The 72,089-nt window shown below is 41.5% G+C and overlaps 2 protein-coding genes across 2 annotated transcripts; both read right to left on the bottom strand.

Annotated features, from left to right (window-relative positions):
• Positions 1-18,914: 18,914 nt before the first annotated feature.
• Positions 18,915-50,913, bottom strand: LOC143773780 (uncharacterized). The gene is made up of 14 exons (XM_077261135.1): positions 50,831-50,913; positions 50,275-50,324; positions 50,069-50,131; positions 48,847-48,903; positions 43,731-43,775; positions 43,507-43,572; positions 39,816-39,848; positions 39,558-39,590; positions 32,495-32,527; positions 31,888-31,938; positions 24,308-24,340; positions 21,889-21,921; positions 21,721-21,800; positions 18,915-20,718 (listed from the first exon to the last, which is right to left on the bottom strand). The coding sequence occupies exons 1-13, from the start codon at positions 50,877-50,879 to the stop codon at positions 21,753-21,755; spliced, it is 594 nt and encodes a 197-aa protein (XP_077117250.1). The 5' UTR covers positions 50,880-50,913; the 3' UTR covers positions 18,915-20,718; positions 21,721-21,752.
• Positions 50,914-62,525: 11,612 nt separating this feature from the next.
• On the bottom strand, positions 62,526-66,297 carry LOC143773779 (uncharacterized). The gene is made up of 11 exons (XM_077261134.1): positions 66,180-66,297; positions 65,928-65,972; positions 65,616-65,659; positions 64,832-64,894; positions 64,439-64,495; positions 64,120-64,170; positions 63,958-64,023; positions 63,641-63,691; positions 63,515-63,547; positions 63,252-63,321; positions 62,526-62,644 (listed from the first exon to the last, which is right to left on the bottom strand). The coding sequence occupies exons 1-10, from the start codon at positions 66,226-66,228 to the stop codon at positions 63,268-63,270; spliced, it is 513 nt and encodes a 170-aa protein (XP_077117249.1). The 5' UTR covers positions 66,229-66,297; the 3' UTR covers positions 62,526-62,644; positions 63,252-63,267.
• Positions 66,298-72,089: the final 5,792 nt, after the last annotated feature.

Raw genomic sequence — 72,089 nt, 5'->3', positions numbered from 1 at the left:
TCTATTCTAAACTGTCACTATACTATTGCCTATCTATCTATCTATCTAATCTATCTCACTCACTCAGTCTCACTCTCTGGGTGTTTTTTTGCTTCATAAACCACAAAGCAAAGTGATTACACAAATACTGACATTTTGGCACAAATGAAAATAAAAAGTCCATACAAGCAATCCTTCCCAGTATGGCTCCAGCCTTCTGGAATGCAACACACTTCAACTACAGCCAGAGCTTGAGTCTGAAGACTTTCTTCCTCCAAACATACAACAGAGAAAAAAACATACTCGCTGGACATTTAACTCTGCCAATCACACCCTTGTGGTGGAGATATGGTGAGTAGACATCCTGCCCATCTTTCACCTACTCACCGAAAACTCAGACCCTTGTAATGACTGGTTTAACCCTCTTCAGCACATAGTATACTGGAGAGAAACTTATGGGTTTTAGATCATTGAAAAAAGCAATCTTTGGGATACATATCTCCCCTCACACACAGCGACAATATATATTCATATATAGAGAGAGATATGTGTATTGAAGAATATTTCCTTTGAAAAATATCTGTAAATGACATAGAGAATTACTGTATGTAAAATCTCATGTTAAAATAACATTGCAATCGGATAGTAATCGCACAGCATTCGGATGTCAATCGGATGCTAGGTGTGAAAAATCGGATTGTATTCTCATGAAAATCGCATGGCACTTGCATGACACTAGTCCTACTTTTCTCGACCAAAACTGGAATGTTTTTTTTCACGGTGATGGGTATGAGACCTTTGTGAAGGTGCAGGAGCTGAGGAATAAATGGAGGAGGATGAAGAGGAAGAGGTGACGGGCGCGCAACAGTCTAGAGATGAAAGCTATAATGATCCCTTCTCTGATGTCTGTGTTTAGCAGGATGGGACAGAGGAAGTAAGCTTTAGTGTTGCACTTCCACCATCATAACATGAACTTGAACACCATGGAAGCACCCAACGCATGAGTGCCTTCTTGCAACATGATGCCCATATTGTTAGGATTAGAAATCGTGCTGACAACTGGACTGCCACTTTGTTAGATCCATGGTAGAAGAGTTAATTTTTCCAGATGCTGCATCTCCCTGGAAAGGGAAGCATGTATACTGTAATACGGAAACATGCTTGTAGACAATCTTAAGAGTGGCTTTTCCCAAAATAGCAGTAAGGCACACAGTGTGTATCGCAGTCATAGACTTCCAACCTTGGGAATGTCGAGTTGTCAATGCAAAAACATTAGCAGCAGCAGTATAAGTTGCAGAAGCGATTTCTGTGAGTCGTGTCACACATTTTTTAGACCAGCCTGTGCATCAGCAGAGCAGAGTATAAGTCTGATACATAATGAATGAATGGAGAGGATGGTTTAGGAGTATCTCGAGATCAATATAAGTGCCATTGGGGGGTTTGGACCCTTTTGCATCTTGATCTTCAAAAATGTGAGAGTGGCCTGAGCTTGCCTGTCATGCCTTGGTGGTTATGTGTTATGATCTCGTGGTTTAGGAGCAACATGGAACGAGCTCTGGAGGAGGTGGTACCTGTACTGACCGCAGTTCCTGAGCTTAACACAACACTAGAAGTAGCCGTGGGATGTTCCTGTCACTCCTGTTGTGAAATTGGATTCTGGGCTCCCCCGGTGGCCACTGGTGGAATTGAACTTGTGTGCATCATCCTCTCTGTTCACCTGTTCCCATCAGGATGTGGGAGTCTCTATATAACCTTGCTCCTCTGTCAGTTTCATGCCGGTCAACAATGTAATCAGAAGCCTTTCTTTGCATGTTCCTGCTACTAGACAACTCCCAGCTAAGTTGGACATTCGTCCTTGTTTGTTTTTGCATTTTGTTCCAGTTCACAGCTGCTGTTTCGTTACTGTGTCTGGAAAGCTCTTGTGATCTGAAATTGCCACTCTGGTGTTATGAGTTAATACTAGAGTCTTAAAGTAATTTCTGGATGGTGTTTTGATAGGGTTTTCAGCTGACCATGAAAGTGCCCTTTCTGTCTTCCTGCTATCTAGTAAGCGGACCTCGATTTTGCTAAACCTATTTTCATACTACGTTTGTCATTTCGTCTAAAATCACCGCCAATATATGTGGGGGCCTCTGTCTGCCTTTTTGGGAAATTTCTCTAGAGGTGAGCCAGGACTGTATTTTCCTCTGCTAGGATTAGTTAGTCCTCCGGCTGGCGCTGGGCGTCTAGGGATAAAACGTAGGCACGCTACCCGGCCACTGTTTATTGTGCGGCAGGTTTAGTTCATGGTCAGTTTAGATTCCATCTTCCAAGAGCTAGTTCTTATATATGCTGGGCTATGTTCTCTCGCCATTGAGAATCATGATAGTTTGACCGGCCCAAAAAGGGTTAAATTATTGGCTGAGAAAGGAGAGAAAAAAGAAGTCTGCTGAAAATTTTTTTTTTTTTTTTCTCTAGTTCTGAGTGTGCTCATAATTGAATCACTTGCTAGTCTGCCTATACTGCAGTCTTCCTCTCTTTCTCTCCTTCTAATCCTTGAATGGCTCTGTGTTCACCTGTTTGAAATGGATCTTCAGAGTGTAGCTACAGGTTTGAATAATCTCGCCACGAAGGTACAAAATTTGCAAGATTTTGTTGTTCATGCACCTATGTCTGAACCTAGAATTCCTTTGCCTGAATTTTTTTCAGGGAATAGATCTTGCTTTCAAAATTTTAAAAATAATTGCAAATTGTTTTTGTCCCTGAAGTCTCGCTCTGCCGGAGATCCTGCACAGCAGGTCAGGATTATAATTTCCTTGCTCCGGGGCGACCCTCAATATTGGGCTTTTGCATTGACACCAGGGGATCCTGCGTTGCTCAATGTGGATGCGTTTTTTCTGGCCTTGGGGTTGCTTTATGAGGAACCTCATTTAGAGCTTCAGGCGGAAAAAGCTTTGATGTCCCTATCTCAGGGGCAAGATGAAGCTGAAATATACTGCCAAAAATTCCGTAAATGGTCTGTGCTTACTCAGTGGAATGAGTGCGCCCTGGCGGCGATTTTCAGAGAAGGTCTCTCTGATGCCATTAAGGATGTTATGGTGGGGTTCCCTGTGCCTGCGGGTCTGAATGAGTCCATGACAATGGCTATTCAGATCGATAGGCGTCTGCGGGAGCGCAAACCTGTGCACCATTTGGCGGTGTCTACTGAGAAGACGCCAGAAAATATGCAATGTGATAGAATTCTGTCCAGAAGCGAGCGGCAGAATTTTAGACGAAAAAATGGGTTGTGCTTCTATTGTGGTGATTCAACTCATGTTATATCAGCATGCTCTAAGCGTACTAAGAAGCTTGACAAGTCTGTTTCAATTAGCACTTTACAGTCTAAGTTTATTCTATCTGTGACCCTGATTTGTTCTTTATCATCTATTACCGCGGACGCCTATGTCGACTCTGGCGCCGCTTTGAGTCTTATGGATTGGTCCTTTGCCAAACGCTGTGGGTATGATTTGGAGCCTTTGGAAGCTCCTATACCTCTGAAGGGGATTGACTCCACCCCATTGGCTAGTAATAAACCACAATACTGGACACAAGTAACTATGCGTATTAATCCGGATCACCAGGAGATTATTCGCTTTCTGGTGCTGTATAATCTACATGATGTTTTGGTGCTAGGATTGCCATGGCTGCAATCTCATAACCCAGTCCTCGACTGGAAAGCTATGTCTGTGTTAAGCTGGGGATGTAAAGGGACTCATGGGGACGTACCTTTGGTTTCCATTTCATCATCTATTCCCTCTGAGATTCCTGAATTCTTGTCTGACTATCGTGACGTTTTTGAAGAACCCAAGCTTGGTTCACTACCTCCGCACCGGGAGTGCGATTGTGCCATAGATTTGATTCCGGGTAGTAAATACCCTAAGGGTCGTTTATTTAATCTGTCTGTGCCTGAACACGCTGCTATGCGAGAATATATAAAGGAGTCCTTGGAAAAGGGACATATTCGTCCTTCGTCATCTCCCTTAGGAGCCGGTTTTTTCTTTGTGTCTAAGAAAGATGGCTCTTTGAGGCCGTGTATTGATTATCGGCTTTTGAATAAAATCACGGTTAAATATCAATATCCGTTACCACTGCTGACTGATTTGTTTGCTCGTATAAAGGGGGCCAAGTGGTTCTCTAAGGTTGATCTCCGTGGGGCGTATAATTTGGTGCGAATCAAGCAGGGGGATGAGTGGAAAACCGCATTTAATACGCCCGAGGGCCACTTTGAGTATTTGGTGATGCCTTTTGGTCTTTCAAATGCCCCTTCAGTCTTCCAGTCCTTTATGCATGACATTTTCCGCGATTATTTGGATAAATTTATGATTGTGTATCTGGATGATATTCTGATTTTTTCGGATGACTGGGACTCTCATGTCCAGCAGGTCAGGAGGGTTTTTCAGGTTTTGCGGTCTAATTCCTTGTGTGTGAAGGGATCTAAGTGCGTTTTTGGGGTTCAAAAGATTTCCTTCTTGGGATACATTTTTTCCCCCTCTTCCATCGAGATGGATCCTGTCAAGGTTCAGGCTATTTGTGATTGGACGCAACCCTCTTCTCTTAAGAGTCTTCAGAAATTTTTGGGCTTTGCTAACTTTTATCGTCGATTTATTGCTGGTTTTTCTGATGTTGTTAAACCATTGAGTGATTTGACTAAGAAGGGTGCTGATGTTGCTGATTGGTCCCCTGATGCTGTGGAGGCCTTTCGGGAGCTTAAGCGCCGCTTTTCTTCCGCCCCTGTGTTGCGTCAGCCTGATGTTGCTCTTCCTTTTCAGGTTGAGGTCGACGCTTCTGAAATCGGAGCTGGGGCGGTGTTGTCGCAGAGAAGTTCCGACTGCCCCGTGATGAGACCTTGTGCTTTTTTTTCCCATAAATTTTCGCCCGCCGAGCGGAATTATGATATTGGGAATCGGGAGCTTTTGGCCATGAAGTGGGCTTTTGAGGAGTGGCGTCACTGGCTTGAGGGGGCCAGACATCAGGTGGTGGTATTGACTGACCACAAAAATTTAATTTACCTTGAGTCTGCCAGGCGCCTGAATCCTAGACAGGCGCGCTGGTCGTTGTTTTTCTCTCGGTTTAATTTTGTGGTGTCATACCTACCGGGTTCTAAGAATGTTAAGGCGGATGCCCTTTCTAGGAGTTTTGAGCCTGACTCCCCTGGTAATTCTGAGCCCACAGGTATCCTTAAGGATGGAGTGATATTGTCTGCCGTTTCTCCAGACCTGCGGCGGGCCTTGCAGGAGTTTCAGGCGGATAGACCGGATCGTTGCCCACCTGGTAGACTGTTTGTTCCTGATGATTGGACCAGTAGAGTCATCTCTGAGGTTCATTCTTCTGCGTTGGCAGGTCATCCTGGAATCTTTGGTACCAGGGATTTGGTGGCAAGGTCCTTCTGGTGGCCTTCCCTGTCACGAGATGTGCGAGGCTTTGTGCAGTCTTGTGACGCTTGTGCTCGGGCCAAGCCTTGTTGTTCTCGGGCTAGTGGATTGTTGTTGCCCTTGCCTATTCCGAAGAGGCCTTGGACGCACATCTCGATGGATTTTATTTCGGATCTGCCTGTTTCTCAGAAGATGTCTGTCATCTGGGTGGTGTGTGACCGTTTCTCTAAGATGGTCCATTTGGTTCCCTTGCCTAAGTTGCCTTCTTCTTCCGAGTTGGTTCCTCTATTTTTTCAAAATGTTGTTCGTTTGCATGGTATTCCGGAGAATATCGTTTCTGACAGAGGGACCCAATTCGTGTCTAGATTTTGGCGGGCATTCTGTGCTAGGATGGCCATAGATTTGTCTTTTTCATCTGCTTTCCATCCTCAGACTAATGGCCAGACCGAGCGGACTAATCAGACCTTGGAGACATATTTGAGGTGTTTTGTGTCTGCGGATCAGGATGATTGGGTTGCTTTTTTCCCATTGGCGGAGTTCGCCCTCAATAATCGGGCCAGCTCTGCCACCTTGGTGTCCCCGTTTTTCTGTAATTCGGGGTTTCATCCTCGATTTTCCTCCGGTCAGGTGGAATCTTCGGATTGTCCTGGAGTGGATGCTGTGGTGGAGAGGTTGCATCAGATTTGGGGGCAGGTAGTGGACAATTTGAAGTTGTCCCAGGAGAAGACTCAGCTTTTTGCCAACCGCCGTCGTCGTGTTGGTCCTCGGCTTTGTGCTGGGGACTTGGTGTGGTTGTCTTCTCGTTTTGTCCCTATGAGGGTTTCTTCTCCTAAGTTTAAGCCTCGGTTCATCGGCCCGTACAAGATATTGGAGATTCTTAACCCTGTGTCCTTCCGTTTGGACCTCCCTGCATCTTTTTCTATTCATAATGTTTTTCATCGGTCATTATTGCGCAGGTATGAGGTACCGGTTGTGCCTTCCGTTGAGCCTCCTGCTCCGGTGTTGGTTGAGGGTGAGTTGGAGTACGTTGTGGAAAAGATCTTAAACTCCCGTGTTTCCAGATGGAAACTCCAGTATCTGGTCAAATGGAAGGGATACGGTCAGGAGGATAATTCTTGGGTGACTGCCTCTGATGTCCGTGCCTTTCATAGGGCTCATCCTGATCGCCCTGGTGGTTCTGGTGAGGGTTCGGTGCCCCCTCCTTGAGGGGGGGGGTACTGTTGTGAAATTGGATTCTGGGCTCCCCCGGTGGCCACTGGTGGAATTGAACTTGTGTGAATCATCCTCTCTGTTCACCTGTTCCCATCAGGATGTGGGAGTCTCTATATAACCTTGCTCCTCTGTCAGTTTCATGCCGGTCAACAATGTAATCAGAAGCCTTTCTTTGCATGTTCCTGCTACTAGACAACTCCCAGCTAAGTTGGACTTTCGTCCTTGTTTGTTTTTGCATTTTGTTCCAGTTCACAGCTGCTGTTTCGTTACTGTGTCTGGAAAGCTCTTGTGATCTGAAATTGCCACTCTGGTGTTATGAGTTAATACTAGAGTCTTAAAGTAATTTCTGGATGGTGTTTTGATAGGGTTTTCAGCTGACCATGAAAGTGCCCTTTCTGTCTTCCTGCTATCTAGTAAGCGGACCTCGATTTTGCTAAACCTATTTTCATACTACGTTTGTCATTTTGTCTAAAATCACCGCCAATATATGTGGGGGCCTCTGTCTGCCTTTTGGGGAAATTTCTCTAGAGGTGAACCAGGACTGTATTTTCCTCTGCTAGGATTAGTTAGTCCTCCGGCTGGCGCTGGGCGTCTAGGGATAAAACGTAGGCACGCTACCCGGCCACTGTTTATTGTGCGGCAGGTTTAGTTCATGGTCAGTTTAGATTCCATCTTCCAAGAGCTAGTTCTTATATATGCTGGGCTATGTTCTCTCGCCATTGAGAATCATGATACACTCCCTAGACACCTCGTCACAGCCGGAGGACTAACTACCCCTAAAGATAGAAAAAGGAAAGCTATCTTGCCTCAGAGAAACTTCCCAAAGGATAGGCAGCCCCCCACAAATATTGACTGTGAGTGGAGAGGGAAATGATATACAGAGAATGAAACCAGGATGTAGCAAAGGAGGCCAGTCTAGCTAGATAGCTAGAACAGGACAGAATACTGTGCGGTCAGTATTAAAAACTAGAAAAATCCACCACAGAGTTTACAAAAATCTCCACACCTGACTAAAGGTGTGGAGGGTAAATCTGCTTCCCAGAGCTTCCAGCTTAACTGAATAAATCCACACTGGCAAGCTGGACAAGAAAAAACATAGAAAGTGCAGAACGATTAAGTCCACAAAAAGTGGACTGCAAAAGAACAAGCAAGGACTTATCTTTGCTGAACTGGTCAGAATATCAGGGAAATCCAAGCAGAGATGTGAATCCAAGCAGGAACCATTGACAACTGGCACAGGCTGAAGGATAGAACCAGGTTAAATAGCCAAGCCAGAAAGACAATCAGTGGAAGCAGCTGCTGACTGCTAAATCCATGAAGCAGCCATACCACTTAAAACCACCGGAGGGAGCCCAAGAGCAGAATTCACAAAAGTGCCACTTACAACCACCGGAGGGAGCCCAAGAGCGGAATTCACAACAGTACCCCCCCTTGAGGAGGGGACACCGAACCCACACCAGAGCCCCCAGGCCGATCAGGACGAGCCAAGTGAAAAGCACGAACCAAATCGGCGGCATGGACATCGGAGGCAGCAACCCAAGAATTATCCTCCTGGCCATAACCCTTCCACTTGACAAGATACTGAAGCCTCCGCCTCGAAAAACGAGAATCCAAAATTTTCTCAACCACATATTCCAACTCCCCCTCCACCAACACCGGGGCAGGAGGATCAACCGAGGGAACAACGGGCACCACATATCTCAGCAACAAAGATCTATGGAAAACATTATGGATGGCAAAAGAGGCTGGAAGGGCCAAACGAAAAGACACCGGATTGATAGTCTCAGAAATCTTATAAGGACCAATAAACCGAGGCTTGAACTTAGGGGAAGAAACCTTCATAGGAACATGACGAGAAGATAACCAGACTAAATCCCCCACCCGAAGCCGGGGACCAACACACCGACGGCGGTTAGCAAAACGCTGAGCCTTTTCCTGAGACAACATCAAATTGTCAACCACATGAGTCCAAATCTGCTGTAACCTGTCCACCACAGAATCCACACCAGGACAATCAGAAGGCTCAACCTGCCCCGAAGAAAAACGAGGATGAAAACCAAAATTACAAAAGAAAGGCGAAACCAAAGTAGCCGAACTAGCCCGATTATTAAGGGCAAACTCGGCCAACGGCAAGAAAGCCACCCAATCATCCTGATCAGCAGACACAAGGCATCTCAAATAGGTTTCCAAGGTCTGATTAGTTGGCTCCATTTGGCCATTTGTCTGAGGATGAAACGCCGAAGAAAAAGACAAATCAATGCCCATCCTAGCACAAAAGGCCCGCCAAAACCTAGAAACAAACTGGGAACCTCTGTCAGACACAATATTCTCCGGAATGTCATGCAAACGAACCACATGCTGAAAAAACAATGGAACCAAATCAGAGGAGGAAGGCAATTTAGGCAAAGGTACCAAATGGACCATTTTAGAGAACCGGTCACAAACCACCCAGTTAACAGACATCTTCTGGGAAACAGGAAGATACGAAATAAAATCCATGGAAATGTGCGTCCAGGGCCTCTCAGGGACCGGCAAAAGCAACCCACTAGCGCGGGAACAGCAAGGCTTGGCCCAGGCACAAGTCCCACAGGACTGCACAAAAGAACGCACATCCCACGACAAGGAAGGCCACCAAAGGGACCTAGCAACCAAATCTCTGGTACCAAAAATCCCAGGATGAACAGCCAACACTGAACAATGAATCTCAGAAATTACCTTACTAGTCCATCTATCAGGAACAAACAGCTTCCCCACTGGACAGCGGTCAGGTTTATCAGCCTGAAATTCCTGAAGCACCCGCCGTAAATCAGGGGAGATGGCAGAAAGAATCACCCCTTCCTTAACCCCTTCACCCCCGGAGCTTTTTCCGTTTTTCCGTTTTCGTTTTTCGCTCCCCTCCTTCCCAGAGCCATAACTTTTTTATTTTTCCGTCAATTTGGCCATGTGAGGGCTTATTTTTTGCGGGACGAGTTGTACTTTTGAACGACATCATTGGTTTTAGCATGTCGTGTACTAGAAAACGGGAAAAAAATTCCAAGTGCAGTGAAATTGCAAAAAAAGTGCAATCCCACACTTGTTTTTTGCTTGCCTATTTTGCTAGGTTCACTAAATGCTAAAACTGACCTGCCATTATGATTCTCCAGGTCACTACGAGTTCATAGACACCTAACATGACTAGGTTATTTTTCACCTAAGTGGTGAAAAAAAATTCCAAACTTTGCAAAAAACAAAACAAAACAAAATTGCGCCATTTTCCGATACTCGTAGCGTCTCCATTTTTCGTGATCTGGGGTCAGTTGAGGGCTTATTTTTTGCGTGCCGAGCTGGCGTTTTTAATGATAGCATTTTGGTGTAGATACAATCTTTTGATCGCCCGTTATTGCATTTTAATGCAATGTCGTGGCGACCAAAAAAACGTAAATCTGGCGTTTCGAATTTTTTTCTCATTACGCCATTTAGCGATCAGGTTAATGCTTTTTTTTAATTGATAGATCGGGCGATTCTGAACGCGGCGATACCAAATATGTGTAGGTTTTTTTTTTTTTTTATTGATTTATTTTGATTGGGGCGAAAGGGGGGTGATTTAAACTTTTATGTTTTTTTTATTTTTTTCACATTTTTAAAAACTTTTTTTTTTACTTTTGCCATGCTTCTATAGCCTCCATGGGAGGCTAGAAGCAGGCACAGCCCGATCGGCTCTGCTACATAACAGCGATCATCAGATCGCTGTTATGTAGCTAAAATGCAGGTGTGCTGTGAGCGCCGACCACAGGGGGGCGCTCACAGCCACCGGCAATCAGTAACCATAGAGGTCTCAAGGACCTCTATGGTTACAATGGAGGAGCATCGCCGACCCCCGATCATGTGACAGGGGTCGGCGATGCGCTCATATCCGGCCGCACGGCCGGATGCGGTAGTTAAATGCCGCTGTCTGCGTTTGACAGCGGCATTTAACTAGTTAATAGCGGCGGGTGATCGCGATTTCACCCGCCGCTATTGCGCGCACATGTCAGCTGTAAAAAACAGCTGACATGTCGCGACTTTGATGTGCGCTCACCGCCGGAGCGCACATCAAAGCGGGGGTCCCGACATGTGACGTACTATACCGTCACATGTCGGGAAGGGGTTAAGAATGCCAACCGGCTCAAGGACTCCAGGAGAATCAGGCAAAAACCTCCTGGAGAGGGCATCAGCCTTAACATTCTTAGATCCCGGAAGATACGAGACCACAAAATCAAAACGGGAGAAATACAGGGACCATCGAGCCTGTCTAGGGTTCAGCCGCTTGGCCGACTCGAGGTAAATCAGATTCTTATGATTGGTCAAGACCACAACGCGGTGCTTGGCTCCCGCAAGCCAATGTCACCACTCCTCAAATGCCCACTTCATAGCCAACAACTCCCGATTGCCAACGTCATAATTGCGCTCCGCAGGCGAAAACTTTCTGGAAAAAAAAGCACACGGCTTCATCAAAGAACCATCAGAATTCCTCTGAGACAAAACGGACCCTGCCCCAATCTCAGAAGCGTCAACCTCAACCTGAAAAGGAAGAGAAACATCCGGCTGACGCAACACAGGGGCAGAAGTAAATCGGCGTTTAAGCTCCTGAAAGGCCTCAACAGCCGCAGAAGACCAATTCGTCACATCAGCGCCTTTCTTCATCAAATCGGTCAGGGGTTTAACCACACTGGAAAAGTTGGCAATGAAACGGCGATAAAAATTAGCAAAGCCCAAAAATTTCTGAAGGCTCTTCACCGATGTGAGTTGAATCCAGTCATGAATGGCTTGGACCTTAACAGGATACATTTCTATAGACGAGGGAGAAAAAATAAAAGCTAAAAAAGAGACCTTCTGAACTCCAAATAGGCACTTAGACCCCTTCACAAATAAAGCATTATCACAAAGGATCTGGAATACCATCCTGACCTGCTTCACATGAGACTCCGACTCCCAATCATTAGAAAAAATCAAAATATCATCCAAATACACAATCATGAATTTATCAAGATAATTGCGGAAAATATCATGCATGAAGGACTGATATACAGAAGGAGCATTAGAAAGCCCGAAAGGCATCACAAGGTATTCAAAATGGCCTTCGGGCGTATTAAATGGCGTTTTCCATTTGTCACCCTGTTTAATACGAACAAGATTATATGCCCCTCGAAGGTCAATCTTAGTAAACAAACTAGCCCCCTTAATCCGAGCAAACAAATCAGAAAGCAAAGGTAAAGGGTATTGGAATTTGACCGTGATCTTATTAAGAAGGCGATAATCAATGCAGGGTCTCAAGGAGCCATCCTTCTTGGCAACAAAAAAGAACCCCGCTCCCAATGGTGACGAAGATGGCCGAATATGCCCCTTCTCCAAAGACTCCTTGACATAACTCCGCATGGCGGCATGCTCTGGCACAGACAGATTGAAAAGTCGGCCCTTAGGGAACTTACAGCCAGGAATCAAGTTAATAGCACAATCACAGTCCCTATGTGGAGGAAGGGAACTGGACTTGGGCTCATCAAATACATCCTGGAAATCCGACAAAAACTCAGGGACTTCAGAAGAGGGGGAAGAGGAAATTGACATCAAAGGAACGTCACTATGAACCCCTTGACAACCCCAACTAGTCACAGACATAGATTTCCAATCCAGCACCGGATTATGTTCCTGTAACCATGGAAAACCCAGTACAACAACATCATGCAAGTTATGCAACACCAGAAAACGGCAATCTTCCTGATGTGCTGGAGCCATACACATGGTCAGCTGTGTCCAATACTGAGGTTTATTCTTGGCCAACGGTGTAGCATCAATGCCCCTCAAAGGAATAGGACTCTGCAAAGGCTGCAAGGAAAAACCACAGCGCCTGGCAAATTCCAAGTCCATTAAGTTCAGGGCAGCGCCTGAATCCACAAATGCCATGACAGAAAAGGACGATAATGAGCAAATCAGGGTCACAGATAAGAGAAATTTAGGCTGAACAGTACTGATGGTAACAGACCTAGTGACCCTCTTAGTACGCTTAGGGCAATCAGAAATAACATGAGCAGAATCAACACAGTAAAAACACAGCCTATTCTGACGTCTGAATCCCTGCCGCTCTGTCTAGTCAAAATCCTATCACATTGCATAGGCTCAGGACTCCGCTCAGAGGACACTGCCATATGGTGCACAACTTTGCGCTTGCCCAGGCGCCGATCAATCTGAATGGCTAGAGACAAAGATTCGCTCAAACCAGCAGGCGTGGGGAAGCCCACCATAACATCTTTAAGGGCTTCAGAAAGACCCTTTCTGAAAATTGCTGCCAGAGCATCCTCATTCCATTTAGTGAGCACAGACCATTTTCTAAATTTCTGGCAGTATAATTCTGCCGCTTCCTGACCCTGGCATAGGGCCAACAAGGTTTTTTCTGCATGATCCACAGAATTAGGTTCGTCATACAATAATCCGTTCGCTTGAAAAAATGCGTCTATATTAAGCAATGCCGGATCCCCTGATTCAAGGGAGAATGCCCAGTCCTGAGGGTCACCACGCAGCAGAGAGATGACAATTTTAACCTGCTGAATGGGATCACCAGAGGAACGGAGTTTCAAAGCAAAAAACAATTTGCAGTTATTTTTAAAGTTCAAAAACTTGGATCTATCCCCAAAAAACAAATTAGGAGTAGGAATTTTAGTCTCTAAAGCCGGAGTCTGGACAACATAATCTTGGATACTCTGTACCCTTGCAGCAAGTTGATCCACACGAGAAAACAAACCCTGAACATCCATGCAAGCGCCAAAATCCTGAACCACCCAGAGATTAAGAGGAAAAAATAGACAAAACAGACTGCAGAAAAAAAAATGGCTCAGAAGTTTTTTTTCCTTCTTTTGAGATGCATTTAATTCATTTCTGGCCAGTTGTACTGTTATGATCTGGTGGTTTAGGAGCAACGTGGAACGAGCTCTGTAGGAGGAGGTGGTACCTGTACTGACCGCAGTTCCTGAGCTTAACACAACACTAGAAGTAGCCGTGGGATGTTCCTGTCACTCCCTAGACACCTCGTCACAGCCGGAGGACTAACTACCCCTAAAGATAGAAACAGGAAAGCTATCTTGCCTCAGAGAAACTTCCCAAAGGATAGGCAGCCCCCCACAAATATTGACTGTGAGTGGAGAGGGAAATGACATATACAGAATGAAACCAGGATGTAGCAAAGGAGGCCAGTCTAGCTAGATAGATAGAACAGGACAGAATACTGTGCGGTCTGTATTAAAAACTAGAAAAATCCACCACAGAGTTTACAAAAATCTCCACACCTGACTAAAGGTGTGGAGGGTAAATCTGCTTCCCAGAGCTTCCAGCTTAACTGAATAAATCCATACTGGCAAGCTGGACAAGAAAAAACATAGAAAGTGCAGAACGATTAAGTCCACAAAAAGTGGACTGCAAAAGAACAAGCAAGGACTTATCTTTGCTGAACTGGTCAGAATATCAGGGAAATCCAAGCAGAGATGTGAATCCAAGCAGGAACCATTGACAACTGGCACAGGCTGAAGGATAGAACCAGGTTAAATAGCCGAGCCAGAAAGACAATCAGTGGAGGCAGCTGCTGACTGCTAAATCCAAGAAGCAGCCGTACCACTTAAAACCACCGGAGGGAGCCCAAGAGCAGAATTCACAAAAGTGCCACTTACAACCCCCGGAGGGAGCCCAAGAGCGGAATTCACAACAGTTATGTCTGCCAGTGTTCTCTCAGATTATGTCTTCGGCGCTGCTGGTGGTGTGTCCATCTGGTGGGTTGCCTACAGTGGAAGCAGCAGAGCAGCAGCAGAGAGCACAATAATGCACACTATCTAAGGAGGCAGAGCACGGGAGCGCTGCCCAGGATGCCTACTTCCTATATTCACAAGGACCACTCAGGCATTTCTTACTATAAGGTGGCATATTGAGTATGACCGGAGATCGGTCAAAATGTCAATTGAATATTGTCACTCAAACACATTTTTTTCTTCTCTGCTCTATGAATATTGTATGTGACTACATAAATAAATTACTTTTTTCACATCACCTTGCGGATAGAGTGTGCGGTGAATTCTCTTTGTTTGTAGTGGAAGGGGTGGCAGAGCCCCCTTATACCTTATACTATTTCTACTCTGGGGAAATTGGCACCACTTTAGTGGCGTCTGCCCATAATTTTTGAAAATGTTTGAACTCCAAGTTAAGTCTCCTTCATGTGTGTTGCCTGAATTTGGCAGGGCTCTAAAGCACCAAGCCTACACTTGTCACTTAAACACCTGTTTCAATGTTTAAGCTAGAAATGCTGGTCCAAACCCTGTCCCATGCAGCCATGCTGCTCCATTATAATATTTGTACTCTAGGTAAGTTGGATGGATAAAGAGTTGTGATGCAGGGGGAAACAAGGGTCATTGGGGTGCCACCTCTTAGGACTGTACTGTGTGTGATGTTAAGGTGGAGGAAGAGGAGGAGAGGCCACTTGACGCAATGCTTGCCATACACTGGAGCACATGCATCTCCAAAGGTGATACCGCTGTGCGTCTGACAAAGAAAGGGAGTCGAGGAGTCCGTCCTGTAACAGAAGTTGTCAGTTGTCTTTGGATAGGATGAGCTGGTGATTGTTCAGTAGAGCTTTCTGTAACATTACCACCTACCCTACTTACACCTCGAACACCAATCCTATTTCCCTTTCCACCATGACCTCAATTTTTCCCACTCAAGTTGGATGTACTCTTTACCTCTGTTAAGCAGCTGTTTCACTATCCTAGGCCCAGACCTGTCAGTAAATTATCAATCTGTATTTATTTGCTGACAAAGTGTGGCTGGACCACAGAATCAGCACAAAAATTTACATGCTAAAATGCGGACTCCTGGTTGGACCACACTATAAGCACAAACTATTTAGATTCTAAAATGTGGACTCCTGGTTGGACAATACTTTTTTAGCAGAAAGGATTTAGATTCTGAAATGTGACCTGGTGTCTGGACCACATTATTAGCAGAAAAAAGTTAGATTATGAAATGTGGCCTAGTGTCTAGACCACACTATTAGCAGAAAGGAGTTAGATTCAGAAATGTGGGCTGGTTTCTGGACCACCCTATTAGCAAAAGGGATTTAGATTCTGAAATGTGGCCTGGTGTCTGGACCACAGTATTAGCAGAAAGGATTTAGATTCTGATATACAATACAGACCAAAAGTTTGGACTCATCTCATTTAAAGTTTTTTCTGTATTTTCATTACTATGAAAATTGTACATTCACACTGAAGGCATAAAAACTATGAATTAAGACATGTGGAATTATATACTTAACAAAAAAGTGTGAAAAAACTAAAAATATGTCTTATATTCTAGGATCTCCAAAGTAGCCACCTTTTGCTTTGATGACTGCTTTGCACACTCTTGGCATTCTCTTGATGAGCTTCAAGAGGTAGTCACCGGGAATGGTTTTCACTTCACAGGGGTGCCCTGTCTGGTTTTATAAGTGGGATTTCTTGCCTTATAAATGGGGTTGGAACCATCAGTTGTGTTGTGCAGAAGTCTGATGCATACACAGCTGATAGTCCTACTGAATAGACTGTTAGAATTTTTATTATGGCAAGAAAAAAGTAAAGAAAAACAAGTGGCCATAATTACTTTAAGAAATGAAGGTCAGTCAGTCCGAAAAATTGGGAAAACTTTGAAAGTGTCCCCAAGTGCAGTGGCAAAAACCATCAAGCGCTACAAAGAAACTGGCTCACATGAGGACCGCCCCAGGAAAGGAAGACCAAGAGTCACCTCTGCTTCTGAGGATAAGTTTATCCGAGTCACCAGCCTCAGAAATCGCAGGTTAACAGCAGCTCAGATTAGAGACCAGGTCAATGCCATGCAGAATTCTCGCAGCAGACACATCTCTACAACAACTGTTAAGAGGAGACTTTGTGCAGCAGGCCTTCATGGTAAAATAGCTGCTAAGAAACCACTGCTAAGGACAGGCAACAAGCAGAAGAGGCTTGATTGGGCTAAAGAACACAAGGAATGGACATTAGCCCAGTGGAAATCTGTGCTTTGGTCTGATGAGTCAAAATTTGAGATCTTTGGTTCCAACCACCGTGTCTTTGTGCGACGCAGAAAAGGTGAACGGATGGACTCTACATGCCTGGTTCCCACCGTGAACCATGGAGGAGGAGGTGTGAGGGTGTGGGGGTGCTTTGCTGGTCACACTGTTGGGGATTTATTCAAAATTGAAGGCATACTGAACCAGCATGGCTACCACAGCATCTTGCAGTGGCATGCTATTCCATCTGGTTTGCGTTCAGTTGGACCATCATTTATTTTTCAACAGGACAATGACCCCAAACACAACTCCAGGCTGTGTAAGGGCTATTTGACCAAGAAGGAGAGTCATGGGGTGCTACGCCAGATGACCTGGCCTCCACAGTCACCAGACCTGAACCCAATTGAGATGGTTTGGGGTGAGCTGGACCGCAGAGTGAAGGCAAAAGAGCCAACAAGTGCTAAGCATCTCTGGGAACTCCTTCAAGATTGTTGGAAGACCATTCCCGGTGACTACCTCTTGAAGCACTTCAAGAGAATGCCAAGAGTGTGAAAAGCAGTCATCAAAGCAAAAGGTGGCTACTTTGAAGTACCTAAAATATATGACATAATTTCAGTTGCTTCACACTTTTTTGTTAAGTATATAATTCCACATGTGTTAATTCATAGTTTTGATGCCTTCAGTGTGAATGTACAATTTTCATAGTCATGAAAATACAGAAAAATCTTTAAATGAGAAGATGTGTCCAAACTTTTGGTCTGTACTGTATATTATTTATTTAAAAATAATTTTACAACTTTTTTTACTTCTTCACTTTTTCACTTTCTGCAGTCTGATCTCTGTTCTAAAGCATAGCAATAAATTAGCATTGCACTGCTTTATGGCTTGTCAGCCTTGCAGACATAGGTTAGTTAGATCATACACTGCGCATGATCTAATTATCTTGCTAGTGCCTGGTTACCCAGATGTCACCTTTACAACATCAGGTCACCATGGCAATGATAGGGCGTGATGACGTAGCGAGAGAAACAATCCAAGGGCAGAGAGGCTTTCTTCCCTCTGCCTGTTTGCTAAATGCTGCGATCACAGCATTTAGTGGGTTAAAGTGCCGGGAGCTGTCTGAATCAGCTGACAAAAGGCAGCAATCGCTTCAGCACAGCCTTTTTGGTGCAAAATTTCCTGGATGTATCCAAACGTCCAAGTTCGTTTGGTACCAGGTGACCTGGACTTATGGGTATGTCTAAGATCCTGAGGGGGTTAAAACAAGGGTGGGTGTCCTTTGCAGGTGGTACATTTGTGGCCCGCGATGTCCTTTTCTCTGGCCCCTAGACAGATGCTCAGTCAAAGCAATGCTCAGGCTGGTGGTTTTGTTTTGCCGGCTGCCAGCCATTTAATTGCTCTTTTCACAGGGATTACATGCATTCCAGCATTCACTACATAATGCTGTGGTGCATGCAATGAAGGATTACATCCCAACACTGTACCTCATGGTGGAGTTGGAGCATTCTATGTTCCTGTCACACTGAAAAAAGCTGCCCTAGCATCTCCCAAGTGATGCATAGGTTGCAGCCCCAGCATCTCCCATGTGATTTATAGGATTTAGCTTGAGCATCTCCTATGTGATGTATAGGCTTAAATCCTGCATCTCTCATGTAATGTATTTGCTGAAATCCTGCGTCTCCGATGTAATGTATAGGCCGCAGCACCAACATCATCCATGTGATGTAAATGCTGCAGCCCCAGCATCTCCCATGTGATATATAGGCTGCAACCCTAGCATCTACCACATGATGTGTATGCTACAGCCCCTGTGTCTCCTATGTGATGTATGTGCCCCAGGGTATCCCTTGTGATGCATATGCTCCTGGCCAGTTGTCTCTTATGTAATATATTTGCCCATCCCCTGTGTTTCCTATGTGATGTATATGCACCAGCCTCAGTGACTCCTTTGTGATGTATATGCTTCATCCCCAATGACTCCTGAGTGATGTATATGCTCAGGAATTTCCAGTGTGATTTATATATAGTAGTCTCATTATCTCCTATGTGATGAATGTGCTGCAGGCTGGCTCAGCATCACCTATGTGATATATACTTCCCAGTTATCCTATGTGTTGTATATAATCCAGCCCCACTGTTTCTTATGTGATGTATATGCTCCAGCCCCAGTGTCTCCTACATGATGCATATGCTCTAGCCCCAATGTCTTTTTGGTGATGTATATACTCCAGCCCCAGTGTCTACTTTGTGATGTATATGATCCAGCATCTCTTATCAAGAAAAAACCTAGCACTCAACTTGATGCGTTTGTGAAATTTTATTTGTAGTACCCAACAAACGTTTCGGTCCCTCATACGGACCTTCATCAGTTACTACAGGTGAAAAAAACCAAAATGACAATATAACAAATAATGTGAACAACAAAAGTATATACAAAAATTGTAGATGAGACATAGTACAGCATCTATGTGGTCACGGGTCGCATGAGTAGGCGTATAGACATGCTGAAGAGAAACCAACGATATATAGAGGCATTTATCAGTCCATGTAATAATAGAAGGTGAAGATGTGAAACACGTACCGTACTTAACTGTGGCTTGGGCATAAAGAGACAAAAAAGTCTCAGGGCACATATACACGCAGCGCCTATGGGTCACATAAAGGTGAATTAGGAACGTGACTTAAAGGTGCTGAGGTGTGAGGAATAACCAGAGTGAGTACCTTACCAAAGCGCTAGGCTGGTGTGAATACTATGGACAAAAGAGAGCAAACATTGGATGAGCGCTAAAACAAAGGAGCTGAACAGGGGTAGTGTGGAATCGCTCAAGAGCTAATTACCTGTTGGAGACCTGGCGAAATGTGCAGTGATCAGACGCGGTGTCCGCCGCTGGTCTGATGTGGGGGTGTACTGACCGCTGTTAAATAAGCCCGGGGAATGTCCTAATAGTGTTCTGCTCCAATACAAACGGCGCTCGTAAAACCGGAAGTGACCTCATACATGAGGAAGTGTCCATCAGAGCCAAGTGCGTGGCTGTGCAGCCTGTTGTGCCTGCATGTGAAGGGCCGGCGGAAGTGACGTGCCGCAGTGTCCCTGTGCAAGGGAACATACTGCGGTCAAATAGGTTCCGCTGATTAGAAACGGCTGATAGTACCGACGTGACTGGAGAGAAGGGGCGGTGCCTAAATGGAGATCCAGTGAGTGGAGACGGGACTCCGCTGTACATGCCATATTCAGTGCTGGATTCAGCAATATCAATAACAACTAGCATGATATGCGTCATCAAAGGGAAGCAGCTTCATCTATCACATTTGAAGTGAGTTAATTAAATGTGAGTAGGATAAATTTCAAGTTGACAAGATTGTACGGCCCCCAAATGAGGTTATGTGGTCGATATCCAACCAGCTCTTGGCAGAAAAAAGGTTTCCCCCTGCACGAAAATATTAAAAAATATACAAGTTTGTTATAGTAGTAATAGTACTGGCCTAAAGAATCATGTTGCCAGTTAATTTTTACCATAAAATATACATGGTAAAAATGGAGAAAAAAACCCAATGACAATTGGATTTTTCTACCATTTAGAATTTGTTTCCTGTTTTTCAGTACATTAAGTGGTAAAACAAATGGTGTCATTCAAGCAACAGCTTTTAAAAAAGCTTTTATATTGCTATGTAGATGCAAAAATAAAAAGTTATAACTCTGAGAAAAAGAGTAGCAAAAAACAAAATTATAAAAAATTAAAAATTGCTCGGTAGGGAGTTAATGTATTATAATGAGCACAACTTATTTTATTTGTCACAACATATTTCTTAACTTTGATAGAAACACAAACTAGTGAATTATTATTTATTCTTTGCTGTGTTTCTTTGGTTAATTTGAAAATTACATTTTTTCCCTCTTATAAACAGTTAGAATTCAACAGTCACCCTTAAAAAATTGTTGCTGTATTATTTTTTAATTAGGGAAATTCTTAAAATAAGGAAACACACAGATTTTTCAATTTTTAATGTAGCATGAGAAAAATAAAATTGTGCAAAGTTATTTGCAAAGCAATGTGAAAAGAGCCCAGGTGAAAAAGGTTGGATGAAAGAGCCAAAGTAATGCACCACCTAAAAAAAGAGCATACAGCATTAACAATGGAAACATTCAGACATTTTACCTTATATAATAAATTGTCTTTTTATTTTAATGGTATGGAATTCTTAGGGCTATACATTTTCATCTTTTTTTTTCTCTTGCCGACGACATAGGGTATGATTTAACCGTTTCGAGTGGAGATCACGTCTGACGATGGCTTAAAAGCGTGATCTACTCTCGAAACCGCTGTAAGACCAGTTTGTATAAACATTCCCTGTTATCTATGATGAAGGGCAATAAAGACATTTTTAATGCCAAGTGGTGAGTGGCCCATTTGCTACCCCTTACTATTCAGTGGACTTTTTCTTTTGTGCGCACTACTTGAGCTATGTTGGCTCTATCAAGTGCATGATGTCGTTGTACAGCTACTGCCTTGGTGTGAATGGTGAACAGTGCCAGATCCATGTTTTCTATTCATATTGAACACATAATCTGAAACTGACCTATTATTTAAATTAGTTACATATGTTATTTAAAAAATGTTGGTAATGTCTTTTGTCATATTATGATCTTTATTTAAAAAATATAGTAAACCTGCAATTTTCACACTAGCAGTAGGGGCTTTATTTTTACATTTTACAGAAAAGCTCGATGTTATTAGAAGCAGGATAACACATGACAGGTAACACCTCTATACACAGATAACACATATCCACCAATCACAATAAGGGGTGTCACAGCTGACCCTGCTCTCCCTCTCTTCACAATGACTTTTCTACAGGTTCATTAGACACTTCAATACAAAAGATAAGGTCAGAATCTGACCATTGTAGCTATGCACGTGTTGTTTCCTGAAACAGGAAGTTAGAGTGTAAAAAAAAGCCCAATGGCAGCTGTGAAAATTGCAAGATTTCTTTTTTATGATTTAAAAAAATATTGTGATATATATATATAAAGCAAATTGACAAAAAATGCAAATATAAGGGCATTATTAGCCTTTTTTGTAATTATTATTTTCTGTGTGCTTTACTTACCTATTTTAGGCATTTTCACTCTTTTTCAAAATTCAGGCTACAGGGTGAACTTGTTTCTTGTGTGCAAGATCTAGGTCATTCTACCAAGATAATCACAAAGTTGTTAAAATCATTTAAGGTTTTCATAAGAGATGTCAAAACTAAATTATACTAGTTATTCATGCTTACCAATATGCGATCCAAAACCTCTCCACCTATGCTCTATTTTAAAAATATAAAAAATAAAACATCATGTTTCTTACTATATTCACCCAACATACTAGTCATAAAATATTATTTTTTTATGCAAATAGGATATTATCATTTTACATATCACCTGATGCATTTTAATGACTATTGTTTTCAGAGTAACTTTCTTGGTCATTTATTGTTGGATTTTGCTAGTGATCAGGGCTTTTATCTACCACTCCAGTAACTATAAGTGTGTAGATAACACAATGTTAGGGCTAGCGGAACACACCAAATAATTAGGAAGATGGTATAAGGTACGTTCGCAGCCCGTGGTCCACTGTTCTTTAATGGAACCTGCTGCTGAGTAATGACGGACTATATGACGGTATAAAGTGGATTAGCTTCACCCAGTATGAAGGCAGTGAACCCTGTAGCGTCACAGGGCTGCAGTACCGAACAAAGAACACAAGCAAGGAGTCACAGAACTCTATCCCAAGACTCAGGGAAAGTGTTCCTCTAGACCTCTTGCGCTCGACACTGCTACTGGGGTGTCAGAGTTAAACAGAAATAAAAATTTAATGCACAAAAGTGCATGCAGTGCGGACGCCACTAACCACCCAGACTTGGGTCAGGAAAGCGCTCTATTAGTGCACGGCGCCGCACTTGCGGTCACTGCAATAAGAAGCTGGATCATGTGCTAGGTGTGCAGGTAGCACTGTCGGGCGCTAGATAGCATCCACCATTCACGAGCAGTCAACAACACTAGGAAGGGGGAAGATTAAAGAGTAGGGTTGAGCGAAACGCGTCAGCAATTTTCAGAAGTCGCCGACTTTTGGCAAAGTCGGGTTTCATGAAACCCGACCCGACCCCTGTGTGGGGTCGGCCATGAAGTCGGCGATCTTCTGAATCTGGAATCGGAATTCCGATACCGATTCCCGATATGTTTAAGATATCGGGAATTGGTATCGGAATTCAGATTTAAGTGTAAAATAAAGAATTAAAATAAAAAATATCGCTATACTTACCCTCTGACGGGCCCTGGTACTAACCGGGAACCTTCCTTCCTTAGAATCAGCCTTCCAGGACCTTGCGGTGACGTCGCGGTGACGTCGCGGCTTGTGATTGGTCGCGCGGCCGCCCATGTGACCGCTCGCGCGACCAATCACAAGCCGCGACGTCACCTTGACATCACCGAAGGTCCTGGAAGGGCTGATTCTTAGGAAGGAAGGCTGCCGGAATGAAGCCGAGGGTGAGTATATTCCTATTAGGTATATACTCACCCTCGGACACGCCCTGCTTCTTTCCGGCAGCCTTCCTTCCTAAGAATCAGCCCTTCCAGGACCTTCGGTGACGTCACGGTGACGTCGCAGCTTGTGATTGGTCGCGCGAGCGGTCACATGGGCGGCCGCGCGACCAATCACAAGCCGCGACGTCACCGCGACGTCACCGCAAGGTCCTGGAAGGCTGATTCTAAGAAAGGAAGGTTCCCGGTTAGTACCAGGGCCCGTCAGAGGGTAAGTATAGCTTTTTTTATTATTTTAATTCTTTATTTTACACTTAAATATGGATCCCAGGGCCTGAAGGAGAGTTTCCGCTCCTTCAGACCCTGGGAACCATTGGAAACCCAATGCACTGCATTGGGTTTTGAGTTTCGGCCGACCCCGACTTTTTTATAGGATCGGCCGATTTCACTCGACCCGACTTTTGAAAAAGTCGGGTTTCGTGAAACCCGACCCGATCCTATAAAAGTAAAGGTCGCTCAACCCTATTAAAGAGCGACAGTCACACATCTACACACACACGTTTTCAAGTATATACTAGCGCATGGCCGTGCGGCCATGCAAACCTTTTATAGCTGTAGCACTCAAGGACCTTCCTAGTGGTCCAATAGGAGCTGCTACAGGACGTGAGCATGTGACCCCCGACCTCCAATGGGAGGTCGTCCTGTGGGCATGCTCAGTATGGGAAAAGCAGGACTTAGTCCCTGAAATGCCTGCTCGCTGCTGATCAGTACTGGCTACAAAGGCACAGCCTGGAAAGGCAGCAGTAACCAAGCGCACAGTATCAGCTTGAGCCAGATGCTGGGACTGACATCTCTGCTGAGCAGGCTCCATTGCAGCTGGAGGAGATTGGGAGACCGCAGCGGACATGGTTCGAGATTCACCCTGTGCAGCGGCGGGAACTCGACTCCTAACACATTGTCCATAGATTTTTACTTGATGTCGAGCAAAACATTGATCATGGTTTTCACTATAGACATGAGCTTAAATTAAAGTCAAACCATATTATATTTTTGTAGAGAAGATTAAATAAAAATATGTATATATGCTGCATATATATATATATATATATATATATATATATATACATATATATATAAATATATATAAAAAAAACTGCTTTAGTGTGTTATTACCAATATTTCAGTCACTGCTGGAAGTATATCCTCCTGTATATATAAAAAAAAAAAGAAAAAATACAATTTCTTAAAAACAGGAATTCCAAAATAATTAAAAGCATATCCAAATGTTCCAATTACAGTGGGGAAAAAAGTATTGTCAGCCACCAATTGTGCAAGTTCTCCCACTTAAAAAGATGAGAGAGGCCTGTAATTGACATCATAGGTAGACCACAACTATGAGAGTCAAAGTGAGAAAACAAATCCAGAAAATCACCTTGTCTGATTTGGCAAGATTTATTTTTCATATTATGGTGTATTTGGTCATTAACAAAAGTTCATCTCAATATTTTGTTATATATCGTTTGTTGGCAATGACAGAGGTCAAACATCATTGCTAGTGTTGAGCGATACCTTCTGATACTTGAAAGTATCGGTATCGGATAGTATCGTCCGATACCCGAAAAATATCGGATATCGCCGATACCGATACCAATACAAGTCAATGGGACACAAGTATCGGAAGCTATCCTGGATGGTTCCCAGGGTCTGAAGGAGAGGAAACTCTCCTTCAGGTCCTGGGATCCATATTCATGTAAAAAATAAAGAATTAAAATAAAAAATATGGATATATTCACCCGTCTGGCGGCCCCTGGACCTTACTGATTGTAACCCGCAGCCTCCGTTCCAAAGAATGAGGAGTTTAGGACCCTCGATGACATCACGGCTTGTGATTGGTCGCGTGCCACTCATGTGACCGCTCACGCGACCAATCACAAGCCTGTTATGACCCCAATGGCGAGGGTCTCAGAGATATCAGCAAGTCTGCGAAGCACAAAAATCGAGCTCATAGGGCAGTGGTAACTGGGTTGACCATATAACTACTCCTAACGCCAACACTAGAAGTAGCCGGGGAACATGCCTACGTTGGTCGCTAGATGTCTCGCGCCAGCCGGAGAGCTAACTACCCCTAGAAGAGGAAAACAAAGACCTCTCTTGCCTCCAGAGAAAGGACCCCAAAAGTAGGATACAAGCCCCCCACAAATAATAACGGTGAGGTAAGAGGTAATGACAAACACAGAGATGAACTAGATTTTAGCAAAGAGAGGCCCACTTACTAATAGCAGAATGTAGTAAGATGACTTATATGGTCAACAAAAACCCTATCAAAATCCACGCTGGAGATTCAAGAACCCCCGAACCGTCTAACGGCCCGGGGGGAGAACACCAGCCACCCTAGAGCTTCCAGCAAGGTCAGAAAACAGATTATATACAAGCTGGACAAAAAATGCAAAGAAAAACAAATAGCAAAAAGCAAGAAAGCAGACTTAGCTTAATCAAGCAGGAACCAGGATCAGTAGACAAGAGCACTACAGATTAGCTCTGATATCAACGTTGCCAGGCATTGAACTGAAGGTCCAGGGAGCTTATATAGCAACACCCCTGACCTAACGACCCAGGTGAGCATACAAGGGATGAATGACATACCCAGAGTCAAATCACTAGTAGCCACTAGAGGGAGCCAAAAGGTAAATTCACAACAGTACCCCCCCCTTAGTGAGGGGTCACCGAACCCTCACCAAGACCACCAGGGCGATCAGGATGAGCGGCGTGAAAGGCACGAACTAAATCGGCCGCATGCACATCAGAGGCGACCACCCAGGAATTATCCTCCTGACCATAGCCCTTCCACTTGACCAGGTACTGAAGCCTCCGCCTGGAGAGACGAGAATCTAAGATCTTCTCCACCACGTACACCAACTCGCCCTCAACCAATACCGGAGCAGGAGGCTCAGCAGAAGGAACCACAGGCACAACGTACCGCCGCAACAAGGACCTATGAAATACGTTGTGAATGGCAAACGACACCGGAAGATCCAGGCGAAAGGATACAGGATTAATGATTTCCAATATCTTGTAAGGACCAATGAAGCGAGGCTTAAATTTGGGAGAGGAGACCTTCATAGGAACAAATCGAGAAGACAGCCATACCAAATCCCCAACGCGAAGTCGGGGACCCACACCGCGGCGGCGGTTGGCAAAACGCTGAGCCTTCTCCTGTGACAACTTCAAGTTGTCCACCACATGACTCCAGATCCGCTGCAACCTACCCACCACGGAATCCACCCCAGGACAGTCAGAAGGCTCCACATGTCCCGAGGAAAAACGAGGATGGAAACCAGAGTTGCAGAAAAATGGCGAAACCAAGGTGGCGGAACTAGCCCGATTATTAAGGGCAAATTCAGCCAACGGCAAGAAGGTCACCCAATCATCCTGATCAGAAGAGACAAAACACCTCAAATAAGCCTCCAGAGTCTGATTAGTTCGCTCCGTTTGTCCGTTAGTCTGGGGATGGAAAGCGGACGAAAACGACAAATCAATGCCCATCCTACCACAAAAGGATCGCCAGAACCTGGAAACAAACTGGGATCCTCTGTCCGACACAATATTCTCAGGAATGCCGTGCAAACGAACCACGTTCTGGAAGAACACAGGAACCAGATCAGAAGAGGAAGGCAGCTTAGGCAAAGGAACCAGATGGACCATCTTGGAGAAACGATCACATATCACCCAGATGACAGACATGCCCTGAGACACTGGAAGATCCGAAATGAAATCCATAGAGATGTGTGTCCAAGGTCTCTTCGGGTCAGGCAAGGGCAAGAGCAACCCGCTGGCACGAGAACAGCAAGGCTTAGCTCGAGCACAAGTACCACAGGACTGCACAAATGACCGCACGTCCCTTGACAAGGAAGGCCACCAAAAGGACCTGGCCACCAGATCTCTGGTGCCAAAAATTCCCGGGTGCCCTGCCAACACTGAGGAATGAACCTCGGAAATGACTCTGCTGGTCCATCTAGCAGGCACAAACAATCTGTCAGGTGGACAAGAGTCAGGCCTACCAGCCTGAAATCTCTGTAACACACGTCGCAGATCTGGAGAAATAGCTGACACGATAACTCCTTCCTTAAGAATACCCACAGGTTCAGCGACTCCAGGAGCATCAGGCACAAAGCTCCTAGACAGAGCATCGGCCTTCACATTCTTAGAACCTGGTAAATACGAGACCACAAAGTCAAAACGGGAGAAAAACAATGACCAGCGGGCCTGTCTAGGATTCAGGCGCTTAGCAGACTCGAGATACATCAGATTTTTGTGATCAGTCAAGACCACCACACGATGCTTAGCACCCTCGAGCCAATAACGCCACTCCTCAAATGCCCACTTCATGGCCAACAACTCCCGATTGCCCACATCATAATTTCGCTCTGCCGGCGAAAACTTCCTAGAGAAAAAGGCACAAGGTCTCATAGTAGAGCAACCAAGGCCTCTCTGTGACAAAACGGCCCCTGCCCCAATCTCCGAAGCATCCACCTCAACCTGAAAGGGAAGTGAGACGTCAGGCTGGCACAAAACAGGCGCCGAAGTAAACCGGCGTTTCAACTCCTGGAAAGCCTCCACGGCAGCAGGAGCCCAGTTAGCTACATCAGAGCCTTTCTTGGTCATATCCGTCAGCGGTTTAACAACGCTAGAGAAATTTGCGATAAAACGACGGTAGAAGTTAGCAAAACCCAAGAACTTCTGAAGACTCTTAACTGACGAGGGTTGAGTCCAATCATGAATAGCTCGGACCTTGACTGGATCCATCTCCACAGCAGAAGGGGAAAAAATGAACCCCAAAAAGGGAACCTTCTGTACACCAAAGAGACACTTTGAGCCTTTTACAAACAAAGAATTTTCACGCAAAATCTCAAAAACCATCCTGACCTGCTCCACATGCGAGTCCCAATCATCAGAAAAAAACAGAATATCATCCAGATAAACAATCAAAAATGTATCCAGATACTTCCGGAAAATGTCATGCATGAAGGACTGAAAAACTGAAGGTGCATTAGAGAGTCCAAATGGCATCACCAGGTACTCAAAATGACCTTCAGGCGTATTGAATGCGGTTTTCCATTCATCGCCCTGCCTAATGCGCACAAGGTTGTACGCACCACGAAGGTCTATCTTGGTGAACCACCTGGCACCTTTAATCCGGGCAAACAAATCTGACAGCAGCGGCAAAGGATACTGAAATTTGACAGTGATCTTATTTAAAAGCCGATAGTCAATACAAGGCCTCAAAGATCCGTCCTTTTTGGCCACAAAAAAGAATCCCGCACCAAGAGGGGAAGAAGAAGGACGGATATGCCCCTTCTCAAGAGACTCCTTGATATATGAACGCATCGCGGTATGTTCAGGTACCGACAGATTAAACAGTCTCCCCTTAGGAAACTTACTGCCAGGAATCAAATCTATTGCACAGTCACATTCCCTATGAGGAGGCAGTGCACTGGACTTAGACTCACTGAAGACATCCTGATAATCAGACAAATACGCCGGAACTTCCGAAGGCGTAGAAGAAGCAATAGACAAGGGCAGGGAATCTCCATGAATTCCATGGCAGCCCCAAATTGACACTGACATAGCCTTCCAGTCCAAGACTGGATTATGGGTCTGTAACCATGGCAAACCCAAAACAACCAAATCATGCATTTTATGCAGAACAAGAAAACGTATTACCTCCCGATGTTCGGGAGTCATGCACATGGTAACCTGTGTCCAAAACTGCGGTTTATTTTTTGCCAATGGCGTAGAATCAATACCCCTAAGAGGGATAGGATTTTCCAATGGCTCAAGAACAAATCCGCAGCGCTTGGCAAATGACAGATCCATAAGGCTCAGGGCAGCACCTGAGTCCACAAACGCCATGACAGGATACGATGACAGTGAGCAAATCAAAGTTACAGATAGAATAAATTTAGGTTGCAAATTACCAATGGCGACTGGACTAACAATCTTAGTAAGACGTTTAGAGCATGCTGAGATAACATGTGTAGAATCACCACAGTAGTAACACAAGCCATTCTGGCGTCTATGAATTTTCCGCTCATTTCTAGTCAGGATTCTATCACATTGCATTAAATCAGGTGCCTGTTCAGACAACACCATGAGGGAATTTGCGGTTTTGCGCTCCCGCAACCGCCGGTCGATTTGAATAGCCAGGGCCATAGAATCATTCAGACCTGTGGGAATGGGAAAACCCACCATCACATTCTTAATGGCTTCAGAAAGGCCATTTCTAAAATTTGCAGCCAATGCACACTCGTTCCACTGGGTCAGCACGGACCATTTCCGAAATTTTTGGCAATACACTTCAGCCTCGTCCTGGCCCTGAGACATAGCCAGCAAGGCTTTTTCTGCCTGAATCTCAAGATTGGGTTCCTCATAAAGCAAACCAAGCGCCAGAAAAAACGCATCAATGTCAGCCAATGCCGGATCTCCTGGCGCCAGCGAGAAGGCCCAATCCTGAGGGTCGCCCCGTAAAAAAGAAATAACAATTTTTACTTGCTGAGCGGAGTCTCCAGATGAACAGGGTCTCAGAGACAAAAACAATTTACAATTATTCCTGAAATTTCTAAATTTAAATCGGTCTCCGGAAAACAGTTCAGGAATCGGAATCTTAGGTTCTGACTTAGGATTTCTGGTAACATAATCTTGTATGCCCTGCACACGAGCAGCAAGCTGGTCCACACTTGTAATCAAGGTCTGGACATTCATGTCTGCAGCAAACACAAGCCACTCAGAGGTAAAGGGGAAAAGAAAAAAAAAATGAGAGAGAGAAAAAAAAAACTCAGAATCTTCTTTCTTATAATCCCGCTTCTGCAATGCATTTAACATTTAATACTGGCCTGGCAAACTGTTATGACCCCAATGGCGAGGGTCTCAGAGATATCAGCAAGTCTGCGAAGCACAAAAATCGAGCTCATAGGGCAGTGGTAACTGGGTTGACCATATAACTACTCCTAACGCCAACACTAGAAGTAGCCGGGGAACATGCCTACGTTGGTCGCTAGATGTCTCGCGCCAGCCGGAGAGCTAACTACCCCTAGAAGAGGAAAACAAAGACCTCTCTTGCCTCCAGAGAAAGGACCCCAAAAGTAGGATACAAGCCCCCCACAAATAATAACGGTGAGGTAAGAGGAAATGACAAACACAGAGATGAACTAGATTTTAGCAAAGAGAGGCCCACTTACTAATAGCAGAATGTAGTAAGATGACTTATATGGTCAACAAAAACCCTATCAAAATCCACGCTGGAGATTCAAGAACCCCCGAACCGTCTAACGGCCCGGGGGGAGAACACCAGCCACCCTAGAGCTTCCAGCAAGGTCAGAAAACAGATTATATACAAGCTGGACAAAAAATGCAAAGAAAAACAAATAGCAAAAAGCAAGAAAGCAGACTTAGCTTAATCAAGCAGGAACCAGGATCAGTAGACAAGAGCACTACAGATTAGCTCTGATATCAACGTTGCCAGGCATTGAACTGAAGGTCCAGGGAGCTTATATAGCAACACCCCTGACCTAACGACCCAGGTGAGCATACAAGGGATGAATGACATACCCAGAGTCAAATCACTAGTAGCCACTAGAGGGAGCCAAAAGGTAAATTCACAACACAAGCCGCGACGTCATCGAGGGTCCTAAACTCCTCATTCTTAGGAACGGAGGCGGCCGGTTACAATCGGTAAGGTCCAGGGGCCGCCAGACATGTGAGTATATCCATATTTTTTATTTTAATTCTTTATTTTTTACATGAATATGGATCCCAGGGCCTGAAGGAGAGTCTCCGCTCCTCCAGACCCTGGGAACCATACACTGGGAACTTCCGATTCCGATTTCCGATACCACAAAAATATCGGAACTTGGTATCGGAATTCCGATACCGCAAGTATCGGCCGATACCCAATACTTGCGGTATCGGAATGCTCAACACTAGTCATTGCCAACAAAACATCAGAGGTCAAATGGACACATGACTGCAAATAGAATAAACAGTAAACCAGAACCTGTAAGTCATTTGGCAAGGCTCTTTAAGGATTCTAAATTGACATTTAGGATTGCTACTATCAATTGGTAGCAATACAATAGAGCTCTATTCTTCTGTGAAGAGGGTATTTGCATAAGCAGTTTACCATGTGAGTATTATATGACATATAAGTCTCACTACACCAACTTGGTGCTCTGCACATGAAGAAAGGTTGCCTATGACGTCCCATCCCATCACAATTGAATTTCTATGCATTTTATAAGCACAGGCAGGAATATCGGGTCATAAACAATTATGATGGTGCATAGTTTTACTATCTTATAAAGTTATGGCTGATAGTTAGGTGTCTAACCTTGGGAACCATAGCAGTTCCAAGACTGAAGGGGATGTAACCCTGAGTAGGAGCACCACTGTGCATAAAAAATTAGCGGAGAGGGCTTCACCAATTGTGTGTGCTGCTTTATTCTTATATGCTGCAGGGCCGATCATTAAGGTCAATTCTAATCATAAAGCAATGGCATATTCTAGCAATATGTCATCACTTCATAAACTATGAATTTCTAGCTTAAAATAAAAACTTAGTTCTAACTGGTTGCAATAAGAAATAAGACAGTTTTGATCAATTTAGCCCATAAAATCAATACTTATAGTAAGTATTTAAAATGTTTTTTTTTTTTTCATAAATGGCTTCCTAATTGCCTATTTGGAATTAACGTACTTACCAATAGATCACAAGAAACTTTCTTAACATGTTGTATATGATCTAGAACATTCTAAAATAAAATAAAATAATTCATTTTATATATCTGTAAAACATATAGAAGCTATTGTTGAAACTGCTTTATGCTGTCATACAACTTTTACCTTATCTTACTCAGAGTATGTTTTTGTGTCTCTTTGCATGAACACATATACTTAGTTATTTTTATTGTAAGCTTACTTATTTGTAATTTTTATATGACTATGCTTAAAATTAAATGTAACTATTCAGGGCTTCAGATTATATACAGCTGTAACATTTGTTTCACAATTAAGTTCCAATCATTGAAGCTGCAATAAACCACACATCTCCTCCCACAAACATTGGGAAGTGTACGTATCTGATATAGCTATTGCCACAAAATAAAGTTAGAAAACATATTCATCTTTCACAAATGTAAATCTAAATTATCCTTAAATTAAGTATATTTTAATTTGCATGAAGGCTGTAATTTTTTATATATATTAACTTAATTAAATTTAAACAGATTCAAGTCAAATCTATGAATATATTTTTATGTCTTTAATTTACTTTTGATACTATTTGCAGATAAAACACATGTATCTTACCAACACTGTTCCTATTTCTGGCACAAGAGTGTCCTAATAATATAATAATGGATAAAAAAATGAGAAAAGTTCTGTTAATGTGATCAGCTATGAACTAAGGGACTGTAAATATATTATGTTAGCAATATGCAGTCTACATATTGTTGTTATGCCTAGGTTTTTTTCATTATTAATTATCATAATACTCTACAGTGCAGTATAAAATGTGTATTGTCTTACTATGCTTTCACTGTACATGTAAGCAGGAAATAAATTATTGGGGAAAAAACTTAAATAGATTTTTCTATGTTTTTTATTTTATGTTATTTGATTTAAAAACTGATTATTTTAATCATGCCGCGGCCCTTTTTCATTTTTGTGTTTTCGTTTTTCGCTCCCCTCCTTCCCAGAGCCATAACTTTTTTATTTTTCCGTCAATATGGCCATGTGAGGGCTTTTTTTTTGCGGGACGAGTTGTACTTTTGAACGACATCATTGGTTTTACCATGTCGTGTACTAGAAAACAGGAAAAAAATTCCAAGTGTGGTGAAATTGCAAAAAAAGTGCAATCCCACACTTGTTTTTTGTTTGGCTTTTTTGCTAGGTTCACTAAATGCTAAAACTAACCTGCTATTATGATTCTCTAGGTCATTACAAGTTCATAGACACCTAACATGTCTAGGTTATTTTTTATCCAAGTGGTGAAAAAAAATTCCAAACTTTGCTTAAAAAAAAAAAAAAAAAAAAAAGTGCCATTTTCCGATACCCGTAGCGTCTCCAATTTTTGTGATCTGGGGTCGGGTGAGGGCTTATTTTTTGCATGCCAAGCTGATGTTTTTAATGATACCATTTCGGCGCAGATGTGTTTTTTTGATCGCCCGTTATTGCATTTTAACGCAATGTCGCAGCGACCAAAAAAACGTAATTCTGGCGTTTCGGATTTTTTTCTCGCTACGCTGTTTAGCGATCAGGTTAATGCTTTTTTTTAATTGATAGATCGGGCGATTCTGAACGCGGCGATACCAAATATGTGTAGGTTTGTTTTTTTTTATTGTTTTATTTAGGATGGGGAGAAAGGGGGGTGATTTAAACTTTTACATTTTTAATATTTTTTTCACATTTTTAAAAACTTTTTTTTTTCACTTTTGCCATGCTTCAATAGCCTCCAAGGGAGGCTAGAAGCAGGCACAGCCCGATCGGCTCTGCTACATAACAGCGATCATCAGATTGCTGTTATGTAGCTGAAATGCAGGTGTGCTGTGAGCGCCGACCACAGGGGGGCGCTCACAGCAGGCCGGCATCAGTAACCATAGAGGTCTCAAGGACCTCTATGGTTACCTTCCTGATGCATCGCCGACCCCCGATCATGTGACGGGGTCGGCGATGATGTCATTTCCGGCCGCCCGGCCGGATGCGGTAGTTAAATGCCGCTGTCTGCATTTGACAGCAGCATTTAACAGGTTAATAGCGGCGGGTGAATATCGATTTCACCCGCCGCTATTGCGTGCACATGTCAGCTGTACAAAACAGCTGACATGTCGCCACTTTGATGTGCGCTCACCGCCGGAGCGCACATCAAAGCAGGGGACCCGACATGCGCCGTACATGTACGGCGCATGTCGCGAAAGGGTTAATGTCTTCGGTTTCTGACATTTTATGATTAGTTTACAAATCTAAAAGTAATTTTACTTTCAAACTTTCTATCTTCAAGTCATTTAGCTTCAGAGTCCCGTCTCGGCGTCTCTCCACACTGACTGATCAGGCAGAGGGTGGCGCGCACACTATATGCGTCATCGCTCCCTCTGACCTGAACAGTCACTGCAAGAGGATGGGAAGACAGAGCGGCGCCCGGCGTGTGGATCGTGGACAGGTGAATATGAGATACTTACCTGCTCCCGGTGTCCCTGGCTCCTTCTCCCGGACAGATGGCCTCCGGGCACGGCAGCGTCTTCCTCTATCAGCGGTCACTGTTACCGCATATTACAGAAATGAATATGCGGCTCCACCCCTATGGGGGTGGAGCCGCGTATTCATAAGTTTAATGAGCGGTCCCACGTGACCGCTGAACAGGGGACGAGCTGCGGCACCCGGACACAGTGTGACAGGCAGGGACAGCGTCAGGAGCGCCGGGACTAGGTGAGGATATGACAGACCTCTCGCCCCCTCACCCGCCGACCCCACCGCCAATCATGACTCGAGTATAAGCCAAGAGGGGCACTTTCAGCCCAAAAATTTGGGCTGAAAATCTCGGCTTATACTCGAGTATATACGGTATATATTTTTTGCCACTCACTAGTATATTTTAGATTTACCTATTCACCTTTCTTTTTCTGTTTACCTTTTTTATTTTCTTTTGTTTTTTTTCTGTACCTTGTTTCTCTTCAATGAGTGCAATGAATATTGGCAAACTGCAAAACTAATTAGGGTTTTTTATATATGTGATATTGACAGATAGTACATGTGATCTCTTTCCCCCACCCCCAGTGTTTGGCCTCTTATGTATTTAACAACATGATTGTAACTAGAGTTGAGCGAATTTGTTCAGATTCGTTTCCGAATATGATCAGTAGTGAATATTGTTTTTGCAATATTCATCGAACACAGTGGAAAGTCTTTAGAATCAATGGAAGTACACATTTCCGAATATGTTCGGAACTGATCATCAAACATACATTCAGCACGAATAGAGTACCAATATTGCACGAATATGGTGAATTTAGATTCGGCAACCGAATCCAAACAAATTTGCTCCACTCTAATTGTAACCTTGACACTTTACATAGGGTTGTCCAGAGGAAGGAGTCACCCCTTCTGACACATGCTGCTCCTGCTGCACTTTCGTATGGTGGATTCCACCTTTCTCATACACCCCGCCCCAACCGCAAGCATGGTGGAGGAATTGGTTTTCTCCTGTCAGATAACTGCTCCTTCGCCACAATCCAATTACCACCCTCTGTTACCCTCCCTTCCTTTGAGGTGCACTCTGTGTGCATCTACTCCCCCTCCAACCTCTAACTAGCTGTCATTTACCGCCCCCAGGGCCAGCCACCACCCTCTTTGACCACTTTACCACCTGGCTACTTCCCCATTGACACTCCCCTCTCAGCTGCCACTAGACTTCTATCCCTCACTTCCTCCTTCGGCCTCACTCAAGGGTCTTCTACAGCCACCAACAAAGATGGCCACACACTGGACCTCATCTTCACCCGCCTCTGCTCCCTATCTAACCTCTCTAACTCACCTCTTCCTCTTTTGGACCACAACCTACTCACATTCTCTTCCCTCTCAACTCCTTGTCTACAACCCCCAACCCACAAACTTGCACACCCTCGCAAAAATCTTAAACACCTCGATCTACACTCACTTTCTGAATCCCTTCTCCTTCTTACAGAAATAAGTTCCCTACACAATGTGGATGACGCTGCTGCTCTGTATAACAACACAATAGCTGTAGCATTGGAATCCGTTGCCCCTCTCACACATACAAAAGCTTGCAAAATCAACAGACAGCCCTGGCACACCAGCCTCACCAAAGAACTGAGGCGAGATTCCAGAGCTGCGGAGGGGAGATGGAAAAGATCCCACTCCAATGAGCACTTCATCGCATTCAAACAGTCCCTCACTACTTTCAAAGCCACACTCACCACCGCTACACAAACCTACTTTTCATCTCTCATATCCTTCCTGTCTCACAACCCTAAACAGTTATTCAACACCTTCAATTCTCTCCTCCATTCCAAGCACCTCCTCCCTCCCCACTCATCTCAGCTGAAGTCTTTGCCTCATTTTCAAGCAGAAGATTGATAACATTAGAGACAGTTTTGGTCGACAACCCACAGAGCCCTTCCTCCCAACTGCCCAGCCCTCCACCTCCAAAACCAACTTCTCCACCATTAGAGAAGATAAACTCCCCACTCTACTTTCAAGATCACATCTCACCACCTGTGCACTTGACCCGATCCCTTCCCACTTCATCCCAAACCTCACCACAGTCTTCATCCCAACCCTAACCCATCTCTTCAACCTATCACTAGCAACTGGTGTTTTCCCCTCAAGCTTTTGACCCATCCTCTGTATCTAGCTATCACCATATATCACTTCTCTCCTATGCCTCAAAACTACTGGAACAACACGTCCATCTTGAACTGTCCTCCCATCTCTCTTCCTGCTTCCTCTTCGACCGCTTACAATCTGGCTTCCGGTCCCACTACTCCACTAAAACTGCCCTAACTAAGGTCACCAATGATCTATTAGCCACCAAGAGCAAGCGACACTACTTTGTCCTCCTCCTCCTGGACGTGTCCTCTGCCTTTGACACAGTGGCCCATTCCCTATTATTACAGACCCTCTCATCTCTTGGCATCACAGACTTGGCCCTATCTTGGATCTCATCATACCAGACATTCAGCATCTCCCACTCACACACCACCTCCTCCCCTCGCCCCCTGTCTGTCGGAGACCTGCAAGGTTCAGCCCTAGGGCCACTGCTCTTCTCCATTTACACCTTTGGCCTGGGACAACTCATAGAATCTCATGGCTTTCAGTATCACCTCTATGCTGATGACACACAGATCTACATCTCTGGATCAGATATCACCAGCCTCCTAACCAGAATCCCTCAATGTCTGTCCGCTATTTCATCCTTCTTCTACTCTAACTTCTAAAACTTAACATGGACAAAACAGAATTCATCATCTTTCCCCATCTCATGTGACTCCCCCAATGAACCTATCCATTACAGTAAACGGCTGCCCACTCTCCCCAGTCCCACAAGTTTGCTGCCTCGGGGTAATCCTTGACACTAATCTCTCCTTCAAACGACATATCCAAGACCTTTCCACTTCCTGCCACCTTCAACTCAAAAATATTTCACGGATCTGTACATTCCTAAACCAAGAATCTGCAAAAACCCTAGTCCATGCCCTCATCTCTCCCGCCTCGACTACTGAAACCTCCTGCTCTGTGGCCTCCCCTAGAACACTCTCACACCCCTCCAATCTATTCTAAACTCTGCTAATCCACCTTCCCCCCTGCTATTCCCTGGCCTCTCCTCTCTGTCAATCCCTTCACCTCCTCCCCATTGCCCAGAGACTCCAGAACAAAACCCTAACCATGAAATACAAAGCCATCCACAACCTGTCTCCTCCATACATCTGTGACCTCGTCTCCCAGTACATACCTGCACACAACCTCCGATCCTCATGAGATCTCCTTCTCTACTCCCCTCTTATCTCCTCTTCCCACAATTGCATACAAGATTTTTCTCACGCATCACCCCTACTCTAGAACTCTCTACCACAACATATCAGACTCACGCCTACCATCGACACCTTCAAAAAGAACCTGAAGACCTACCTCTTCCGACAAGCCTACAACTTGCAGTAACCACCGCACGACCAGCTCTACCCTCACCTATTGTATCCTCACCCATCCCTTGTAGATTGTGAGCCTTCGCGGGCAGGGTCCTCTCTTCTACTGTACCAGTCGATACTTGTATTGTATAAGATTATTGCACTTGTTTTTATTATGTATACCCCTCCTCACATGTAAAGTGCCATGGAATAAATGGCACTATAATAATAAATAATAATTATTATTATTGACTTTGAAAGAATTGACAATAAGTCACTTTCATTTAACCATTTGTCTTGGAATCAGCTGTGCATGTGAAATTCACCGATCCTATGTACGAATTGATCCTTAAAGGGAACCCCGTTTTTTGAAGATGAGCTAAAAATAGCATTAAATAGGGGCAGAGCTGGGCGTTACATTAGTGTCTTTGTGTGCCTTTATTTCCCACCTATGCTGCCGAAATACCTTTGTAAAGTCGCCGTTTTGGGCTGTCACTCACGCTGGTCTGGTCCTATGGACATGGTGACAGCGCTGTTTCTCCCCCAGAATCAAAAGCAAAAATGCTTCTTGTGATTTTTTATATATTTTAAACATATTATTTTTGTCCTTTTTTTGTCCAACTAGAGGTCTTGAACATGTTCAGGATTGCCACATACATGCTCCAATCTAAAAGGTGAAGTAAAATGGCTGGAATTGGGGGCAATTATACAATTAATATTGTCATGGCAGCAAAGGGCCTGATAATTGCTACTAGAGATGAGATAATTTCTTCAAGTGGAATTTAATGCTACTCAAATTTGACAAAAAACTGCATTTGCTGAAAAAATAAAAAAATAAATAAAGCAGTGCAATTTCTTTTCCTATTTCTCTTGCCCCCCCCCCCAAATAGTGCCATAAAAACATACAAATCATCTCTCAAAAAAGAAAACCCTGTTTGTCTGCAGCAACTGTCACTCCTTTTTACTCTTGTTGTGTTAGTTCATTTAAATGGCCCATGAGATTTATGAATTTGGTGCAAAATAAAAAATGAGCAAACATTTTGCGAAAAGTCTGTGGTGCTGGATAATATACATGGGAACTAGTGTGAAGTTGCACCAAGTTTTGAGACTTAAGGAGTTGCAAATGATGAATGAGCTGAATAGATCTGGAATTGTTAAACTCCACCCACAAAGTGAAAAAATAACCATACTTGATAACATATAAAACACCCTTAAAAAAGGTGCAAATAGAATAATGATCTGTGTGCAAACAACAAAAAGGCTCAAAACGAGACAAGAAAAGGTTCAAAGTCAATGATGAATCAAGAAAGGGATTATTGGATTTAAAATATTGACTGTTGGAGGGAGTTTCAATTTTAAATTTTAGTCCTATCATTACAAATAAAGAATCACGTACACCAGTATAGACATTGTCCAGCCAAGATTTTTTTTTCCTTTTGTTTCTCTAAAAGTACAGTGAACATATATATTCTGTGAAGTGGGTGATGGATTAGATTGATTTATTTAAAGTGCTTGCTGTGATACAACACCCATCTGGTCCCTCGGGATGCACACACGTATACAAGCACACACACATGTTCAAGAACAGGAATTTTTTGTGACATTTAAAGGGAAGTGTGAGTTGTTGCATTGTGTTAATTCATGCATAAAAAACTTGCTTACAAGAAAATGCAATTTAAAAATTGCAAAATTAAATGTATTTATTATAATAAATAGTAGAAATAGTTTCTTACCACTATATCCGACACTAGAGATGGAAGACTTTTCTAGAAAACAGAGGTCAATTTTTCTTTTCAGATTACTACTAATAGCGTTCAATCATATTGCTTTGACAAGATTATTATTCACCAGAAATGTTGATATTGCCACTTATAAGTATGATCAAATGGCATATCATATTTTAAATCATTACATATTTCTTTCAGTTATTAGACGAAAATATTTATATACTTTAGACATAATTCAGTTCTTTAGACATATACAGGACTTACCAGGACATCTGCTACTATTGCCAAGGTATGATTCTACAATGAGAAAAAAAATCAGTAATTAATGAAAATACAATGCGAAAGTAATCAGTCAATTAACTAATAGATGCATTACTAATACTGCCTGTCACCAATGCAAAGCTCTAGCAGAAAACTCTATATACCATATGCAATTTGTAATACTAATAATAGTGGTGTCCTTTATAAGTAGTACCCGGGTGTGACTGCTATCTCTGCTCCATTTACAGCTGAACTGTATGGCCAAAAGCATATGGACAGATCTCCTAATTATTCAGTTTAAATGTTTCTTCATACCAATTTTAAGCAGGCTAGTAAAATCAAGCACGCCATCATGCACTCTCCATAGACAAAGTAAGCATTGTGAGTTTGAGAAATAGAGACTAAAAAAAATTATTTATAACACTGGGGGTCCCAGCCAAGTGGAAATATTGAATAGAATAAAAAAATCGACCAAGATTTTATAATTATAAAAAAACAAGCATGGTTACAACATGATAAAATGTTAAAGGGGTATTACTATGTCCAAGATTCTATCCCAATATATAGTATGTGTAATAATAATAATATTAGCAAATACTTCCAATTAGAAATGTAGTATAGTTCTTATTCGCTATGTCTCTTTCCTAATGTGTAGGCATTGCAGTAACTTACTGTTAGGGTTGGCGGATTGCACTAAATAAATTTAATAAAGAAGCACAATCGCAACCCGGGGTCCAACGTGCAGAGATGTAAAACTGCAGCTAATGTGTACAATGGCGGAACACACAGCGCGAGATTGCTAGCTTGCACTGAGTTAAACGTCACTCAGTGAACAGTGCACAAAGCTGTGTCACCTGCACACAGAAACAGAATAGATGCTCTGCTATAGAGCTGTGTCACTCACACACAGTAACGAAGTAGATATGATGCTAGATACAATCCCTGTTAACCTCACAAGGGATCGAAGCCCTCTAACGGGCGGGGCAAATAGCAAACAGTGGTCACACAGTCACAAAAGCACTTAACTTCTCTCTGGAGGTGCTGGAATTCTAATGGATAGATGCCAGCCCTGAATCCATGCAGACAAACTCCATTCTGAAGGTGTCGGAATTCTAAAGGCTTACTGCCGACCTTGAGTACATGCTGACAAAGACCACATTGTTGCAAAGTCTCATTCACACATGGAAAGAGTTTGACACTAGCGCGCCCACATGTGCCTTTGAGAACCTTTTATATGTTCAGTTCATGTCCAGTCAGAGAGGACCTTGCACGTGGGACAATCTGGAGCTGCCACATCGCCAGAGCAGCTGACCACTGACCACCAATGAGAGATCTCCACATCACGACCATGCTCAGTAGGGTGATTTCTGGACTGAGTCTCCAGAGCATTCGCTCATCGATGCCTACTGCTGGTTACCATAGGCTTGGCTGAAAAGCAGGCAGTAACCAGACAAATCGCACGAGCCTGAGCAAGACACTAGGACCGATGTCTATGCTCAGCAGCACACACAGCTGCCAAAGCTGGATGGAAGAGCACAGATGCAGGCATGGCTTGGGATCTACCCTGTGCCGTGGGAGAATCCCAATGCCTCACACTTAGGTATCCATGGTTATGACCACTGATATACTGACAGTTAGTTAGTTGCTATTGGTAATAACCATGGAAACCTAACCTACTGCAGTGCCTGTACATGAGGAAAGAGACAGATGAGTATGCACAAAGCTACCTATTGGCTTAAGTAATGGAAGACAAGCTAGCACTGGACTCTGGAGTAGCAGAAATATGTTCTGTGAAGCAATGTATTACTTTACAGTATCCTTTCAAAGGCCAATTGAGAAATCTGGGTTTGCAGGATGCACAGAAAATGCTTCGTTCGGGAATACATAAAGTCTGTTGGTCCAAGGGAAACATTTCTCCTTATGAAGAGTGCTAAATCGGCATAAGGAGACTTATTAGACATGCAATGCTCCTCTGAATATTTAAATATGAAAATAAGCAAATTAGGTCTCATGCTTTGCACTGATGAAGGGAAAACAACCCAAAACACATGTCTGAAATGGAGTTCCTGGTTTGGCTTCTTATCTTAACAAATGTGGAAAGGCTCATTAGAGTTAGTGTTGACTTTTAGGATTGCTTCTTCCAATAGGTGGCTCAAGAGTTCCTATCATCTTCCTCTCTGAAAAGGCTATTTGCCAAATGTCTGTTGTAAAATTTAGGGGGTAAAAGAAAAATAAAGGTTTAGGGCTCTTTGAGGATTTGGCTAAGCTTTTTTTTATCTCCAGTAAAGGCTAAAGTCAATGTTACAGGATACAAAATTATGTTAGACACATATATGCTTTCAAGTTTATGCCTTTTCCTGTTTGGGTCAGGGCTGGCCAGAACTTATAGGTGAACTAGGCGGCCGCCTAGGGCACCGACCCTAAGGGGGCGCCAGAGAAAAAATTGAAAAAATTATAAAAAATCTATTCAAAAGGCAAAAGGTGTATGGCGCGGAGCTGAATGTGTATGAGGTGTATGGAGCGGAGCTGTGTGTGTATGAGGTGTATGGAGCAGAGTCATGTGTGTATGAGGTTTATGGAGCGAAGCTAAATGTGTACGCGGTGTACGGAGCGGAGCCGCGTGTGTACGAGGTGTATGGAGCGGAGCGCGTGTGTACGGAGCGCAGCCGCGTGTGTAGGAGTAGTTATGTGTGGCCATTATACGGTACGAAGTATCATGTGCAGCCAATATACAGTATGGAGCATCATGTGTGGTCATTATACAGTATGGAGCATCATGTGTGGCCATTATACAGTATGGAGCATCATGTGTGGCCATTATACAGTATGGAGCACTGTGTGGCCATATTTTTTTGTTTATAATTATTATTTATGAAACAGTGCGATCAGCAGTGCTAAATGGGTGTGGTTGGGATGTGGATATGGGTGTGGCTAGTTATGAATGGGTGTGGTCAGAGGTGTGGCCTAAAAATTGCGCGGCTCGCGAAGCGCGCCGCAAACTTTGTCCCTCTTTCCCATCTTCAAAAGTTGGGAGGTATGTTAAAAGTAGTAGGGGAGCAACAAAATAGTTTCGACTAGGGTGCCGTAATCTCTCGGGCTGGCCCTGGTTTGGGTCAAATTGCATATTCACTGCAACCTCATCATACACCTTTAGATAACTTGGAATGCCAATTTTGAGCCAGACCTTCTCCACCAAAATCAGTGTTTCATTTCACAAATGCTTTGTTGACTAAGTAGACAAGCATCAAAATCTTGTATAAAGCCTTCTCAGAAGAGTCATTAAAAACCACAAAAAAGGCAGACTCTGTGATAACACTCATGGTTTTGAAATAGGATGCCTAACGAGTTCATTAGATATAATGGTCAGTTTTCCACATACTACTACTGTAAAAGGAACAACTATAAATAACATAGTGTTGCATAATATAGCAATATAAATAGTCACAATGAAAATAATGCAATTGATTCCTAACAGTTTAAAAATAGTGTTTAAATGGATAAGTAATTCCACATTCATTTTGGGCCCAAGTTTAAAATTCTATAATATAAAAGTAATCGCAGTATTTAACTAAACTTAGGCTCAAAAAGTTATCAATATTCTGATAAGCAACATTACACATTGTATGGTTTTTCATTTAGAAGACAACACAACTCCAATTCTAATTATATTATTTCTTAGAATAAAATAAATTACCAGAAAGTCAAACAGTGTGCCCGCAACCTGATCAGCAATTTGTTCACAATTTTCAATCGTAGGCACCTAAATTAAAATGAAAAATAGGCAACCTGGAGTTGACAAGAATGTGCAGACATTGGTTGACGCATACACAAAACATTTGTCGTTAATGCAGTGTGAACAGGTCACTAGGCTCCATGAGCACCTATCCTTCATACAAAATAAAATATTTTGGAAATTACCACTTTTATTCCAAGCAAAATGTCCAAGGAACATCCTACATCTTCCTGTAAAAAATAATGCAAAAAAGTTCTATAAATGATGTGAATATTACATATTATCACATTATATTATTTTACTTGTTACTACAAATCTGTATTAGAGAATAATTTAAATTCATCAGCTAATTGTTATTTAAATGTAAACACAGCGCACTGTATGTTTAACCCTTCAGCCTTTTTGTACCCTAAGTAAAAATCTTTTTTTTGTTCATAGTCATATTCAGGGAACAATAATATATGCAGTATTTTTTTGTATGTTACTCTTTAAGAGCTTGGCTTTGTTATTTGCAGAATAAGTAGTAGTTGTTCATAGCACCATTTTGGGGTACATGTAACTTATTGGCTAACTTTTTTAACTCTTTATGTGGATAAATAGAAAAAAATCCACCAATTTTGGTAATGCAGTTTGACTCTTTAAAAAAAAGTTTGTAAATTAAAATACTGCACTAATGAAGTGTTAAATATATTATTCTGCTCAATAAAATGATTTTAGCAAATTTAGGTTTTATTCTTTTTGTGAAATAAATACACTGAAAAATGAATTATTATAGGTTGTGATGCACATAACTTTTTGCTATGCCATTGTTTTGGCTCATAAAAGAGGTCTGGAGTGTGCCCCTCTTACAAAATCAATATGCTACTAATATGTAAGGTGTTTTTCACTTAACCCCATCTGGATACTACTATGAACATCTAAAAGTCCATTTACACTGGCTTATTATCTAGAATGAGGATTACTAGGAATGCTCATTTTGTGATAATTAGCCATACGGCTGTTTAACTGAATGGGAAGCATGAGTCTACTATTTGGCCTAGAGATCAGTGTGAAAATTTGCAAGATTTCTGATTTTTATTTTAATGTAAAAGTGAAATGTAAAATTGAAAAAAAGTTAAATATAGTGTTGAGCGATACCATCCGATACTTGAAAGTATCGGTATCGGATAGTATCGGCCGATACCCGAAAAGTATCTGATATCGCCGATACCGATACCCGATACCCGATACCAATACAAGTCAATGGGACACCAAGTATCGGAAGGTATCCTGATGGTTCCCAGGGTCTGAAGGAGAGGAAACTCTCCTTCAGGCCCTGGGATCCATATTAATGTGTAAAATAAAGAATTAAAATAAAAAATATTGATATACTCACCCGTCCGGAGGCCCCTGCACCTTACCGCTGTTAACCGGCAGCCTGCTTTGCTTAAAATGAGCGCGTTCAGGACCTTCCATGACGTCACGGCTTCTGATTGGTCGCGTGCCGCTCATGTGACCGCCACGCGACCAATCACAAGCCGCGACTTCATTCTCAGGTCCTAAATTCCTATAATGAGGAGTTTAGGGCCTGAGAATGATGTTGCGGCTTGTGATTGGTCGCGTGGCGGTCACATGAGCAGCACACGACCAATCAGAAGCCGTGACGTCATGGAAGGTCCTAAACACGCTCATTTTAAGCAAAGCAGGCTGCCGGTTAACAGCGGTAAGGTGCAGGGGCCGCCGGAGAGGTGAGTATATCCATATTTTTTATTTTAATTCTTTATTTTACACATTATGATCGATCCCGATACCGATTCCCGATATCACAAAAGTATCCGAACTCGGTATCGGAATTCCGATACCGCAAATATCCGCCGATACCCGATACTTGTGGTATCAGAATGCTCAACACTAGTTAAATATTGTTAAAAATCCCAAATACTCATTAAATCCAACTTATACTTCTAGGGCATTATGCAATTATCAATGTCACAGCTGTGGTTACCTAATAACTATTTTTACATTGTAATTCTCTTAACTGCTACTGTCCATTTAAAGTCAATGTCAGCGTAACCTATAAAGCTTGAAATTAATTATATCATTTCACATTTTAAAAAATTCTGAAATTACCAAAAATCTCTCTTTACACGTCAGTAAATTGTGAAGGAGTCATGGAGTTAACAGAATTTGATTAGGAGCAGGGGTGATTATTATTATTATTATTATTATTATTATTATTGTTTATTTATATAGCACCATTAATTCCATGGTGCTGTACATGAGAAGGGGTTACATCAAAATACAAATATCACTTACAGTAAACAAAACTAACAATGACAGACTGGTACAGCGGGAAGAGGACCCTGCCCTTGCGGGCTTACAATCTACAGGATTGTGGGGAAGGAGACAGTAGGTCAAGGGTTGCAGTAGCTCCAGTGGTGTTGAGGTGGCCGTGTAGTCTTTACAGGCTGTAAGCTTCTTTGAAGAGATGGGTTTTCAGGTTTCTTTTGAAGGATCCAAAAGTAGTGGATAACCGGATGTGTTGGGGCACTGAATTCCAGAGGATGGGTGATATTCGGGAGAAGTCTTGGATGCGATTGGGTGAGGAGCGAATAAGCATGGAGGAAAGGAGGAGGTCTTGGGAGGACCGGAGATTACGTGAGGGAAGATATTGAGAGATTAGTGTGGAAATATACGGAGGAGAAAGATTATGGATGGCTTTGTAGGTCAGTGTTAGTAATTTAAACTGGATACGCTGAGAAATTGGGAGCCAGTGAAGGGATTTGCAAAGAGAGGAAGCAGGAGTGTAGCGAGGAGAGAGATTAATTAGACGGGCAGCAGAGTTAAGGATGGACTGGAGGGGTGCGAGAGTGTTAGAAGGTAGGCCACAGAGGAGTATGTTGCAGTAGTCGAGGCGGGAGATGATTAGGGCATGCACGAGCATTTTGGTAGAGTGTGGGTTGAGGAAAGGATGGATTCTGGAAATATTTTTGAGCTGGAGGCGACAGGAGGTGGCGAGAGCTTGGATGTGCGGTTTGAAGGACAGGGCAGAGTCAAGGGTTACTCCGAGGCAGCGGATTTTGGGGACAGGGGAAAGTGTGATTTCATTTATTTTGATAGATAGATCAGGTAGGCAAGATATGCGAGAGTGAGGAAAGATAATTAGTTCAGATTTGTCCACATTGAGCTTGAGGAAGCGAGAGGAGAAGAAGGAGGATATGGCTGATAGACACTTTGGGATTCTGGAGAGCAGGGAGGTGACATCTGGACCAGAGAGGTAGATCTGAGTGTCATCGGCACATAAATGGTACTGGAAGCCATAGGACTTTATGAGTTGTCCCAGGCCGAGTGTATAGATTGAGAAGAGTAAGGGTCCTAGGACAGAGCCTTGAGGGACACCAACAGAGAGGGGGTGAGATGAAGAGGTAGTATGGGAGTAGGAAACGCTAAATGTGCGGTTGGCAAGGTATGAGGAGATCCAAGATAGGGCGAGGTCTTTGACCCCAAAGGAAGAGAGGATCTGTAGTAGGAGGCAGTGGTCAACTGTGTCAAAGGCAGAGGACAGGTCTAGGAGGAGGAGAATAGAGAACTGTCTGTTAGCTTTGGCTGTAAGTAAGTCGTTAGTAATTTTGGTCAGGGCAGTCTCAGTGGAATGGTGGGGACGGAAGCCAGATTGTAGGTTGTCGAAGAGAGAGTTAGATGCAAAGTGAGAAGAAAGTTCAGCATGGACGTGCTGCTCAAGGAGTTTGGATGCAAATGGGAGCAAAGATATGGGGCGATAGCTGGACATGGCGCTTGGGTCAAGGGATGGCTTTTTGAGGATAGGTGTGATTGTGGCATGTTTGAAGGCAGAGGGGAAGGTACCAGAAGTTAGTGAAAGGTTGAAGAGATGGGTTAGGGATGGGATTAGTGTGGTGGTGAGGTTGGGGAGGAGGTGGGATGGGATGGGGTCAAGTGCACAAGTGGTGAGGTGTGATTTGGAGAGAAGATGAGCAAGCTCCCCTTCAGAGATTTTGGAGAGTGAAGTTATGGGGTTTGGGCATTGATCTCTCATACAAAGGGGTAGTGGTGGTTGGACAACAAAGACTTGCCTTGTTTGGTCTATCTTATTTTTGAAGTGCGTGGCAAAGTCCTCGGCAACGATTAGGGAAGTTGGAGGGGGCAGTGGTGGGCGGACCATTGTAATTACATATATACATACATACCATGTGATTACATATACGAATTCTACCTAGTACTAAACATAACATTAGAGAGCACATATCCCCCCTGACAGGTAAAGTGGTGGTAAAACAAATCAATATATAGGAATGATGATGCATGCTACAACTATACTAATATGTGAAAAAAGTTAGTAGTTCCAGCTCCTTTTAAAATTTTCTTCTTTATTCTCTTGATTACAATCCTCTTTCCAAAAATGTTTTTTTATGGTTAGATTGCGAATAAATTTATTTATGTCCAATATAGTATCAAACAAATTAAATTCAACATCCGGCACAATATTCAAACCTAATGAGAGAACCTTTATTTGATCCTTTGTTAGTTCATATGCAGAAAGATTAATCACATTTAATATTTTGGTTTCCTTTTGTATCGAGTCGTCATCCCCGTGTGACCTCTTGTGTTTTCTTCCCCCTCGCCTTTGGCATTTTTTGAATGTCTGAAGTTTCTCTTTTGAGCATTATTTGAATTGTATCCGATGCACTAAGATTGACATCCGAGGAGGTGTCTGGGTCTGACGATATAAATCCCACCTGTGATGTGCGAGTGTTTCTTTTGTGAGACTGGCTCTGTTTCAATAGAGATCTGGGAGTTTTGTGTGCATTTTCCCACTGCCCCCATTCATAGACTTTATTCGTGGAGTAGTCTCTTTCAAATTTGCGTTTTTTTCCTATTCATGATGTCCTCCTCCAACACAGCTACATTTTCCTTTATTTTTTTTTGTGTGTTCATCACCAGGTGGACTAATTAACTATGTAAGAACAGAAGTAATGCCATATATAAAGACTCACAGATGAGGGTGAGTTCAAGCTGTGAAAAAGATCATATTAGATCGAAACGCATTGCTTGTTTTTCTGTATCCACTTTGCACAAGGACTTTGCATTTTTAATGGAAAATAAAGAATTGGAAATTTTAAAAGGAGCTGGAACTACTAACTTTTTTCACATATTGGGTTGAAGACACATTGGGTCAGGACGGGTTCTGTGCACCTGTGAAGCGAATCGGTGAGCTAGCTGAGGCTTCGCCTCATATCTATTTATTTACTTTATATACAACTATACTAGGTGACATTCTTGTTCTGTATAATAAAAAAAACTTACCAGTAATGTGTTGACTCCATCTAGAAATGCCATAAATAATTGTTGGTTTTGTGATGTCTATAATTAAACAAAATACATTTATTATAGCAAAAATCGGCATGTTGTGTCTGTGTCTCTGCAGATGTAGGGGGGAAAAGTTTCTTCTTGTAGAGAATGCCAAGTTAATGTAGGGAGACTTATGTGCCATGCAATTTACCACGTGAACCCAGTCAAACAAGTTGCACTGCTTTGCACTGATGAGGGGCAAATACCCAGAAACATATGTTTACAAATGAAGCTCCTGGATTGGCTTTTTATCCTAAGTCCTGTTGCTAGGCTCATAAAGGGTCGATATTGATTATTAAAATTGCCACCTCCAAAAGGTGACACTATAGTTAATTTACTCTTGCTCTCTCAAGAGGTTATTTGCATGTGTCTCTGCAGATACAGATAGAAACTGTGAGTGAACATAGAGCCAAAAGGGTATACTATCACAGAGGGGCCACTAATACCATCTGGGGCTCTATGAATGGAGAGTTTCTGTAGAGATAGGGAGGATGCTTAAAAAAATGCCAAAGATGTCTTAGCGGTAAGTTCCGAAGTCGTGAAGTCATGGCTGAAAAATGTTGGCCAACCAATTTTGACCATATTGAGAAGAAAAGAGGGTATTTATAATCAAAGAAGACATAACATGTGAGCCACCTGATTAATGGGTTCCTCTGTGTAATTGCTATCTATTATGGCATGGAGGCAATATTGGTGTTTTTAATTTAATGACAGTATGGTGGTATTAGTCAGTCACTTTGCAGCGGTGATATGCAGTTATGGTCTTGTATCTGTTCTTAATCTTATATAATATTTCTATTAGTAATATTTGTATTGTCATACTGGGTTTTGTTGAGTAACAGTGTAGTTGAAATATATGCTCTGTGTGTATTACTAGTAGCATTATTTGTCAACTGTATGACTGCATTAGGCAGATGTATAAATGCATACATTACACCTAAATATTTCTTGACCAACAGTGCTGATTTTCATGAAAAAGTATATCCAGGGACTGTGCGCTGCTGTGGTGGTGCAAGTCTGTCTTATGTTATAAGTGTCATTTCATTAGTTTGGCTTTTTTTAGAGAAGGAAAATGCCTTAGTGCTTGAACCACTGTTTTTTTAAAACCTCTGTTGGTTAAAGTTGAAAAATATAGAAGTGATTTTAAGAACTTTTCCAGATACACAATTCACATTACCTGAGCAAGTTGATATTTGCAAAGGAGATTTCCCAGTTCCTGTATAAATTTAGGAGCATCATTCTGCAAAATATAAGCATAATATATGGTTCAGATCCTATTTCCTAAACATGATGAGACATAATAAGGAACTCAATGCAATTGTCCACATTTAAGTTAATTTGTATTTTTTATTTTATTTATGGTAGGTAACAGAGGCTACATACTTTAAGCAGTTGTTGGAGGCAGGAATTTTGAACTGTACCAGTTGATAGATCTGAATAAACCAAAATGACACATTACACATTTAACAAAATACAATACACATTTTCATTTAAATCATTTTCTTACATTAGTTGCAGAAATGTCTAAAAAATAAAAATCTATGCATTTAAATATAAGGTTGCTGCTATTTTATGCACATGGTTGTTTCCAACCCCAATTTACATGTAATATTGTAAATGAAAAATATTAAAACTTGAGAGTCCTCAGTGATTGATACCTTTTAATGGCTAATTGAAAAGTTGGTAACAAATTGCAATTTTATCATCTTTACCATCTTTTCTAGTTAGCCATTAAAAGGTATCAACGACTGAGGACTCTCAAATCTTAATGTTTCTATCTACTGTCTAACTTGGTACAAAGATATATATTTTTCATGTATTGTAAATGAGTGAGTTGCAGAATATTTTGTGCAAGTTCTACCACATGCTAACATACTCTTAATGTTTGTATAATAAAGGGAATTGCTGAAACACAATAAAGTAAAAAAAATGTCCTTACCCAAACTGGAGGCAAAAGTTGCCAAAAGAAATATTACAGCAAATTTCATTGTTTTAGGACTTTTGTCTGCAGTCTTGAAATAAATGGTTACAGTGGATTAATTAATGGATCTATTTATATTACAGCTTAGAGGTTTGATTGGACAGTCCACTCTCTAAGCAAAGGTTTAATAGCTTATAACATTTACTTAGGTTTATTTATATTGCATGTGTCAATATTCTTTTAAATTTTTTGATATGTGGAAAAAAAGAAAGGCGCCCAATTCAATATTTGTATCATAGTATTTGATGTTCTTTACTTTCACCTTTTTTACATTTAAACATTGCCACACTTATCCCAGAGGACATATACAGTACATATTTTATTATGCTGAAAATACATGTTAAGGTCAAGTTTATGTGGTTTGGTCAATTTTTCCATGTTACAGGGAGCACAGCATGTATTGCTGGTAGTCACTAAAAGAAAATAATTATTTTTAAATAAACTGAAAAATCCTTTTTATTGTATCTGTAACAGTATGTATAAAGTTTTCCTTCTGGTCACTGGTATCAGCTGATGGGACTACAGCTCCCATCAGCTGACACTTGCTGCCGCTAATAACAGTGAGAGCAGGAGCAGCGGATGGGAGTATTCATCAGCCACTCCTGTGCTGTAAATAAATAATTTAAAAAAACTGTGTGGGTTCCCCTTTATTTTTGATAACCAGCCAGGCAAAACTCACAGCTGGGGTTGCAACCCTCAGCTGGCAGCTTCAGCAAGGCTGGTATTCTCAGGCTGGTAATTGGCCATGGATATTGCTCCCCTAGCCTAAAAATAGCAGCCCTCAGCCACCCAGAAAAGGCACATCTATTAGATGCGCCAATTTTAGTGCTTTGCCCTACTCTTCCCATTTGCCCTTCAGCAGTGGCAAGAGGGGTTCATATTTTTGGGGTTGATGTCACCTTTGTATTGTCCGGTGACATAAAGCCGATGGATTACTAATGTAGAGGTGCCTATAATACACCTATCCATTACTAATCCTATAGTTATGTGGTAAATAAATACACCACCAGAATAAAGTTCTTTATTAGAAATAAGACTAAACACAGTTTTCCATTTTATTTAAAAATAACAAACACAGTTCTACTCACCTAAAATCTAATTCCACCGAAGCCCTCATTCTCCTGTAATAAAATTAAAAAACAACAATATCCCTCACCTGTCGGTTGTTCTGTCCCATGCCGTAGTCCATGTCTGGGGGATTAATAGTTTTCAACCTGGACGGTGCCAAGATGCGACCTTCAAGGCTGAGAACCACTGGTGACTGAGCTGCTGCGAACGCAGTGCCAGTGACTAGCAGTGACATCATCGAGGTTACCTCCGGTTACTGAGGCTACATTCCCAGCCATGCTGAACTCTGGTGACCTCGGTGAGATCCCAGCTAGTGCCATGGGAAAAAGTCCCTGAGTTCACCGCAGTTCAAGATTAGTGACTTCACAGCAGATCACGGTAAGAATTTCTCACTATGATCTGCGATAAAGTCATTGAGCTTGAACTGCATTGACTACATCACTGGATTTTTCCCATGGTGCTGAGGTCATGGCAGACGAGGTCAAGTTTTTTTCATTTATTTATTTATAGTGCAGGCGTGGACTGATGAATATTTGCATCAGCTGCTCCTGCTCTTGATGTTATTAGCGGCAGCAGGTGAAGGCTGATAGGAGGAATAGTCCCAAAAGCCGCCGCCTGTTGTCATTGTTCTCACTTGAATAAAACTCTCATAATTCTCCCCTGCTCGTTCTAATCACCAGCAGAGCAGGGGACAATGATGAGAGTTGTCTTCAGCAACAAGCACCGTGGAACAGTGCTTACTTTAGCGCTTCTTCACCTGTCTGTGTGGTACTGATGCAGCATAAGGGCATCACACTGTTGCCTCACGTGTACCTCAAGTATTACACACATGGACATTGACATCTCTGGTACCTTTTTGATGGGAAAATTTCTAATAGCGCTCGCGCTAAAGTCAGGTGAAGTGAGTTAACTGGCTGTGAACTCCCAGGACCTTTCTGAAGGCGCCAGAAACATGAAAACCTTCTCACACTCGCAGTGACATCAGACAGGTCCTACAAGTTCACCTCAAGATACTGGGCAGCAGTAGCAGATGCTGCTCAGGGTCTCTGCTGGATGGCAGGCTCTATGGTCGCATCATGCAACCATGCTGCCTGCCATCTAGATGTAGCAGAACTAGACCCATCGTGAGACTAATGGATTTTCATCATCTCTGCGGAAAGGTAAGATATATTGTTTTTTTTACTTTTTTGCAGATTGCGAGGGCATCAGAGGAATGGGCGAGTTCACAATTATGGTTTAATTAAGATTATTGAAGGATTGTGTGTCACTCTTTCATTTAAAAGACTTTTTTCTCGGTGTCTGTGTTTTCATACAATGTGTCTATGGGGTTAGTAATGGGGATGTCTTAATGAAGCCTCTCCATTACTAACCTTGGAGCTTGATTGCACCTGACAATACAAAGGTGACATCAAACCCCCAATTATTACCCCACTTGTCACCCCTACAGGGCAAGTGGGAAGAGTGTGGCTAAGACTAGAATTGGTACACCTTAGAGATGCATCTTTTCTGGTGGTGGCTGAGAGCTTTTGTTTTTAGCCTGAGGGGCAGTATCCATGGCCCCTTCCTAGGCTATTAATTTCAGCCCACAGCTGTCTGCATAGCCCTTGCTGGTTATTAATTATAAGGGGACGCTACGTCATTTTTTTGGGGGTCCCCCACTTTAGCCTGGGAAGCTCCATGGGTATTACCCCTTCCCAGGATATAAACATCTGCTCCAGCTGTCGGCTTTCCCTCTGCTGGTTACGAAAACTGCAGGGGAGCCCACACCATTTTTTTCATAACAACAGTCTTTTATTAATTAAATTCATGTACAGTAAGCTGCACTGTACTAATTGTATTTGTCACTGACATCTATATATCTACCTATTCTTTGTGTATTTACTGTTTATAATCCATCTCTGCTATCTTGTCGGCTCCTGCTGTGATTTTACATTACTAGGATGCTGAATTGCCGGCTTTTCTTCTCTCTATCTATGTAATATATATACATCTATATACAGTGCCTTGCGAAAGTATTCGGCTACCTGGAACTTTTCAACCTTTTCCCGCATATCATGCTTCAAACATAAAGATACCAAATGTAAATTTTTGGTGAAGAATCAACAAAAAGTGGAACACAATTGTGAAGTTGAACAAAATGTATTGATTATTTTAAATTTTTGTGGAAAATCAAAAACTGAAAAGTGGGGCGTGGGGAAAGGAAGGGGTGGTAAAAGATGAAGAAACACCGCCCATCGGACCGGACAGAGGGCCTGTCAAATTCAGGTGACAGAGTCCCTTTAAGAATTAAGCAGGGTGGAGGTTCATTGCAAGTTTGTGGCTGCATTTCATCAAATAGATGTTGAGATTTTATCACTAGTAATGTAGTCCTCAATGAAAAGAAATACAGATAGAAACTTATCCATCATGTGTCTCATTGGCTCCAAATTTATTTTGCAGCTGTACATTGGCCCCAAACACTACAGCTAATAAAACTATGTTCAGTATAAAGAATATCAAGAATGCTGAAAGTGATGATAATATGCCCACATAACCCTGATCTCAATATCATCAAGTTTGTGTGGGATTATATGAAAAGACAGAAGGATTTGCACAAGCCTATACCTATAGGAGATCTGTGCTTAATTTTGCAAGATGTTTGGAACAACCGCCCTTTGAATTTAATCTAAAAACTCTTGAAGGCAAAGTGTTGGCACATCAAATACTCATTTTTATTTATATTTCTGAATTGTGCATTTACTTTGCATTTTGGTAATTGATAAAAATAAGTTAACACTCCTACTTTTTATAGCATTCCCTCTTTGCATCACTTTTTCCATATGGTACAACAGGGCTATCCCCTGGGAATTGCACCGTGCACTTGCATATGACTATGGGTACGTGTTATTGATCCTTATTCTATGGCACATGCACTTTGCACTTTATTACTCTGCTGCCTTTCACTTCACTATTTTGGCGTAAATAAGCAGTTGCAGCTAATTCATTGGTGTGCTGTGAACCTCAGTTTACGATACTGCACTAGTTCACTTTATTGAGTGAGATCCTCATGAACCTAATATCTAATCTACAGTTTAGGCATTAGACTTTATTCCTTTGTACTTATTGAGTGCGATCAATAGCGCATTTTATAAAATCTTATTATTCCCTGGGTGAATACATGAATTGTTCTTTGTTTACCTCGTGTTTTGCATTGAGTCATGTGCAGGCATGTGCAGGCATGTACTACGGAGGACAGAGAATGAACTTCAATCCAATATTGCAGCCAGCATGCAGCCAGCGGGTAAGGAAAGGGTGAATCAAACACCCGAAAACCCCGCCCCTATGGCTGAAAATTGTTCCCTCCAAATTCAGGTGACAGAGTCCCTTTAAACAACAGAATATAACTCCAAGTAACTCAAACTTCTGTGAAATCAAACTGTCCACTTAGGAAGCAACACTGTTTGACAATCAATTTCACATGCTGTTGTGCAAATGGAATAGACAACAGATGGGAATTATTGGCAATTATCAAGACACTCAATAAAGGAGTGGTTCTGCAGGTGGGGACCACAGACCAAACCTCAGTACCAATGCTTTCTGGCTGATGTTTTGGTCACTTTTGAATGTTGGTTGCACTTTCACACTCGTGCTAGCATTAGACGGACTCTACAATCTACACAAGTGGCTCAGGTAGTGCAGCTCATCCAGGATGGCATATCAATATGAGCTGTGGCAAGAAGGTTTGCTATGTCTCTCAGCATAGTGTCCAGAGGCTGGAGGTGCTGCCAGGAGACAGGCCAATACACCAGGAGATGTGGAGGGGGCTGTAGGAGGGCAACAACCCAGCAGCAGGACCGCTACCTCAGCCTTTGTGCCAAGAGGAAAAGGAGGAGCACTGCCAGAGCCCTGCAAAATGACTTCCAGCAGGCCACAAATGTGCATGTGTCTGCACAAACTGTTAGAAACCGACTCCGTGAGGATGGTCTGAGTGCCCGACGTCCACAGATGGGGGTTGTGCTCACAGCCCAACACCGCGCAGGACACTTGGCATTTGCCACAAAACACCAAGATTGGCAAATTTGCCACTGGCTCCCAGTGCTCTTCACAGATGAAAACAGCTTCACACTGAGCACACTGACAGACATGACAGAATCTGGAGATGTCGTGGAGAGTGATTTGCCTGCAACATCCTTCATCATGACCGGTTTGGCAGTGGGTCAGTAATAGTGTGGGGTGGCATTTCTTTGGAGGGCCACACAGCCCTCCATATGCTCGCTAGAGGTAGCCTGACTGCCATTAGGTACCGAGATGAGATCCTCAGACTCCTTGTGAGACTATATGTTGGTGTTCCTCCTAATGCAGGACAATGCCAGGCCTCATTTGGCTGATGTGTGTCAGCAGTTACTGCAAGATGAAGGCATTGAAGCTATGGACTGGCCCACCCATTCCCCAGACCTGAATCCGATTGAACACATCTGGGACATCATGTCTCGCACCATCCACCAATCTTACATTGCAGCACAGACTGTCCAGGAGTTGGCTGATGCTTTAGTCCAGGTCTGATAGGATATCCCTCAGGAGACCATCCGCCCCCTCATCAAGAGCATACCCAGGCATTGTAGGGAGATCATACAGGCACGTGGAGGCCACACACATTACTGAGCATCATTTCCTTGTCTTGAGGCAAAAACAAGTGCAGAAAAAATGTAAAAAATGTTAACCCCTTTGAGACTAAGCCCTTTTTCTTTTTTGTGCTTCTGCTTTTTGCTGTACTTCTTCCCAGTGCCATAACTTTTTTATTTTTCTGTCAATATGGCCATCTGAGGGCTTGTTTTATGTGGGACAAGTTGTACTTTTGAACGACACCATTTACTTTACTATAATTAGTACTCAAAAATGGGGGGGGAAAGTGTGGTTAAATTGCTAAAAAAGTGCAATTCCACAATGGTTTTTGGGATTTTTTTTTAACCATTTTTCCCCAATACTAAAACTGACCAGCCATTATGATTCTCCAGGTCATTTTGAGCTCACAAACACCAAACGAGCGAGCTTCTTTTTTATTTAAGTAGTGAAAAAAAATCCAAAGTTTGTTAAAAAAAGAATTGTGTCATTTTCCGGAACTCGTAGTGTCTCCATTTTTCATGATCTCGGGTTGGGTGAGGGCTTTTTTTTTGCTCACCGAGCTGACGTTTTTAATTATACAGTTTTGGTGCAGATACGATCTTTTGATCGCTCATTATTGCATTTTAATTCAATGTTGCGGCAATCAAAAAACTTAATTATGGCATTTTGACTTTTTTCTCGCTATGCTGTTTAGCGATTGGGTTAATCCTTTTTTTTATTGATAGATCGGGCAATTCTGAATGCAGCGATACCAAATATTTTATTTTGAATGGGAAGATGTTTGATTTTTTTACTTTTTTAATTGTTTTATTTTGAATGGGGTGAAAGGGGGGTGATTTAAACTTTTATTTTTTTATATTTTTAAAGACATTGTTTTTTAACTTTTGGCATTCTTCAATAGTCTCCATGGGAGACTAGAAGCTGCCATAACCCGACCGCCTCTGCTACATACAGGCGATGATCAGATCACCTTTTTGTAGCAGAATACCTCACGTGCTATGAGTGCTGACCACCTGGCGGTGCTCATTGCAAGCCGGCAATGACAATGATAGAGGTCTCCAGGAGACCTCTGGTTGTCATGCCAACCCGTCAGTGACCTGCAATCATGTAATGGGGTCACTGATGGAGGATTTCCCTCCCTATGGCCGGAAGCGTGTGTTAATGCACCTTTTCAGAGTTAGACAGTGGCATTGAATGGGTTAACCCCTTTCTGACCTCAGACGGGATAGTACGTCCGAGGTCAGATCCCCTGCTTTGATGCAGGCTCCGGCAGTGATCCTGCATCAAAGCCAGGACATGTCAGTTTTTTTGAACAGCTGACATGCCTGCAATAGCGGCGGGTGGAATCGCCAATCACCTGACCGCTATTAACTAGTTAAATACCGCTGTCAAATGCTGAACCCCCATCACATGATCGGGGTTCAGCGATGCATCAGAATGGTAACCATAGAGGTCCTTGAGACCTTTATCGCTCCTGATCCCGGCTAGCTGTGAGCGCCACCCTGTGGTCAGCGCTCATAGCACACCTGTAATTCAGCTACATAGCAGCGATCTGATAATCGCTGCTATGTAGCAGAGCTGATCGCGTTGTGCCAGCTTCTAGCCTTCCATGGAGGCTATTGAAGCATGGCAAAAGTTAAAAAAAAGTAAAAAAAAGTGAAAAAAATAAAAAAATATAAAAGTTTAAATCACCTCCCTTTCGCCCCATTCAAAATAAATCAATTAAAAAAAAAATCAAACCTACACATATTTGGTATCGCCGCGTTCAGAATCGCCCAATCTATAAAAAAAAAGGATTAACCTGATCACTAAACGGCGTAGCGAGAAAAAAAATTGAAACCCCAGAATTACGTTTTTTTGGTCGACGCGACATATCTGCACCAAAATGGTACCATTAAAAATACCAGCTCGGCGCGCAAAAAATAAGCCCTTGATCGACCTCAGATCATGAAAAATGGAGACACTACGGGTATCGGAAAATGGCGCAATATATATATATTTTTTTAGCAAAGTTTTGAATTTTTTTCACCACATAGATAAAAGAGAACCTAGACATGTTTGGTGTCTTTGAACTTGTAATGACCTGTAGAATCATAATGGCAGGTCAGTTTTAGCATTTAGTGAACCTAGTAAAAAAGCCAAACAAAAAACAAGTGTGGGATTGCACTTTTTTTGCAATTTCACCACACTTGGATTTTTTTTCCTGTTTTCTAGTACACGACATGCTAAAACCAATGATGTCGTTCAAAAGTACAACTTGTTTTGCAAAAAATAAGCCCTCACATGGCCATATTGATGGAAAAATAAAAAAGTTATGTCTCTTGGAAGGAGGGAAGCGAAAAACGAACACGGAAAAATGGAAAATCCCAAGGTCATGAAGGGGTTAAATAACCCTCCTTTCACCCCATTCAAATAAACAATAAAAAAATCAAATATACACATATTTTGTACCGCCGTGCTCAAAATTGCCTGATCTATCAATGAAAAAAGGATCAACTTGATCGTTAAACGGCGTAGCGAGAAAAAAAATTGGAAATACCAGAATTACTTTTTTTTGGTCGCCGCGACATTTCATTAAAATGCAATAACGGGAAATCAAAAGAACATATCTGCACCAAAATGGTATAATTAAAAATGACAGCTCAGAGAGAGCAAAAAATAAGCCCTCACCCGACCCCAGATCACGAAAAATGGAGACGTTACGTGTATCAGTAAATGGCACCATTTTTTTTTTTAGCAAAGTTTGGAATTTGTTTTCACCACTTAGATAAAAAATAACCTAGACATGTTTAGTGTCTTTGAACTCATAATGACCTGGAGAATCATAATGACAGGTCAGTTTTAGCATTTAGTGAGCCTAGCAAAAAAGCCAAACAAAAAACAGTGTGGGATTGCACTTCTTTTGCAATTTCACCGCACTTGGAATTTTTTTCCTGTTTTCTAGTACATGACATGCTAAAACCAATTATGTAATTTAAAAGTACAGTTTGTCCTGCAAAAAAAAAGCCCTCACATGGCCATAATGACGGAAAAATAAAAAAGTTATGGCAAGTTCTGGGAAGGAGGGGAGCGAAAAACAAAAATAAAAAATGAAAATACCCCTTTTCATGAAGGGGTTTATAGAGACGGGTGGATCATGGTTCCACTCACGGCTGTTCTGGGCACATGTCAGCCGTTCAAAACAATTGACGTGTACAGGAAAAGATGTGGGCTCACCGCCGGAGCCCGCATCAAAGGGAGACACGACATGTTGTGAAGGGGTTAAAAACACATATACAGTACTTGTTAAGATAGACAGTTACATTCACATTTCTGGAATGTTGGGAATTACTTTTGTTTTCGTTTTTTTAAAATAAAGATAAAAAATTCTGTTTACGGAAACAAATACAAAAAATTGTTTATTGCTTTTTAGTCTCACAAACCGGAAAGTTCGCTGTCTCAGACAGACCAACCTGGGTTTCAGTATGTTTTTTATCCATCTGATAAAAAATTAGGACTGAGGGTACTTAAATTGCCCTCCTTGTTTTAGTATGTAAAGTACAGGTTGGGCCATTTACATGGATACACCTAAATAAAATGGGAATGGTTGGTGATATCAACTTCCTGTTTGTGGTACATTTGTATATGGGAGGGGGGAAACTTTTCAAGATGGGTGGTGACCATGGCGGCCATTTTGAAGTTGGCCATTTTGGATCCAACTTTATTTTTTCAATGGGAAGAGGGTCATGTGACACATCAAACTTATTGAGAATTTCACAAGAAAAACAATGATGTGCTTGGTTTTAACATAACTTTATTCTTTCATGAGTTATATACAAGTTTATGACCACTTATAAAATATGTTCAAAGTGCTGCCCATTGTGTTGGATTGTCAATGCAACCCTCTTCTTCCACTCTTGACACACTGATAGCAACACCGCAGAAGAAATGCTAGCACAGGCTTCCAGTATCTGTTGTTTCAGATGCTGCACAACTCATATCTTCACAGCATAGACAATTGGCATCAGATGACCCCAAAGATAAAAGCCTAAGTGGGTCAGATTGGGAGACCTTGGTGGCGATTCAACTGGCCCACGACGATCAATCCACTTTCCGGGAAACTGTTCATGTAGGAATGCTAGGACCTGACACCCATAATGTGGTGGTGCACCATATTGGAAAATCAGCAGTGCAGACAAAACCTGCTTTCCTCTGACACTGTTTTATGATTTTCTTTATTAATAAGCTGTTCGCTCTAATGACCTATCCACAAACTATGAAACACTAAAATTACCACTGCTTTTCTTGACTGTTCATTTATAATGACTGTGATAATCTCTGCTGATTGGTTATACTCGACCATGTAATGTAATAGCTGCAAAACATTATGGGGAAGTCTGCACTGCTGCACCTGATGTGAGCTTGCTCTCTGACTGATGCAATCTTTAACAAAGTGTTAATTATCTCCAAATGTTTAGTGATCCACCTGAATTGAATTGAAAACTGTTTGAATTCGATGGGACTGGTGACGTTTTTGAAATTTGACTCTAAGTCAATTTGTAGAGGTTTGATTTGATCATCTGTAATGCTGAGTGTTAAAACTGCAGGCTGACAAAGATATTGACAACACTGTGGCTCCTACTTGCGCACTTACCTTTAATTAGAAAATGCCTTCTTTAAAATCCTCACCATACATTCCTGCTTGGAACATTCCCAATATACTTCAGTGGAGATATGGCTGTATCCAAGCTCGGTCACTCTGTACTCTTTGTTTTTTTACTTGCAGTGTTGATGAGGTAGGAGCTTTCTCAAAAGATGTGAATGAAAGTGAAGTTCAAAGAATTCATAAACTGTCGACTAACTCCTTGGAAGATGGAATGCAGGACTTGCCCCAAAGCTCAAGACTATGAAGCAAGTGCTGCGATTACATATCCATTTCTCCTATACTAAAGAACCAGCACACAATACCAAGTACTAAAATTGACATGTATGTCACTACATTTTGCTGCCTTTAGAGAGTGCAGCAGAGAAGTGGTAACCAATCTTCTATAGTATTTAATAGAGGTAGTAAGAAGCTTTTGCACTCAATTCAATGTGTAGGTGCCCAGAAGGAAAAACAATATATAGTAGTAGAAAACACCTCCGGAACTCAAAAAAAGAGGATAATTCTTGAGAATATCTCCTTTTTTGAGTGCCGGAGGTGTTTTCTACTACAATCTTCGATAGTAGATAGCAGGTCTGCTGTTCAACACTCTCATTAGCAAAAGTTGCTAATAGCTAAATTAAGTTTGCCTTCCACTGTGGAAATCTAATGATGTCAGTACTAGTGATGAGTGAGTGTGCTTGTTACTCAAGTTTTCCGAGCATGCTCGGGTGTTCTTCGAGTATCTTGGGCGTGCTCGTATATTATGTTTGAGTCCCCGACTGAATGATTGCATGATTTGCGGCTGCTAGACAGCCTGAATACATATGGGGATTCCCTAACAAACAGGCAATCCCTGCATGTGCACAGGTTGTCTAACAGCCACAAATCATGCAGCTGCGGGGACACAAACATAATCTACGAGCATGCCCAAGATACTCGGAGAACACCCGAGCATGCTCGGAAATCTCAAGTAACGAGCACACTCGCTCATCACTAGTCAGTACATATCTTTACAGGTCACTGATTTTAAAAAGAACTTGTTTAGTTTCCTCTGTTGCAGGGAAATTGAACATTTACATATAGATTCTCTAGAAGATTACATCAGATTGGTAGGGGTTATATCAGCGTAACACTTTTTATACCAGGTTGTGTGCTGCAAATAGCAATACCTTGTATGCATATTGCATGTGTAAAGGATCTCATCTAATGAACAAGAATCACCAACATGTTTACAAGGGTTGATAGTTGGAAACTGATGTTATCATGAATGCTCGGCTCATCTAAATGTATGACTAGGTGTAGTAAAGAGGACTTTGTTTATAAACTGTGAGATGATAAAATCAAAAGAGACTATCATCTATGATGAAAAGTATTTTTATTAAAATCCAAATTACTTATTAATCATCTGTATGAGCAATATCACTTGGTAGAACTTGATTGTTGATCCAGTTTAATTGATGGCTTCAAATTTGGCAAGCCTAAATAAATAAAAAATGAGATTTAATAAGTAAATAAATCAATAACTAAATACATTATAGAGTTTATCTAATTAGAGCATAATGATACCTACTACTGCTAAGGGTTTATTAATTTATTTTATAGTTTTGATTCATAATCTTCCACAAAAAAACTGTAGGAGAAAGATTTTTACTGCTACTGGTTTTGACTTATTAGTGCAAATATCTAATTGAGTATGGAAGTCATCAAAGTCTACTTGCAGAGGAGTGTCATTATACTCTTCTCAATGATGGAGCGCTAATATACTTTTTGCTTTCACATTGCGTGTATTAGATATCTACATTAGTCTCAGTATGTTATAAAGATACTCTCCTTTACAAGCATAGGTAGAATATTCCCATTGTATGATGTTGTATAGTTGTGTTGTGCCTTAAGGATTTTATGGACCTCCAAATATGTTGTGTTGGGTGTTCAGATCTCTATCATATGAATAAAACCTTATTACCACTTAACAGACATAATATAAATTGACATTACATAACAACATGTTGGTGTCATATCTATTAATGTACAATAAGAAATACAATTACATATTTACATATTATAAACATGAAAAAATTAACTCACGTTAAGATTTTTTTCCTTAGCCTAGGATTGGTAATCCTTTCAGAATGTTAGTTGCTCCACCCAAGCCACCCTAATGTAAAAAGCATTGTTCAAAGACAGATGTGAACATAACAAAAAAAATTAGAAACAAGTTCAGTGATTGATTAAAATCCAAACATATCAAATAATTTTATTGACATATAATGTTATAATATCATAACATGCTAACAATTAATATTTATACATATAGACATTTGTAAGTTAAACCTAGAAAAATATCTTACCAGTGAACCGCTCAGGCTTTTAAGCGTATCTCCCTATAAAATAAGTGAAAAATTCAAACATTCATTTTTGCATAATTTATCATCGAAAAATTATGTTTTTTTTAATGTAAAACTTCATTATCTTACCAGCAATTGACATAAAACACCCAGGACTGTATCGCTTACTCCAAGTTCCTCCTAAAATTCAGTAGAAGAATATTTAGATTTAAATATTAAGAAATGTATTTTGTATTATGAAAATGTGTGTATTTATAAATCAAGTGACTTTCTCATTCCTTTTTGTAGTTTAAAATTCATATTATGGCTAATTATTGAATTTTAATATACAATTTGACTGACACTTCTAATAATTTTCTATAGGGATTTTTTTTAATCTAGAATAACAATTTTATTTAATCAAAAATCATCTTAAATTAGATTTAGCCTGTAAAAGAAGCACTTACCACTAATTTTAGTAGTTCCAAGCCAAGCTTTTTAGCTACTTCTCCAACCTGATCGCCCACCTTTTCCTATAAATCCAAATAATTGTAGTGGGAAAAACAGGATATTTTCATTTAGATAGACATTCAACAAAACTGTAAATTAGGAGTTTACAATATAATTACCAGGAATTCTTCAAGGCTCAGGATTTCATCCACTGTACAACCTACATTTTTCTAGATAGACAAAACATAGAAAACAAAATAGATAAAAAATACACTAAGCTAATAAAAAATTAGGAAATTCTATTTTATTATGAGTAAGTGATTTTCTGTACTATATGTTTGACAAGCCAAGAAAGACACCTTATACATTTACTAATTGGCATAGACTTTAATATGTCAGCACCTACTGACTAGTTTAACATGTTGTCTCTTTTTGTTTTAGAAAGTATAATGCATTAACAAGTTATACAAAATTTTTTTTTAATAAAGTTATATTTACCAAAGCCTCATGCAATTGTTCTAAAAACTGTTTATAGAGCTCCTCATTATTTTCTTTCTGCAAAGTAGAGAAATATATTTCTTTTAAGTATGGCTTTTCACCTTTATTCCACTTCAAAACTTGTTACAGCTATGTACATTGTTTTTCTTTATAAAATTTTTGTCCACATGAAGGAATCTATAGGCATAGTCATCGGTGCCACTAATCTCACTATAGGACAAATCTGTTGAGAAGATTGTTCACAGATTGAAGTTTTGAAAATTTTTACAAGTATCAGACTATAACTTGAGCTTATTTTACTGTTTACTGGGTTGTTTTAAATGCCCAGTAAAAGAACGACATGGTATAATTCTATACATATATGTACATATAGATATATATATATATACATACCTTTCCTTTCATGTACAGACAGAGCAATTCTTGGAGTTTGGCAAGCAACTCAGGAACATTAACCTATTGGCAACACAGGTAGTTAATAATGTCATAGTAAACCCATGCATGTTCATCTAGAATACTTATTTTAGAAAATAATATAAACAGCTGAGAAAAAAATTATTATTCATTCTCACAATGCGGAACAAACTTAATTATAAGATTCCGCCAAAATATTAATAGTATGTTTGTTAGCCATTAGTTCAAATTCAATATTAATATTTGTCTCCCGTAACTTTAGAAAATGTTATAAACTTTGGTCCCAGATTTTTTATTCTTGAAGTTCATGAGTTAACCGATTCTGTTTTTAACTTTTATGGCTCATTAAATCTTTAAGTCGGTCAAAAGACCTATGTACTTTATTTATTTAATGCATTCATATGTAATCTGTGCATTAGAATACATTTTGGAAAAATTTAAGAAATCAGTCATGTCTATTTTTGTTGCTTCCAAAACTATTCCTCATCATGGTCATGTTTTTATCAGAAATTGTGGTGATGATTCTAGCAGTTGGATCCCAATTTTTCTAATATATATCAACTAGGAAGCGAAAAGGTTGATAAAAGTTTGTGCTCCTGCTTTTAATGTCTTTTCTAACCTTGATCTCATTATTCACATTGTGGCCAATGTCATTTTTAAACCAGAAACTGCACAGTAACTCTATGTTGAGAGAGCTAAGTGCCCTGCAGTATTGTATGAGCTCTGATAAGCTTATAATAATGACAATAGATTCAATTCTTACCTGAATTAACTTTTTAAGGCAATCTTTTGGGATGATGGGTATATCTACAAAAAGCAATATAAAGTAGAGCCATAAGAAAAAATTAAACCATTAAGTTAAATTGCATAGTAGCAGCCCTAAAAATCACACACTACAATGGTTTGCTATTTAGTCAATTACAAAATAAACTAATATTGCCAGATGACAATGGAAATGTTAGAAAACGTTTCTACTATCTTCACATTTATTATTTAAACCCATGCCAATTATACACAGTAAAAGAAAGAATAAAAATCCACAAAAGGAAATCTATATAAAGATGTAACTACTCACCTGGCTGAACTCCCCCAGTGGCAATGGCCCCTGCATTTCCAAATCCTGCAGAATGTATTAAAGAAAAACAATATTTTGCCACACATTATACATTTTAAATGCAATCAATTTCTGAACCACTTTGTATTTATACATATAAAAATGTTCACACAAGAAAATCAATAATTTTTTAATTAAGTTTTGATTAAGTTAAAGTAGCTTTCCAAAAATAATTTATTAGCGTCACTAAAACTCTGATGAATATATACTTACCGAAGTAGCAGTTGAGGGCCACAAAGAGGAAAGCAATTGCAGCCTTCATGATGGGAGACAATGAAAATTGCTGCTTAGTCAGTTATGTAGATGCTAAGGGTATAGCTGGAGGTCTGTTAAACCATCCCTAAAGCTGTTTTATTTATACCTTAGAATGATGGACTTGTCAGCACCTCACTGACATTAAACATGACCTGAAGGTTGTGAAATGTTCCCGTTTGTCATACTTTTGCAATTTCAAAGATTCTCAAATAACTTATTACAAAATAAAGACAACCATTGTATTATATTTCATTCATATTTGACATTATGATGATAAAAGAGGGTTCCAGATTAAAATCACCTGTCATATATTTTCACTTTACACGTATTTTCGAAATAAAGTGATCACTTCCTGAAGGACAAATATAACTGAAATCTGAGCAATTTCCTTATTTGTACCTCTTACCCAAACTGCTCCTTTTCCAAGTGGGAGCAATTGAGGTTATTAACTTGAGCATTAGCAATAAAATTAATTTTCTGTCTCCACTGATAAATGCGTATTCTTCAGACCCATAATAACTGCAATACATGGGAAAAAAAAGAAAAATCATTATGCTAACCTCTCTCCTCCCCTCGCCAGACCTCTATTACTCACCACAACCCACCCAGTTTTCAGATCAGCATTGGCAGAGCTGAAATCCCTGGCCTAGCAATCCCCGGCTGCTAGGCCGAGGATTCCAGGTTTGCTAGAAGGGTCCTGCACATGAGCCTACAACTCAGTGGGGCCACTACCTTTGAAAATACATGCACAAAACCCATCCAAACATAGCAAATGCTGAATCCTTGGCCTAGCAATTGATAACCGGGGGTTTAAGCGCTGCTGATGCCGATCAAAAAATGTGACATATGGAGAGTTCGCAATGAGGAGCAGAGAGGCCAAATAGGCGAGTATAAGTTGTTTTTTTTAAAACATTTTGATGGCCTTTTATTTTGCTGAATACATGTGGAAGTGAATTTCAAAACAATCTACATTTTTGTCAAATGTTGATTTTTGTAAAACTCGAGTACAATTAAATAGGGTTGAGCGACTTTTATTTTTATAGGATCGGGTCGGGTTTCACGAAACCCGACTTTCTCAAAAGTCGAGTCGAGTGAAATCGGCCAATCCTATAAAAAAGTCGCGGTCGGGGTCGGCCGAAACACGAAACCCAATGCAGTGCAATGGGATACTATGGTTCCCAGGGTCTGAAGGAGAGGAAACTCTCCTTCAGGCCCTGGGATCCATATTAATGTGTAAAATAAAGAATCAAAATAAAAAATATTGATATACTCACCCTCGGACGCGCCCTGGTACTAACCGGCAGCCTTCCTTCCTAAGAATGAGCGCGTGAATGACCTGCGGTGACGTCGCGGCTTGTGATTGGTCGCGTGAGCGGTCACATGGGCGGTCTCGCGACCAATCACAAGCCGCGACGTCATCTAAGGTCCTTCACGCGCTCATTCTTAGGAAGGAAGTCTGCCGGAAAGAAGCAGGGCGCGTCTGAGGGTGAGTATATTCCTATTAGGTATATACTCACCCTCGAACGCGCCCTGCTTCTTTCCGGCAGCCTTCCTTCCTAAGAATGAGCGCGTGAATGACCTGCGGTGACGTCACGGCTTGTGATTGGTCGCGTGACCGCCCATGTGACTGCTCACGCGACCAATCACAAGCCGCGACGTCACCGCAGGTCATTCACGCGCTCATTCTTAGGAAGGAAGGCTGCCGGTTAGTACCAGGGCGCGTCCGAGGGTGAGTATATCAATATTTTTTATTTTGATTCTTTGTTTTACACTTAAATATGGATTCCGATACCGATTCCCGATATCTCAAACATATCGGAACTCGGTATCGGAATTCCGATACCAGATTCAGAAGATCGCCGACCTCATGGCCGACCCCACACAGGGGTCGGGTCGGGTTTCATGATACCCAACTTTGCCAAAAGTCGGCGACTTCTCAAAATGGCCGACCCGTTTCGCTCAACCCTACAATTAACTTTTACTCTAATTTATTTGATCATTTCTAGTCCTGGGAAGACTTAGAAAGCTTTCAACACGTAAACACTGAACCAAGTAATAGGATATTACAGTGGATACAAAAAAGTTTCACAGTGCTGTTAAAAGTCAAGGTTTTTCACATTTTAAAAAATCATATGAAAAGACGAATTTCAGAACTAATTCCAGCTTTAGCCACTTCACCACTCAGTCTGTTTTCACCTTCCTGATCAGGCCAGTTTTTGCATTCTGACCAGTGTCATTTTATGAGGTAACAACCCTGGAATTCTTCAACGTGACCCCATTGATTCTAATATTGTTTTCCCAAGATACACTGTACTTCATGTTAATAGTAAATTATGGTTGATATGATTTATATTTATTTATTAAAATATTGAAAATGTGACAATGAATTTGAACATTTTGCAACTTTCAAGCTTTTAGCTTTTATGCTCTGAAACCAGATTGTTATATCACACAAAATAGTTAATAAATATCATATACCACATGTCTAATTCAGATGAGCATTATTTTTGAAACATAATTGTATTTAGGAAGCTAGAAGGGTTAAAAGTTGATCAGCAATTTCTTAATTTTTCCAGCAAAATTTACAAAACCAATTTTTTAGGGACCACATCCTATTTTAAGTGACTTTGAGGGGCCTAACAAAATACCCAGAAGTTACCCCATTTTAAAAACGACACCACTCAAAGTGCTCAAAACGACATTCAAGAAGTCTATTTACTCTTTAGGAGCAGAATTAAAGTAATATATAAGAAAAAATGAAAATTTTACTTGTTCCCCAAAATAAAACTGATTTAGCCCCATATGTTGCATTTTCAAAAGGATAAAAGGGAGAAAATGGACCATACAATTTGTTGCACAGTTTCTCCTGAGTACATTGATACCCAATACATGGTGCATAATTACTGTTTAGGTGCACGACAGGGCTCAGAAGGGAAGGAGTGCCATGCAACTTTTTGGAGAAAAAAAAATTGTCTGGAATAGATATTGGATGCCATGTCGCATTTGCAGAGTCCTATGATTAGCCAAAACAGTGTAAACCCTCACAAGTAGCCCCTTTTTGGGTAACTACAACCATCAAGGAATTTATTGAGAGGTGTTGAGACCACCTTTACCCCTCAAACGTTTCACAGAATTTTGTAATGTTGAGCTGTGAAAAATGCTTCAGCGACACATTTTAAACTTGCACATGGGTAACATGAGAAAATGGGCCATACAATTTGTTGTGCAATTTCTAATGAGTATGCCGATATCCCATATGTGTCTCTTTGGAAAGAATAAGTTCTTCAGCATGGCACATATCTATTTAATATTTCACAAAGTTTAACCCCTTCATGACCAGAGCTTATTTCGGTTTTGCGTTATTGTTTGTTGCTTCCCTTCTTCTTAGAGCCATAACATTTTTATTTTTCCATCAATATTGCCGTGTGGGGCTTGTTTTTTATGGGATGAGTTGTACTTTTGAATGACACCATTGGTTTTACCATGTTGTGTACTAAAAAATTAAAAAAAAATTCCAAATTCCAAGTGTGGTGAAATTGCAAAAAAAAGTGCAATCCCACACTTGTTTTTTGCTTGCCTTTTTTTACTAGGTTCACTAAATGCTAAAACTGACCTGCCATGCCATTATGATTCTCCAGCTCATTACGAATTCATAGACACCAAACATGTCTAGGCTCTTTTTTATCTAAGTGATGAAAAAAATTCCAAGCTTTGTTTAAAAAAATAATTGCGCCATTTTCTTATACCTGTAGTATCTCCATTGTAGTATCTCCATTTTTCATGATCTTGGGTTGGGTGAGATTTTATTTTTTGCGTGTCGAGCTGATGTTTTTAAAGACAACATTTTGGTGCAGATATGATATTTTGATCGCCCGTTATTGCATTTTAATACAATGTCACTGCGACGAAAAAAAATGTAATTCTGGTGTTTTGACTTTTTTTTCTCACTACGCCGTTTAGCGATCAGGTAATCCTTTTTTTTATTGCTAGATCAGGCGATTCTAAATATTTTATTTTGAATGGGAAAAAAGAGGGGTGATTTGAACTTTTTCTTTTTATATTTTTAAAAACATTTTTTTTTTACTCTTGGTATGCTTCAATAGTCTCCATGGGAGACTAGAGGCTGCCACAACCCGATCTGCTTTTCTACATAGAGGCGATGATCAGATCGCCTCTATATAGGAGAATTACTCACTTGCTATGAGCGTCGACTACAGAGTGGCGCTCATAGCAATCTGTCACTGAAAACCATAAAGGTTGTCATGCCATCACACCAGTGACCCATGATCACGTGACGAGGGTCACCAGTGGCCAGATTTCTGTCGCGTTTGCTGGAAGCGCTTGTTAAAAGCCGCTGTCAGAGTTTGACAGCGGCATTTAGCTGGTTAATAGCCGCTGGTGGATTGCGATTCCACCTATGACTATTCCAAAACAGCTGACATGTCCAGGAAAAGATGTGGGCTTACCGCCGAAGCCCACATCAAAGGGAGGGAGTCCGATGTTGGGGTACTATTACGCCTGACATCGGAAAGGGGTTAAAATCTTACCTCAAATAGTTTTTTAAGGCAATTTTTAGGAATGTGTTTTGCTTATAAGAAAGCATTTAATTCTAGCATATTTATTCTTAAACATTAACTACATATAAAACTCTTAACAAATGATAAGTTACCACTAAAATGCTTGGATGCTTATTTCTCAAACCAAGCAATTCCTAATTCTCAGATGCGCGTTTTGAGTAACCAGTATAATGGGAGTCCATGGGAAATCTAATCATTTTTCCCGCAGACCCAACAAAGAGGTCTGTGGGGGCAGTGAAATAATTGAAATGGATGGAAAAAGTGCTGAATGGAAGGAGAACAGCATAGGGAAGATCACTGGAAGCATCTCTGACTTTCAGAACACTGCTGAGAACATTGGTGTCACCCTTTTATTCTGCTTTGTTTACTAAGAATAACACATTCAAAATTGACGAGAAATTGAAATGGATGGAAAATGGATGGAAAAAGTGCTGAATGGAATGGAAGCAGAACAGCATAGGGAAGATCACTGGAAGCATCTCTGACTCTCAGAACACTGCTGAGAACATTGGTGTCACACTTTCATTCCCCTTTGTTTACTAACAATAACATTCAAAATTGATGAGAAATTGGAGTTTACAGGAAAAAATTGTTAAGAAACATTCTTTCCTCTATAATAACTTGTATATAAGGCAACATTTAAAAAGGATTTTAAAAAAATAATAATTTAAGTAAACCAAAATTGAATTTTTAATTAATTTTGTTATTAAAAAACTGGACATTTCAGTGCAATTTATAAATGAAGCAAGAACTGCCAATAACTTGATGGAAGAGGGACTCCAATATACCCTGTATTAGACATAAAGGAGACCTCATACACATTATGTTCAAATTGTCATGTTGTCCTACTCCTATTCTCTTGATAGGGTCACTGGCACAGTGTATAAGGGGAGATATGTGTCACTGCGCATTGTTACGGTGGGCAGAACACACTAAATAAATTATAATAATGAAGTGCGTTCACCACCCGGGATCCACCATGCAGAGATGGTACACTGCAGCTAAAAGGAAAATGGCAAAACTGAGTGAAACTAACTTGCTCACTCAGTGGAGTAGCACGTGGCTGTGCCAATCGAACAGAGCAATGGAAAAAGCTCTGCAGCAGAGCTGTGTTATTGGCACATAGCAGCAGAGTGTATAGACGCTAACGCGAACCCTGTTGACTTCACAGGAGTTCGTTTACTCTGAGGCAAGGGTACCAGTAGTGGACTCCATACACACACAGAACTCCTCACCAGAGGGGTCAGTATTCTAAAGGCACTAGCACCTGCCCTGAATACAAATACGCAAG

The sequence above is a fragment of the Ranitomeya variabilis genome, chromosome 5 (genome assembly GCF_051348905.1).
Source record: "Ranitomeya variabilis isolate aRanVar5 chromosome 5, aRanVar5.hap1, whole genome shotgun sequence".
Lineage (NCBI taxonomy): Eukaryota > Metazoa > Chordata > Amphibia > Anura > Dendrobatidae > Ranitomeya > Ranitomeya variabilis.
Note: the sequence above shows the minus strand (reverse complement) of the source record. Positions and strands in the feature narration are given on the sequence as shown.

Excerpts from the sequence above, each read along its gene's own strand:
- LOC143773779 (XM_077261134.1), bottom strand. The coding sequence starts at position 66,228 with ATGAAGGCTGCAATTGCTTTCCTCTTTGTGGCCCTCAACTGCTACTTC. Across the intron at positions 64,895-65,615 it reads GCCTTAAAAAGTTAATTCAG|GTTAATGTTCCTGAGTTGCT; the intron begins GTAAGAATTGAA and ends TGTTGCCAATAG. Across the intron at positions 64,171-64,438 it reads AACAATTGCATGAGGCTTTG|AAAAATGTAGGTTGTACAGT; the intron begins GTAAATATAACT and ends TTGTCTATCTAG.
- LOC143773780 (XM_077261135.1), bottom strand. The coding sequence starts at position 50,879 with ATGAAATTTGCTGTAATATTTCTTTTGGCAACTTTTGCCTCCAGTTTG. Across the intron at positions 50,132-50,274 it reads GCCTCCAACAACTGCTTAAA|AATGATGCTCCTAAATTTAT; the intron begins GTATGTAGCCTC and ends TATATTTTGCAG. Across the intron at positions 43,573-43,730 it reads TTTTGCTTGGAATAAAAGTG|GTGCCTACGATTGAAAATTG; the intron begins GTAATTTCCAAA and ends ATTTTAATTTAG.